Genomic DNA, 72089 nt, shown 5'->3' with positions numbered 1-72089 from the left:
TCACTTTTATTAAAGCCATTAAAAGAACACAAGAGTTATAAAAATGAAGAGTCTTCATTTTTATTACTCAATTAATTCATAAGTTATAAGAAATGAAAAGTTTTGGAAGTTTACAAAACTTGCCCTCAAGTTTTGGAACATGTAAAGTCTTGATTAAAACTTTAGTTCCAACCCTTAGAATTTTAAAAGTTAAAATTCAACCCTTATACTTTATAATATTATAAGTTACTAATATATATATATGTATAACAACAAGTCGTCTTACCGCTAGTACGTCTCATTCACGAAGCCGGTCTATAAAGGGGGTATAAGGTTGTTGCCTATAAAATGGCAACTTAATGGGTGTCCACTCTCACCCACCGCTTCCTTGATCGGTGGAGGGTCGTTAGCCGAACGGGTAAGACAAGGACTTATAAATTCTCATTAAAAGTATGATGAATATTATAAAGTAACTAAATGCTTTTATTAAATTCCCAATCTTAGTTACTTTAGGAAAATGTGAATAAGGTGCTAATCCATGAAATTACACTTTACACTTTGTTTAAGTCGTTGGTGGAGCGTGTGTGGTTAACCGGCACACTGACTTGGACTTAAAAAGGTAGGTAAAGGGTGACTTAAGGTTTACCATAGCATCGGTGGAGCGTGTGTGGTTTACCGGCACATCGATTGAGTGATAAACCTTGAGGGTACCAAGTGATTTGCATGGTTACTTCACACCTCGTTTTGTGATCCTCGGTATCCCAGTCACAAAACTTGGAGGGCACACTCGAGATTGAAACATGCCTTTGAAAAGTTCATTGAATCTCAAAAGAATCTAGGAATTTCTAAGAACCAATTAAAAACCTAATATTTATATTTTGTTTTTCATGGTGGAAATTGGTGAATCGTCATTCACCTACCTTTCAAATATGTTATAGCTTGGATTACGACATACCTCTTCTAAGTTATAATATATTGTGATTGGATCCTAGCCTTAATATTACATTTGGGTGTTTTATTAAGGACTCTCTTAATATCTAAACTAATCTTGTTCTCTTCTTTCAGATGTCTTCAAACAATGCTGCTTCTGGCTCTAATCCTAATGGCTCCTTTACCCTTATGAACTTGTGTGGGAAAGTCACTTTTGATGGATCCAACTTCAATGAATGGATCAGAAACATCAGGATGATTACCCGCTACGAGGACAAAGAATATGTCCTTGACAAGGAGCTTAAGGATATTGATGAGACCACTGCAACTCCACATGAGATCGCTGACTTCCGGGCACATGAAAGGGATGCTACAAAAGTGGCATGCATCATGTTGGCCACCATGACAGCGGAACTCCAAAAGTCCTATGAGGACTTCTACCCTTTTGAAATGCACCAAGATCTGATGGAAATATACCATCAAAGTGCACGACAAGATAGGTATGAAATCATATGCTCTATCATAACAACCATGATGAAGGACGGGGAATCCGTCACGAGCCACATGCAGAAAATGCAAAGGTATGTGGATCGGTTGCTGAAGCTTAATGTGAACTTCCCTGAGGAGCTTGCAATAGATATCATTTTGCACTCCTTACCATCGTGCTATGATCAATTCCGCATGACATATCACATGAATAAGGAAGAGGTCACACTCAGCAAACTTCAGGGACTCCTCAAGACCGCAGAAACAGGTCTTAAGGGTAAGTCGGTTGTTAACACTCCTACTCCAAACTCCGCCCCGGTTTTGGCAATTGGGAAAGGTAGAGGGAAGAAGAGGAAGAGCTCTTCGAAGGGTACCAAGGCTAGGACCCTTGATGGCTCTTCTTCAAGTGGAACCAAGAAAGGTTTTGTCACTCCTTCTTCTAACCCTAAAGAGGCTGAATGCTTCTATTGCCATGAAAAGTCACATTGGAAGCGGAACTGCCCAAAGTACCAGCAAGATGTGAAGGATGGGAAAGTTAAACCCAACCATGCAGGTATTTACACTATCTTATCTAATAACTCACCCCATTATAACTCTTGGGTCCTTGATACCGGTTGTGGTATTCATATCTGTTCTGATTTGCAGTGACTAAGAAGAAGTGAGAATGTGGAGCATGGAAGAATAAACTTAATCATGGGGAATAGGAAAGCTTTACCTGTCACCAAGATTGGAGTTTATACTTTATCGCTAAGTAGTGGGTTTAGTTTAGCTTTGAATAAATGTTGTTATTCGCCAGAAATGGCAAGAAATATTATTTCCTTTCATGCATTGTATAAACAAGGTTTCACCTTTTCATTTGATAATGAAGTTGGTTCGATTAATGCTTTCTTTAATAATGTTCTTTATTTTAAAGCATTACCTTGTGATGGTGTGTATGAAACTGTATCTGTGGTTGATAACTTAGGAAATAATGTATTGTGTATTGATTCTGTTAATGATAATAACTTGGATAAAGCATCATTATGGCATTGTCGTCTTGGACATATAAGCAAGAAACGCATAGGCCAACTCCAAAAGGATGGAGTATTGGAGTCATTTGACCTAAAGTCAGATGATAGTTGCGAATCATGCTTTCTTGGTAAAATGACAAAGTCACCCTTCACAGGTTCTTGTGAGATGGGTGAAGGTTTGTTGGATCTTATACACACGGATGTGTGTGGGCCCTTCAAACATGCCACAAGGGATGCTAATCATTATTATTTGACTTTTACTGATGATTACAGTAGATATGGATATGTCTACTTAATCAAGCATAAGTCAGAGACTTTTGAGAGGTTTAAAGAGTTTAAACAGGAAGTCGAGAATCAATTGGGCAGGAACATTAAGATGCTTCGATCCGATCGAGGTGGTGAGTATCTTAGTTCAGAGTTCCTCAACTATCTTAGGGAATGTGGGATTGTCTCACAATTGACACCTCCCAGGATACCGCAGTTGAATGGTGTAGCTGAGAGGCGTAATCGAACCTTGTTGGATATGGTTCGTTCCATGATGAGGCGAGCTTCGCTACCAATCTCATTTTAGGGATATGCCTTAGAGACTGCCACCCATATCCTTAATCTAGTTCCCACAAAGAAAGTTGCCAAAACTCCTCATGAGATGTGGACTGGTAAAGTACCCAAACTAGACCACATTAAGATTTGGGGTTGCTAGGCTTTCGTGAGACGCGAGACTCATGATAAGCTCGAACCTCGAAGTGAGAGGTGTATTTTCATCGGCTACCCACAGAAATCATTTGGTTACCTCTTCTACAGACCTAGTGAGAATGTGGTCTTTGTAGCTAGGAGGGCTTTCTTTCGAGAGAGAGAGTTCATAAGCCAAGGAGACAGTAGGAGGCAAGTTGACCTTGAAGAAATTCAAGAGTCAAGTGGTGAAGGAACTTCAAACCCAAGCACTCAACTTGAGGAGGAAACTTCTGTTGAGCCAATTGACAAGTCTGTACCTCTGAGGCGTTCCACAAGGGTTAGGAATGCACCTGAGCATTACTATGGATTCCATATTACTGCAGAAGGTGATACACTTATCAGTGATGAGACACTGATAGGTCTGGATGAACCTAACAGTTACGTGGAAGCCATGGCAGGCCCTGAGTCAGCCAAGTGGAAAGCGGCAATGGACAGCGAGATACAGTCCATGTATGACAATCAAGTTTGGAACTTGGTTGAGAATGTACCAGGTCGTAAGACTGTAGGGTGCAAATGGATCTTCAAGAAGAAGACCGACATGGATGGTAATGTACACACTTATAAGGCACGACTGGTTGCAAAGGGTTTCTCACAAACTCCGGGAGTTGATTATGATGAGACCTTTTCTCCAGTGGCCAAGATTAAGTCTATTAGGGTTCTGTTAGCCATAGCTGCATTTCATCACTATGAAATATGGCAAATGGATGTCAAAACCGTTTTCTTTAATGGAAAGTTGGCTGAGGATGTTTACATGAGTCAGCCAGAGGGTTTTGTCAACACAAAGTACCCTAATAGAGTGTGTAAGCTTGAGAAATCCATTTATGGGTTAAAACAAGCACCTCGTAGATGGAATCTTTGCTTTGATGAGAAAGTCAAGGAATTTGGCTTTTCTAGGAGTGAAGATGAATCTTGTGTAGATGTCAAGGCTAGTGGGAGTATAGTTAGCTTTTTGGTATTGTATGTGGATGACATACTACTCATAGGAAATGACATCCCAACTCTGCAGGAAGTTAAGTCCTGGCTTGGGAAGTGTTTCTCTATGAAGGACCTAGGAGAAGCTGCCTATATTCTAGGGATAAGGATCTTGAGAGACCGTAGTAAAAGACTAATTGGACTTAGTCAGAGTACTTACTTGGATAAGGTGTTGAAGAGATTCGGCATGTAGGACTCCAAGAAAGGAGAGTTACCCATCCATAGTAACGCCAGATTGAGTAAGACACAAAGCCCTAGTACTGAGGCTGAGATAGCATAAATGAGTCGAATACCTTATGCTTCGGCTGTAGGATCGATCATGTATGCTATGACGTGTACTCGACCTGATGTAGCCTTTGCTTTGAGCATGGTTAGCAGGTATCAGGGGAACCCTGGCAAGGCACACTGGACTGCGGTAAAGAATATCCTCAAGTACCTACGGAGGACTAAGGACTGGGTCCTTACCCTCGGTGGGAGTGAAGACTTGAGAGTTGTAGGGTATAATGATGCTAGCTTTCAAACTGATAGGGATAATTTCCGCTCTCAGTCAGGCTGGGTCTTTACCTTAAATGGAGGAGCAATTTCTTGGAAGAGTTCCAAGCAAGAGACAATGGTTGATTCAACTTGCGAATCAGAGTATATAGCAGCTAGCGAGGCAGCAAAGGAGGCGATATGGATGAAGAACTTCATTGGAGACCTTGAAGTTGTACCAGCTATTAAAGAGCCAATGGAAATTTTCTGTGATAGTGAAAGTGAAGTTGCCTTAGCCAAGGAACCAAGGGATCAAGGGAGATCCAGACACATCGACAGAAAATACCATTTCATCAGACACCGAATAGAAGAAGGACCCCTCGTGGCAAAGAGGGTATCATCGGATGAGAATCCAGCAGATCCCCTCACAAAGGGACTGACTCGTGTTAAGCATCTCCAGCATGCTCGGAGCATAGGGCTGAAGGATGATATTAGATTTAGTAGTTAGATAACCTTGAAATTTGTAAAGTGTAATTGACATTAGATGATGAATAAAAGGTGTTTTATTTATGAGTAAAGTGTTGCTATCTCTTGTCGATCGTTTACTATATTTCTTTTGCATGTTTTGACTTCCAGAATAATTATGTTTGGTATATCATATTATTCGAACCTCCACAGTCGGTCATATGTCGGAAGTAGGTATGAATCAAGACTGTCATGATTGGTTGCAGAGGTCTAAGTTGTTGGACATGGCTACAACACTCATGAGTGCTCATAAGTTCTGAGCATTGGACTCAACCCACGCTCACTGGAATCACTTCATGGAATTTATCTCGAGTGATCGTGAGACGGTAATATCATATAAGTCTTCAAACCTAGAGATATGATTTGTTACTTATGAGTTGGTTATGCATTGATTGTACGTTAACACATTGGTAACTCGATGTTATAAAACGTGCTTTTGTGTATAATTCAATGAGTGGTAGAACAAACATATGAGTCGAAGTTTATCTGTTCCTTCTTGGATTAGAAGCTGATATATGGGCCCCTCGATGATTTTGTTTTGACCTATGTACCGGGCCCGGTCAGAACTAAGTTGATGTGTTCAATTAAGTTCTTTGTCAAACAAATCGGAAATCGGGAAACAAACTGCTGGACAATAAGTAAGACATTGTTCCATGTATTTGTCCGGCTGATATCTAGAACAGAGGATTATATGATCACTTATCTTAAATGGCGTATCATCATCTTCTCAGTTCCGAGAGACCTTGAAAGAGCTACGATTGCCGATCGGTTCCTGAAGTATTGCAGTTATAGTTATTAGACTTATCCAAGTGGGAGACTGTTGGATAAGGTGTCTAAGTCCATAACTATTTCTGGTATGTACTTGACCCGACCCGGCATGGTCCATTTGGGTTGCATGGCACCATGCAATTAGATAAACTAAAATGAGAGAAATAACATTTATGGTTTATTAATATATTATAAGTTCTAATATATTAATAATATTATTTAATTAGTTTGATCAAAAATTAATTTAGAATTAATTAAGTGATCAAAAGATAACTAATTAAATATATGGGTAGATTATGTAAATCTTCCATATCTTATATAGTGGGCTAAGAGGCTCCATGGATTATCAAGTTGGGTTCCACCCATAGGATGCTCCATGGATGCTCCATGGGAGTTACAAACCCATGGGTCATGGAAATGAAGAGTCATGACACATTAGGGTTTACATGGTGTAACCCTAGATGTGTCAACACTATATAAGAAACCCATTCTCCACCAAAATCGGCTACACTAAGAAACAAGAGGGCTAGAGCCGATTTTGCAAGTGTAAGATTCTCTCAAAGTTTACTCCTTTGCATTTGGTGTTGTGTGAAGCATTTGAGGCATCACACTTAGGGTGCTAGGCTCACAAGGTTTCAAGGATCATAATCAACAACAAGGTAAGTTATTCTATCTTTCATTCAAGTTAAAAATGGTCCCCATGTATGCTAGATAGGAATATAACCTTGGAATTCAACTTTGCATGATTATTAGACAAACATAGATCCAAGGTTATTAGGGTTGCATGTACACTTAGGAAGTGTTAGAATGCTCAAAACCCATCAGTTTGACTCAGGTGCGAGTCGGTCTTTTGTGTCATCATCTTTTTGTCGTGGTTTTAGTATTGCATGGGAGTCCTTGAGCAGGCCCTTGAGAGTCTTTATACCTGATGAGCGTCCAGTCTCCGCTACTGATATTTACCGGGGTTGTGTATTAGAGATTTTTGGTGTTGGTTATCTGATAGATCTTATCCCTATTGCGATGAGAGATGCCTGTGTGATCGTGGTTATGGATTGGTTGAGCCGGTTTGGGGCTCTGGTTGACTGTGAGCGTCAGATGGTGACGGTTCAAGACCGTAGTGGGGGGGGGGGGGGTGTTGACCATCTACAGTGAGGGTACTAGGTCGGGATCACCCTTCTGTTCTGCCACCAGGGTGAGACGGAGTTTGCCTCATGGGTGTATGGGTTATCTGACATATGTAGTGGATACTAGGAATGAGGAGAACAGATCTATCTCCATTTCTGATGTTCCTGTTGTACGGGATTTTCCTGATATTTTTCAAGAGGAGTTACCGGGTGTGCCTTCTGCGATGCAAGTGGGGTTTTGGATCATATGATCCTGGGTGCGGCACCGATTGCCAAGGCACCGTACCGTCTTGCATCTCCTGAGATGTAGGGGTAAGCTGATGGTGAAGAACCGTTATCCATTGTCGAAGATTGATGATCTCTTTGATCAGTTGCAGGGGGCGTCTTGGTTTTTCAATATCGGTTTGAGGTTCAGCTACCATCATATGAGGGTGCGAGAGGAGGATATTCAGAAGACGGCCTTCCGAACTCTCTATGGGCATTACGAGGTCGTAGTGACGCCTTTTGGGCTCACCAATGCACCGACGAGGTGCATGGATCTCATGAACCGGGTGTGCAGTCCCATGTTGGATCGATCGGTGATCATCTTCATCGATGACATTCTAGTTTATTCGAAGACTAGAGAGTAGCACGAGGAGCATTTGCGGGAGATTCTTGGAGTTTTGAGGATGGAGAAGCTCTATTCCAAGTTCTCCAAGTGCAACTTTTGGTTGCGCGAGGTTTAATTTCTGGGACACCTCATCAACCAGAATGGTATCTTGGTGGATCCAGCCAAGATAGAGGCGGTGATGTAGTAGGAAGTGTCGAGATCTCCATCTGAGATTCGAAGCTTCCTCGGTTTGGCGGGATATTACTGGAGATTCATTCAAGACTTGTCCAATATTGTTGTTCCTCTCACTAAGTTAACGAGGAAGGATGTTGTGTTCAGTTGGGGACTTGAGCAGCAGGCATCATTCGAGACTCTTCGCCAGAGACTGTGTGAGGTATCAGTACTTGCCCTCCCCGAGGGAGTTGAGGATTTCTTAGTCTATTGCGATGCGACTATCGCAGGGTTGGGTGATGTGCTGATGTAGAGGGGGCATGTGATTGCATACGCTTCAAGGCACCTGAAAGCCTCATGAAGCAAGGTATCCCACTCATGATTTAGAGTTGGGGTGGTGGTGGTGGTTTTCGCTCTTAATATTTGGGGCCTCTATCTTTATGGTGTTCGGTGTACCATCTTGTAACGTCCCAAAAGTATGACCCACAATTTTCATAAATAAAACAGTAATCCAAAATCATCATCAATACAATCTAAGTGAAACTAAATGTATCAACATCATATCAATCAGAGTAAATCACAAAAGCCTAACTATGTGGTGTGTGCGATCCAGTCATCCCGAGCTCTTCCCCTTGGAACCAGAACTACCTGAAACATAAACTGAAGACCGTTAGCACAAAGCTTAGTGAGTTCCCCAAACTACCCCATACCATACATAATAAATCACATATTGGGCCCCCGTCCTACATCGGTCCCCGCCAGGCATCGAGCCCCGCTCGGTATACATATCTGTTATTCTTAGGTTGCGCCTGACATCGGGCCCCGCCCACTATATATCACATAATCATGCTAACACATAAAATGATCATAAAACACTAGCATACGTTTCAATCATCGAGCCTCGCCCGACATCGAGTCACGCCCGGTATACATAACATCACATAACACATGCAAGGTTCATGCAGACTCCTAGCATCCTAACATAAACAATAAGGGTCGGCATTGGTTCCTTAGACCCACTAAACCCAGTGAGGAAACTCACATCGGCTGCTGAATCTCATTGAAAATCCCTTGCTGCTGGTCCGACGAATCCCCAAACTATCAATACAAAATAACACCCAATTAACAATTTTGGTTCCAATCCAAATCCAACAATCCATATTTGGTATAAAAAGACCATTTTACTCCTCACCTAGTTTGGTCCAAGACTACATCCCAAACTCACAATATAAAAGGCCCAAAAATTAATTAATCATCTAAGGCCTATTTATGGCCAAAATTTCCAAATTGGGCCCACACCACTACATGGGTCTTACCCTAAAGCCCAATAATTTTTCCTAGTCCAAAAAACTTGTTCATAGATGGACCAATAAGAACTCAAATACCCAAGCCCAAAAGAAAGCCCACACTTGAAGCCCAAAACGCACAAACCCATCTGACTAAGTATGCGGGGCGTATACAGTTGTACGCTAAGCGTACACGCTATATGTATTGTTCGCCGTGCGTACAGACTTGTACGCCCAACGTACTCATCCATTAAGCCAAAATACTCCTTAAGCACTTAATGCTTAAGTCCAGAAGTCCAAACCACATATCTGAATCCTAATAAGTGTCTAGAACCATAAAGTCACTGACTTAATGAGTTTGCATGCCCCAAAAGAACCCAACTTCAAGATATAGCACTTTACTTTCACTAAATACACATAATCTCATGCATGGGTGATTCTAAACCCTAAAGGTGCCAACTTTATGGACCTTGAATCTTAGAAACACCAAGAGTGTCAACTTATAGCTCCTGGAGTGGTATCAAATCACCAGATCTCATTCATGGGACCAAAAAAGCTCCAAAACTCTTATAAACTAGATCTAAACTTCTAATGAGAAAGGTCATATCTTCTTACCTCAAACAAGCTTGAAATGAAGTAGAGAATCAGGATCCACAAGCTCTTCCTTGATAAACAATCTTGCACCAAGCTTCTATTTCTTCATTGTGGACCAAAACACACCAAATGGACACAATGAGATGAAAACACAAAGGACAGGTTTATGGCTTCGAATATGAGGCTATGAGGTCAGAAGAGGTTAAGAAATGAGGGTTTCATGAGCCATAAATGTGTTTATATAGTGTCCAATCCTGAAATTAGGGTTTTTGTTTAAATCACACGTACGCCCCGCGTACATGGATGTATGCCCCTCGTACATGTCCGAAATCCCGTCATGGCCTTGCATGAGTACACTAAGCGTACCATGTGCTACGCCCTGCATACTGTACTGGGACCTAAATGAAACTTATAAATACACAAGGGGCAATAGTGAAACATACCAGGATTCAAGTATTACAATTATCCCCCATTTCAATCAGACTTCGTCCTCAAAGTCCGTTGCCCCGAACAACTCCGGACAATGCTCTCTCATCTCGTCATCGGGCTCCCAATTCCACTCTGATCCTTTGTGGTGCTGCCATTTCACCGTCACTAGCTCGACAAGCATGTTCTACTAAGGTTTTCGTCTTCCAATCTAGAATCGCCACCACTCTCTCAATATAATTCAGGCGGTCATCTACATGAATATCCTCCAATGGCACCACTGCGGAATCATCCACTAAGCACTTCCGCAGCTGAGAGACATGGAATGTGCAATGAATCTAACTGAGCTCATCTAGAAGATCCAAGTGATAAGAAACCCGGCCCACCCGATGCAAAACCTTGAAAGGACCAATATACCTAGATCCCAGCTTGCCCCACTTCCTGAACCGGATGACACCTTTCCAAGGTGACACCTTCAGAAGAACCATATCTCCCACCTGGAACTCTATGTCTGACTGGCGCCTGTCGGCATAACTCTTTTTCCGACTCTGAGTTTTCTGGAGCCTAATCTGAACCTACTGAATCAGCTCAGTGGTCTTAAGTACCACCTCGGTACTCCCCATAACCTGCTGACCGACCTCACCCCAACAAACCAGGGACCTGCATTTCCTCCCGTAGAGAATCTCAAAAGGAGGTCAATCAATGTTGGCGTGATAACTATTGTTATACGAAAATTCTGCTAACATAATATATGTATCCCAACTTCCACCAAAGTCCAACACACACGCTCGCAGCATATCCTCAATAGTCTGAATAGTCTGCTCACTTTGACCATCGGTCTGCGGATGGAATGATGTACTGAAAAGGAGACGAGTACCCAACTCGTCATGAAACCTCTTCCAAAACTTGGAAGTAAATCAGACATTCCTGTCAGAAACCACTGATACCGGCACCCCATGACATGCCACCACCTCCCTGATATAAAGCTCGGCCAACATCTCTGCTGAAATACTATCTTGAACCAGAATAAAATGTGTGCTCTTGGTCAAACGATCCATGATGACCCCTATCGAATCCACTCTGCGCACAGTACTGGGAAGCTTCATTATAAAATCCATGGTGATGTCTTCCCATTTCCATACGGGAATCTCCAACAGCTGCATCTTGTTGTGAGGTCGCTGATGCTCGGCGTTGACTTTCTTGCAAGTCAAGCACCGGTCCACGTACCAGGCCACATCCCGCTTCATGAAGGGCCACCAATAATAAGGACGGAGATCCCTATACATCCTCTTCGCCCCGGGATGAATGGAGAACCTCGACTTATGAGCCTACTCCATCAGAATCTGGCGTACACCACCTCAATATGGAACCCAAACTCGTCGATGAAAAGTCAACAATCCACGACTATCGTAATCGAAGGAAGTCACCTGTCCTAGAATGCTCTCTCTCTTCCAGTGCTCTTCCTTCATAGCCTCGGCTTGTGCCACACGAATCCACCCCAACAGTGGATTAATTACAGTTATCCTCAAATATATGTCTCTGATCGGAGCCGTGACCGCCTTGTGGCTGAGAGCATCTGCCACCACAATTGTCTTCCCCGGGTGATAAAAGGATCTCGCAATCATAATTCTTCACCACATGCATGTAACACCCATAAAATTAAAGCCAATTTAAAACATTTTAACTCGTTCAAAAACCATTAAGTTATTACAACTTGTTTTCAAAATAGTTTAAACATCAGAGTATCCCCAGAACCAAATCACAAAATCATGAAGTATGAGGAGCGGTACGATCACGTCTTTTCCTTGCCACGATCACCTGATGTACCTGAAAACAATAAACTGAAACTGTAAGCTCGAAAGCTTAGTGAGTTCCCCCAAAATACCCGCACACACATAACCATACAAATACAGCAATGAACAGCATACTGTGGGTCCAATCAACCATCAGGTTGGAATACCCCAGGCCCTCAACCGTCGGGTTGGAATGCCAACATACTACGAGTCCAATCATCCTCGGGATGGAATACTCTTGGCCCACAACCATCGATTTGGAATGGAAACACACCTATACATACAATAACTACTATGGGTCCAATCATCCTTCGAGATGGAATACCCCAGGCCCTCAACCATCAGGTTGGAATGCCCACCTACTATGAGTCCAATCATCCTACCGGGATGGAATACTCCTGGCCCTCAACCATCAGGTTGGAATGCCCACCTACTATGAGTCCAATCATCCTACCGGGATGGAATACTCCTGGCCCTTAACCATCAAGTTAGAATGCCCACCTACTATGAGTCCAATCATCCTACCGGGATGGAATACTCCTGGCCCACAACCGTCGGGTTGGAGTGCCCACATACTAGCAAACATGTGCACCTATCAAATAACCATATAACAGTCTACAAGACAACATACTAGGGCCCTATCATCGTACCGGGATGGAATACCCTCTACTACTGCTCAACACGTGCACATATAACAGGTAGTCTCCTACTAGCATACAGACAGTCAGACCAACTACAGGTCACTAAGCATAGCCACATCCTATCTACCAGGATACTGATCTAACAGAGCATACCATCATATAGCCATCCTATCTACCAGGATACCAACTAACATATCACAGCAGTAACTATCTCAAATAACAAATCAAAGGGCCGGCCTTGGTGCCTTAGACCCTTGGGCATAGTGAGGATAACTCACCTAGCAACTATCGAACCGAACCACGAAAGCACAATCCCGAAGCACTGCCCCAAACTCCAACACCTATAGTCATCAATGATCCATTGACATGAATATCCAAATTACCATCATACCCTTGAAGGTCAAACTGGTCAAAGTCAAAGTCCTCGCCAAAGTCAACCTTCCTGATTGACCCTACTCGCCGAGTCAACCCACTGACTTGCCGAGTTCCTAAACTCAGAAAACTCCCATATCACGACTCGACTCGCCGAGTCACCCCATGACTCGTCGAGTCACCCCATAACTCGTCGAGTCCAACAATATCTGAGTCCTATCATGTCTAACTCACTGAGTCACCACTCAACTCACTGATCTGAGTCTTAACCAGAAGAGGTTGGGGTTTTGCGTTCTGACTCGCCGAGTCCAAGAACAGACTCGCCGAGTCCATGGTAATCTTCAACAGACTCGCCGAGTTGTTCCTCCAACTCGTCGAGTTCATGCCTATCTTCATATGACTCGCCGAGTCCACCCAAGTGACTCGTCGAGTCTCTTCAGTCCTTTATTCAAACAGAGGCTTTTCGAGCCATGCAGGGGCTCCAAACTGTATATCCACTCTTCTAGTGCATGACTCTCACGTAAAGTTGCAAACATTACGTGGAAACAAGAAGCTATAGGCCCAAATCAATCTAGGGCTAAGGTTTAAGACAACGATGCTTCACCAACAAACCAAGGGCAGATACTTTGTGAGTCTCTGGACCAAGACAAGTCCAGATCTGAAGTAGCAACCTCAGATCTAGACCCTTAACCCGAATTAGATCCTTAACATGCCAAAATGGCCCCAAATCTCATTCTTGAATAGATATAAATGCAATAGAGTCAAGGTAACATCTTGTTACCTCTAGAATGTATCCAAGCTGAAGTAGATTCTGGATCTACACCAATCCCTTGATGCTAGCCTCTTGATCTTCAAGCTCCATTCTCAATATTCCTCCTCCAAAGCTCAAATCTCTTTAACAATGGAAGCTCACAAGATTTTAGGGTTTACTGACTCTCAAGGGCAATAAGGAGGCTGAAGGGAGGACATATGGTCCTTTAAATAGGGTGCAAACCCTAAAATTAGGGTTTCCTCTTCCCAGCACCGACTCGTCGAGTCCCGCCACCGACTCGGCGAGTTGGTCACTTAACACGTGGCCAAAACCCGCTCCAACTCGACGAGTTAAGATACCTACTCGTCGAGTCTACTCCTTTATTTACACATAGCACCCCAAACTTATATTCCTGCATTTGGGATGTTACAATCCAACCATCGACGCTGCCTCATATTCAGATTCGGCTGGTCCATTAAATACCTCAAGCTCTTATGATCCATGTAAATAGTACAATGAACCCCATAGAGGTAATGTCGTCAAATCTTGAGGGCGAAAACCATGGCCCCCAACTCCAAATCATGTGTCGGATAATTTCCCTCATGAGGCTTCAGCTGCCTCGAAGTGTAAGCGATCACACGACCTATCTGTATCAGCACTGCCCCCAAACACGTGATCGAAGCATCACAAAAAAACCATGAAATCATCAACACCCTCTGGCAGGGTCAGAATCGGCGGCTCACACTACCGCTGTCTTAGAGTCTCAAAAGTTGCCTGTTGCTCAGGCCCCAGTGAAATGTAACCGTCTTCTTGGTCAGTCGCGTCAAAGGAACAACCATCTTGGAGAAATCCTGGATGAATCTCCGATAATAACCAGCCAAACAAAGAGAACTCCAAATATCAGATGGAGACCTCGGAACCTCCCACTACATCACGGCCTCGAGCTTGGCCAGATCAACTAGAATACCCTTCTCGTTGACAAGGTTCCCCAGAAACTGCACCTCACGCAACCAGAACTCACGCTTGGAGTGTTGGGTTTTATGTACTCTAACATTCCTATGGTGCACATACAACCCTAATGCTTTGGATCTAAGTTTTCTCTATTATACATGCAATAAACATTTTTCCAAAGCATGAAACCTAAACTAGCATGCAAGGTGATATTTGAATCATAAAAAACTAGTTAGAATATTACCTTGTGTAGTAGCTTGAATATCTTGGCCTCAAGAAAGCTTAGCACCAATAGTGTGATGCCTCAAATGGAATCAAAAAACACCAAGAACAATTTAGGAGGAATATAGAGAGATTATGGAGACTCTAAAATTCGATTCTACTTTTTGGAGTGCAAGGTGTAACCGATTTCAAGCTTATATATATATATATATATATATATATATATATATATATATATATATATATATATATATATATATATATATATATATATATATGTGTGTGTGTGTGTGTGTGTGTATGTGTGTGTGTGTGTGTAGAATATCAAGGGCCATGTGTAACCCTAATCCATACACATTAGCCCATGACCAATCCATTTGATTTGGATAACTACTTGATGGATTAACCCATAAGCCCATCACAAATCAAATCATGGATCTTTAGCCCAACTCACATATATCATTCTAATTAGTCTCTTTTGATCACTAAATTAATTCATAAATTAATTCGTGATAAATACAAATTAAATAATATGATTCCTCAATTAATATATTATACTTATAATATATTAATAAATCATAATTAACCTCTTACCCAAATATCCTTCCTACCACATTGCTTTGATGAATGCAACCCAAATGGACCATGCTACTATCGGGTCAAGTACATACCAATTATAGTTATGGGCTTAGACACCTTTTCCAACATGGAGAACTTTGCAAAAAGTCTATCCATCCTAATTGTCTCCAACACTTCCCTCAAGTGCACATCATGTTGCTCCTGAGTCTTGGAATAAACCAAGATATCATCAATAAATACTATCACGGACCAATCTAGCATCGGTCTGAACATGCTGTTCATGAGATCCATGAATGCAGCTGGGGCATTGGTGAGCTCATAAGACATCACTACAAATTCGTAATGACCATAACGAGTCCGTAAAGCTATCTTCTGCATATCCTCATCCCTGACTCGCATCTGATGATAACCCGATCGATAATTAATTTTGGAGAACCAAGATGCGCCCTAAAGCAGGTCAAAAAGATCATCAATCCTCGGAAGTGGATAACGATTCTTCACTGTTACCTTATTCAACTCCCGGTAGTCAACGCACATACGATAAGACTCGTCCTTCTTCTTCACAAACAGAATCGGTGCTCCCCAAGGCGAACTGCTCGGTCGAATAAACCCATTGTCTAACAGTTCCTACAGGTGTGTAGACAAATCCTGCTTCTTGGGAGGAGCCAACCGATACGGTGCTTTGGCTATCAGAGTCGCACCTTGAACTAGATCAATCCTGAACTCCACCTACCTCTCCGGAGGCACCCCAGGAAAATCCTCCAGGAACACATCTGAGTAATCCCACACAATTGGCACATCATCCACGGTTGCCTTACCCTTATCTTGGGTATTCATGACGTAGGTGACATAACCGGAGCAACCTTGCTGAAGATAGCGTCTGGCCCTCGCTGCAGAACACAAAATCGGCCCAAGCTGCGGTCTCTCCCCATGAATCACCAACTCTCCCCCACTTGGGGTCTGAACCCGAACTAACTGTTGCTCACAATTGATCATTGCCCCATTAGGGCTTAACCAATCCATGCCCACGACGACCTTGTTCCCACGCAACGGAATGGGAACCAAATCCACCAAATACTGCTCACTAAACAACTGAAGAGTACAACCCCGATGAACTCTCACAACCCGAACAAACCTATCATCAACAATCTCAACATCAAGAGGACAATCCATCTCCCCCGGAGCTCCACCAAATCTCTTGCTAAGCGTAAGCGATACAAAGGATTGGGTAGCCCCTGAATCAAACAATATGAATGCAGAATTACCGTTAACGAGGAACGATCCTAAAATGATACATAAAACATAAGAAATCAATTCAATATAAATAAAGATATAAGGAGAAGATACATACCCATTACCACATCGTGAGCTGCACGCGCCTCCTCGACCGTCAATTGGAAAACCCTGCTCTTCGCCACAGGCGTGTTTACCCAGTCCTGGCGGCCGTCAGTAATCCGAAGAGTTGCAGGAGCGGGTGCTGACACCAGTCCTGCTGCAGCCAAACTTGGAAAATGGGCCTTCTTGTGGCCCCTCTGATTGCAATGAAAGTAAATCAGATCAGGTCCATGGGTGGTCGTAGCAGTACAATCTCTGCTATAATGACCCGTCTGGCCACACTTGAAGCAGCCAGAACCACCAAAATGCAGGAAGCTAGTCCGACCCTGTCCCCCTCGGGGCAATGGCTGGTGAGGAAGGCATTAGCAACGTCCACTAACCACCTCTTGCTCACTATCGGGTCCTTCTCCCTGTGATCTCCCGGAGCTCCACATGCCCATAACTCCCTGAATTTTAAAGAACGTGCTCCCGCTAGCGCCGTCATCTCAGATCGAAACGAGCTCAACCGCTCATCCAGAACCTCTAGAAAATTGTCCTTGACCGTGTCGAAGATCACAGGATTTTGATCAAGAATGCCACGAGTAATCTCTGATGAGATGAACTCCCTAGTTTGCTCATCAAGCTGCCCGACTCTAGATCGCGAGCCTAAACCCTCACCGGCACCAGAATTGCCAACAGGTCTGCCCCTCAATGTCACCATACTGAAAATAGACCATATAAACCATCATAATTCGCATCGAAATATGTATATCAGGGAATCAAAAACTCTACAAGCTCCCTGGTTTTATCACATCTCTCCTTGAATCGAGTATGGATCCTCTTTTTCCTGTAGTACGGGCCCATACTACCTTCCACATCTATCCGTACTTTCCTCAAGAATTGCCTTGACTCAACCAAGTTACTTTGTATCCATACAACTTCCCCCTTACAGATAAGGCTCCCAGCACTAGATCTCATCCTAGGTTTTCCTAAGGTAAACTACATACCACTCTCCGCCATCAGCTGCAGAAGGAACTCCCGCTAACTCCCACTAACTAACTCACAAATACAGGTACATACCACTAATACCATATAATTCTTTAAATGAAAGGTCTCACGCTACAACGGTTGGACTCAAACAAGAGTTGCGCAATAGGGTTAAAACCTAACCTTCTAAAATTATTTAGTTCCCATAATATGCAACTTAGCATATTCGCTTGCAAGTTAGCTGAAGTTGGTAAGAACTCCTAAAAGCATAAAGCAAGCAACATTCGAGCATCAAGTAACCAGAACCAAGCATCACCTAATCAGGTCATCCTATCACTGACTAATCAGTATTAGCATGAAATTCTACAACCTCATACAACAGGCATACAAAGGCATCTCTCCTATCATGCAAAAATTGGACAGATCCTTAGCCCTAACTAGCATGCATTTCACAAATTCACAGATCAAAACATATCAGATAACATGTATGGGTATTTTGGGAAACTTACTTGAGCTCGGCTGATTGCATGCACCACACCCTTTCTTATTTCAGAAAAACTCTTTTCTTAAAAATATATGTTTTTTGAAAAAAACTTTACCAAATCCTCAATTTGAGTTCAGACACACCCGAGAATGTGCCCGAATCCCTCAAACCAAGGCTCTGATACCAACTTGTAACGTCCCAAATATATGACCCAAAATTTTCATTTTTAATTTAAATAAAACACTATTCCAGAAACATCATCAATACAATCCAAGTGAAACTAAGTGTATCAACATCATATCTCTCTGAGTAAATCACAAAATCGGAACTATGCGGTTTGTGCGATGCAGTCATCCCGAGCTCTTCCCCTTGGAACCAAAAGTACCTAAAACATAAACTGAAAATTGTAAGCACATAGCTTATTGAGTTCCCCAAAGTACCCCAAATCATACATAATAAATCACATACTTCCCCCTACATCAGGCCCCGCCCAGCATCGAGCCCCGCTCGGTATACAGATATGTTATTCTTAGGCCCTGCCTGACATCGGGCCCCACACACTATACACATACAATATATATCACATAATCATGCTAACACATACAATGATCATAAAACAATAACATACGTTTCAGTCAGCGGGCCTCGCTAGACATCGAGCCCCGCCCGATATACACAGCAACACATAACACATGCAAGGGTCACACAAACTCCTAGCATCCTAACAGAAACAGTAAGGGTCGGTATTGGTTTCTAAGACCCGCTAAACCCAGTGAGGAAACTCATCTCGACAGCTGAATCTCACTGAAAATCCCTTACTGCTAGTCCGACGAATCCCTGAGCTATCAAAACAAAATAACACCCAGTTAACATGTTGGGTTCCAATCCAAATCCAATAATCCATACTTGGGGTAAAAATACTATTTTACCCCTCACCTAGTTTGGTCCAAGACAAAGGTCCAAACTCACAATCTAAAAGGCCCAAAAATCAATTAATCATCCAAGGCCCATTTATGGCCAAAATTTCAAAATTGGGCCTGAACCCCTACATGCGCCTTACCCTAAAGCCCAACAATTTTTCCTAATCCAAGACACTTGCACTCGGATGGACCAATAATAACTCAAACACCCAAGCCCAAAAGAAAGCCCAAACTCGAAGCCCAAAATACACAAACCCATGTGACTGAGTACGAGGGGTGTACTCAAATTGTACGTTAAGTGTATATGCTATACGGCTTGTAATACGTGCGTACAGACTTGTACGCCCAGTGTACTCTCCCATTAAGCCAAAATCCTCCTTAACCACTTAATTCTTAAGTCAGGAAGTCCAAACCACATATCTGAATCCTAATAAGTGTCTAGAACCATAAAGTCACTGACTTGGTGACTTTGCATACCCCAAAAGAACCCAACTTCAAGATATATAACTTTACTTTCACTAAATGGACATACTCTCATGCATGGGTGAGTCTAAAACCTAAAGGTGCCAACTTTATGGACCTTAAACCTTAGAAACACCAAGACTGGCAACTCTTAGCTCCTGGAGTGCTATCAAACCACTAGATCTCATTCATAGGACCAAAAAGGGTCCAAAACTCGTATAAACTAGATCTAAACTTCTAATGAGAAAGGTTATTGCTTTTTACCTCAAACAAGCTAGAAATAAAGTAGATAATCAGGATCCACAAGCTCTTCCTTGATCAACAATCTTGCACCAAGCTTCTATTTCTTGATTATGGACCAAAACACACCAAAATGGACACAATGAGCTCAAAACACATAGGAGAGGTTTAGGTTTTCGAATATGAGGCTATGAGGTCAGGGGAGGCTAAGAAATGAGGGTTTCATGAGCCATAAATGTGTTTATATAGTGTCCAACCCTGAAATTAGGGTTTTCATTAAATCACACGTACGCCCCGCGTACATGGATGTACTCCCCGCGTACGTGTCTGAAATCCCGTCATGGCCTCGCATGATATGCTAAGCGTACCAAGTGGTACGCCCCGCGTACTCGCTTCACAGGTTGTATGCCAAGCGTACCATGTGGTACGCCCCACGTACTACACTGGGACCAAAATGCAACTTATAAATACACAAGGGGCAATAGTGAAACATACCAGGATTCAAGTGTTACACATATGCACGGACCATAAGAGCATGAGATATCTTATGGATCCTCTTGACCTGAACATAAGGCAGGTTAGGAGGTTGGATGTAGTGAAAGATAACGATTGTGAGATTCTATATCATCCAGGCAAGGCCAATGTGGTGGCCGACGACTTGAGTCGGAGGGCGGTTAGTGCCCCGATTCGTGATGTGTGTATGAGGATGACTGTGATGACCCCAGTTTTGGATATTATCAAAGAAGCATGGTCGGAGGCCATAAAGGAACAGAATCGGAAAAGTGAGCGGTTGATTGTTCAGATTTCAGCATTTGATATCGACAGTAGGGGTCCTTTGACTCTTCACGGGCAGATTTGGGTACCTTATATGGGTGGAGCTCGACGTATATTGATGGAGGAGGCCCACAATTCGAGATTTTCCATTCATCCAGGGGCTACCAATATTTATCTCGACCTGAAGCATAGTTATTGGTGGCCATGTATGAAGAGAGATGTCGCCTGGTTTGTAGAGCGATGTTTGACATGCTGAAAGGTCAAGGCCGACCACCAGCGCCCTTATGGAAAGTTGCAGCCCTTAGAGGTTCTACTATGGAAGTGGGAGCAGATCACCATGGATTTTTTTACAAAATTGCCGAAGACTGCGAGGGGGTTTTGATTGTATATGGGTGATAGTGGATCGTTTAGGAAAGAGTGCTCACTTCTTAGCCATTAGTGAGGGCTCTTCTGTAGAGGAGTTGGTTGAGATTTATGTCCGAGAGGTGGTGGCTCGGAATAGGGTGCCAACTACTATGTCGATCGAGGATGTTTGTTTCACTTCTAGGTTTTGGAAGAGGTTTCACGAGGAGTTGGGCACCCGTTTACATTTCAGTACTGCATATCATCTGTAGACGGACTGGCAGAGCGAGCGGACAATTGATGCTCGAGGATATGTTGTGTGCTTGTATCATTGACATTGGTGGGAGTTGGGACTCCTATCTCCCGTTGGTTGAGTTTACTTATCACAATAGCCATCATTCAACTATTGGCATGCCTCCCTTTCAGCTTCTGTATGGGAGGAGGTGTCAGACTCCTATTTGTTGGGGTGAGGTCGGACAGAGAGGGATGAGGAGCATGGAGATAGTTCTCAATACGACTAAGCTTATCCATCTAGTTAGACAGAGATTGCTGACGACCCGGAGCCGCCAGACGAGTTATGCAAATCGGCGACACTCTGAGCTAGAGTTCCAGATGAGGGATTTAGTGCTTCGGAAGGTATCACCCTGGAAGGGTGTTATTCGCTTCAGGAATAGGGGCAAGCTGGGCCTCGGGTTTATTGGCCCATTTAGAATATTGGTTCATGTGGGCAAAGTGGCTTACTGGTTGGAGCTGTCGTAGGAGTTGAGGCATATTCATGATACCTTCCATGTTTCCCAGTTGAGGAAGTGTATAGCTGAAGAGACAGCGGTGGTCCATTTGGAGGATATTCAGGACGATGATCGCCTTAATTACATTGAGAAGATTGTGGCAATTCTGGATCGGAGAGTGAAGACCTTGAGAAACAAGGTAGTGAACTTGGTCAAAGTTCAGTGGCAACACCAGAAAGGCTCAAAGTGGACGTGGGAGCCCGAGTCTGAGAGCTTGAGCACTATCCTGATCTGTTTTTTGAGGATGACTTCGAGGGCGAAATCTGATTCTAGTGGGGGAGAATCCAATTATCAAGCATTTTCACTTTTAGCCGTTGACCTAAGCAAAGTTTGCACATTTGGTCCCTTTTGGTTTAAGTTCCCCATTTCAGCCCGTACATTGGACGTACATGAGGGTATGTACTGTCACACCCCGATCCTTGTCGGAATCGATCGAGGCGTGATATATTGTTCAAAGTCTCATGACAACTATGTTATAATATGATTAGATTCAATTAAGTACTAAGTATGCAAACAAGATCCACAACATACAAATACAAATCCAAATATGAACAACATTTATTACATCAAATTTAAATAGTCTTGTGGATTTCTAAGGCACATCCTATTTTTCATCAACTTCATTCTTCAAATCTGCATCATGGGTAAAAACAGGTCAACTACGAGAGTTGGTGAGTAATCTAATTTTAGTAGAGAAAATTGTGAAGTTGAAACCTTTATAATTGGAAATTTGTTTTCTTTTGAAGTCGGCAAACAATTGTATTTGAGATAACGGTTTATAAATCAAAAATTGATTAACAAATGATAACAACAACAATAAGTCCTCACCCTATATATACATATGTATATATATATATATATATATATATATATATATATATATATATATATATATATATATATATATATATATAGGATGGAGCATCTAATCATCATACACACTCAACCACGTGCGATCAATCACCTTAGCGTCCCAAGGCGGGGTGGTCAACCCAATAGCGCTATTATTGTCCATAACGTACCTCAAGAATACGGGCATAGTCATGGAGATTAGACTAAAAATGATAATGCACTACAAGTACATGTAGCGTAAACAAACAATAGTTATACAATTAATGATTCACGTATAAATGTCCCAACAATGTCTCAATTGTGATAAAACAATAAAATGAAGTTGGAACATATTAGAACCACATGATACACCCCAAAAGTATTGAAAATTATAAAATATGGGGTAGATTACTCACATTAGTCCCAAAACGAAATGCGTGTGTCGTACGATAGACGATTCGGGTCAAAATGGCGTAGAACCTAATATAATTAATAGTTTTGGTTTAGGAACTACTAAACGAGAATGGAGTATTAATACAAATAATTAGACACATATTCTTATATTAGATGAATTAACAATAATTCATTTTGATTATAATATTAAGGTATTTATTTGTTAAATGAATTTTAAATTGAATTACTTACTTTGCATAATTAATTTATATTTTCAATTTAGGCCAGATTTTAATAATTTCTTATTAAAATAATAACTTGCCCAATTATAATTATTTACAGATTTTAACAATTATTTATATGAAATAATCATTAAAATGCATTTTTACATGCTTAAATACTTAGGAAAATAGTTTTAAATAGTAAACAGTATTGAAAAATTATGAAATTATTAGGAAATCATTATTTCATACAATACGAATTACTGTAAAATTTGTATATTTTTCTGAACTGTTTTAGTATTTATTTAATATTTTAATGATTAAACAACACAAAATTCGGGAAAAATAGTAAATGATTCTCACAAAATCTGTAAAATTAACCATAGTTTTATAACATGATGTAGAGCTCAGTGTATAAGTTTCAGATATTTGTGACTATGGGAAGTATTTTTTTATATATTTCATTATTAATTAATAAATAAAATCATAAATAATAGTAAAAAGTAATATAAATGCATGAAACTTCATATATCATGTTTAATCAGTATACAGGTCATCCCAGAAGTTTCTCATAATTTATTGAATGCAAAAAGTATTTTATGTGAATTATTGCCCTACTTTATTGCAATAATTATAGTAATTCAATAAAAATAAATTATTTTCTGAAAATTTCCAGAACTTCTTATTTTATTGATGGGATTCTGAGAAAAATCAGGTTTATACATAAAATGAGTTTTAGATATTTTGGTGCATTTAATTTGTTTCTTGTATGAATATGAAACTTTTAACAACATACATTGATGAATGCTTCAAGAGGGATGAAGATTTGAGTATAATAGATTGTTCTTGGATGGAATATGAGTATTTCTTGGATGAATTTCGAGATTGAGAGTGAGAGAAAGAATAGAGAAGGTTTAAGTGGTGAAGAGAATAATGTGTTGGGAGAAAAAGGAAAGGAAAGTGGATGGGAGGTGTGAGTGGGAGACCATGGGAATAATCTTTTTGCTTTTGGTGGTCTTCATAATTCCCCACTAACACAAGCATCTTTTACATAATTAATATAAGAGTTTTATAAAATTTAATGTAAAGTTTATAAAAATAGAGTTTTATAAAATTTAATGTAAAGTTTATAAAAATGGAGTTTTATAAAAGATGAGTTATTATTCGATTATAACAATCTACTTTGATTTGAAGTTTAATTATAGCATTCAAGTTTGATTCTTTTAAATTTAATTAGAGCATTATACTTTGATTTGATTTTAATATGGTATCATAATTTAATTTGATTATAGTTATAACGTTGTACTATACTATGTTGCTATTAACGTCAATTTATATCGTAGTGTATGAGTTTCGATCCTATTAGCGTCAAGTAATCTTGAGTAGGGTTTGAATGAGATTGCGAGAGGTTTCGTTTGTGATCTTTTTGAGTGTCCGGCTTCGCAACGCAAGGTCCATAGACCCCGTTAAGCCATGATTTAGTGTCCTACACAATCCCGATGATTGTGCAATAGTGTTTTATCGCTTTGGTTCATTGTTTAGCACTGTTAAGGCTAAGGAAAATCAAACACATGAACTTTCCAAATGATGTTTTCTCATTAAAATAGTGAATTATACAGTGATTACATAACGTAAACCCTATCATACAAGGGTTAATGGAGTTAACCGGTTTGACTAGTTGACTTTGTTTGACTTTGACTTGACCGAAATTTGATGGTTGTCACATCATCCCCCCGTTAGAGGGAATTTCGTCCCGAAATTTGCATTTTGATTGGGACTTCAAGAGTTTGGAAAAAGATGTGGAAAACTTTTCGTAGTACAAGAAATTGATTATGGTGAGGAACAACCCTCCTGATGTCACATGATGACCTTGGAAATTTCTTATTGTAACTTGAACTGAGTCAATTTAAAAGGAGTTTATTGTTTTGGGATGATAGAGTATTCTATGTGTGCTTTTATACTCCCTGTTTTATCCTTGGTATTACCACTATGAATATTTTATAACGTAGTTAGCGAGTTCCATCATTACGAATGTTTCAACAAATTTTGACGAAATTTGCATTATAAGTCCTACAAGTTCTTTTATAGTCGATTGACGTAAACTAGTCGTATATCATTAAGATTGCAAGGGCATTTTGGATGGGTGACCCCGCCTTAAGCCCACAACCAAACAAGGAACAGGGAATGAGGCGGAATCACACATTCTAAGTCCATAGAATCTTAATGATATATGACCATAATGTTTACACTATCCCTCATAGATTCCAGGGGCGTAGTATTATTGGGCTAGAAGTAGGAATTGTAGTTCAAAATAAAATAGTTATAGGCCTGCTATCTTCAAACTTGGGCTTTGGCCCCTCCCGATTCCTAATCAGAATTGTCCAATACTCCCAATTCTCCAAGCGACCAAGCGATATCAAGAAATCAAAATCGATTCATCCCCATTTTCCCAATTCGCTGCCTATCTCGCCTGCTGTTCGTTTGTCGCTGTCTCGCCAAGTCAGTCGCCTGGTCTCACTCTCGCCAATCGCCATCGCCAAGTGCCCAAGTCCCCATTCTCACTTCACAGAAATCAGGTATGTAATCCCGAGACCCAAATCCTGTTCAGATGTTCTTTCTTTTCTGATTGTAAGATTGTTGATTGTTGGTGTTGGCGTATTGCACTGCTGCTGCTGTTTTCTATCAATTTGTTGCCTATTTATGCGTTACTACTGTCTTACTGAGTTTCCTTTTAATTTGGCTGTCATTTGCGATTTGGCGATTTGCCAATTTGATTTATAAGTTATGAACTTATAGATTTGGTTATTGATTTGGTTATGCTTAACAGCTTGTCAGCTTCAAACAAAACTGAAAGTGACAACAAAGATTGATTTGGTTATTGTTAAATGAGTTATTGGTTATTGTTCTAATTTTGAATTTGATTTTGTTTTGATTGGATCAATTGTTCCTTCATTTTGATTTTTCTAGATATAATCATGGGAAAGATGAAAACATTGAAAGAGAAATTGTTGTCTGCTTACTAATATATCATTCATAATCTGTTTTTAAAGACATTAAAGGCTGTCGGGTTGAGTTGTAATTCTTTTTCTAGGTGTTTTTGGTGTTTATTTGTAGAAAACAATCTGTTTTTTTTTTAATTTTAATTTCAGTTTATAATATTTTCGCCCCCTCCCCCCCCCCCCCCAAGTTAATTGTTCAAGCTCCGCCACTGATAGATTTACTAGTAAAAACCCTGAGTTTTTTTTTACATAGATGATAAGACTTATTTGGGTTTTGCCGTGTTCTCAAGATTCATGGTTTATATACTTGAATCGATGCTAGTTTTAGTAATAAAAAGAAATTTTGAATTTAAACGTCGAGGTTAGAAGCTTGTACTGATATTTAAGGGGTTAAAAAATAAAATTTTATTAGTTACCTATAGCGACACACAAGTCATAATTTGCATGTGTGAAGACTTTGAGTACTTTCGAATTGGTTCGTGTGTGAAGACTTGGAGTACTTTCTAACTGGTTCATGTGTGAAGACTTGGAGTACTTTCTAATGAAAAGTGTGCTACTGGGGAAATTTGAAACTGGTACGTAGCTTCAAAGTCAAGAATATGCGGTAGGCATGTGATGTATTAAATGCATGAGGCACATAAGTCATAATTTGCGGCAACATATACGTATATGTGTGTGAATTGAAGAAGAAGGTTACAGTTCAAAGACCATATATATTCATTTCCTCTTTATTTGTTATTAATTACTTCTCCCACTTCACTTATATAAATCATCACATTTTTACCGCAACTTTTAACTTCTCCCTAACAAATGGATCCACCTGCAGATCATCAAAACCCCATAGATGACCTCGATTGGTTTCAGTACTTTGATCATCAAGATCTTTTCAGGTATATATAAACGTCACTCATTACCCCATCTTTCGCACAGAAAAGTGATTTTGTCTATATTGATCAAAACATGGTTTGGATTTGTAGTGATCAAAAAGAGTCTTTCATCGTGTTGGATTTGATTATCTTGAGTTTTTTTTTTTTTTTTTGGATTTTTGTAGTGGTGACATGCTCGACCATCATGATTACGAGTTGTCGGAAAAATTGCATGAAGTGCTCGATCAGAACGTTTCCACAGTACTTAACAAAGATCAAAACATCATTTCTAGAAATGAGTTTCACGATTTGGATCCCCTTAAAGACATAAGCTTATAGGATTGTTGGGAGGATGGTAATTTACCATTGGTTAGTTTCAGTGAAGACTGTAAATCCGGTGGTGAGGCTACAGGTAGTTCTAGTGCTGCCACCACTGATCACGGTGGCCGGAAGGTGGCAAATAGATTGAGACCATTGGAGTTTGAAGAGATAGCGAAGTACTTTGAGATGCCGATAATCATGGCAACAAAGGAACTAGGGATAGGGTTAACATTGTTGAAGAAAAGATGCAGAGAGCTAAACATAAACAGATGGCCTCATAGAAAACTTAAGAGCCTTCAATCCCTCATTCAAAATACCAAGGTAAACTACGATAATAACCTTCTATACATTACTCATGCATGTATGCATGCACTTGGTAACCAAAGTAGTTTTGGTATTTTCTAAAATTTTAATTATTAGTTTCTTTATAACATAAACATAGGCCCTAGGCATATGTCACATCGAATCAATTGTTTTACTACGATTTCTGATTTATATTTACATAAACTTAACTCATTGTAAATTTTGTGAACTCACACGAAAAATATATTGCATCTACCTAAAAAAACTAGGAGTTGGGATTAAAGGAGGAGGTAGAGACGTTAGCAGGGCACAAGAAGATGATGGAGAAATTGCCAGGTATGGAATTGACAGAAAGAACAAAGAAGCTTAGGCAAGCTTGCTTCAAAGCTATTTATAAGAAGAGAGGACTTAACAATCCTTAGTCCTTACCTTTTCTTTTAGCCATTTTGTTATAATTAGTGGATTTTAATCTACATTGTATGTGTTTTTCTCTTGATAGATTGATACCCTTTTTAGTTTCATTGTGTTTGTCTATTGATTTTTTATGCAGAAAATTTTGTATAATTTGGGTATTATAGTTTGTATTATGTATTTAGCTATATTCTAGATTGCCGACACGACTACGCTGACGACTCTATACCAGAGGTCTATATAAATAGACTTATGAATTTAGTAGGAATAACTTGATTATAATCTTGTGATTTGTTCCATGTCTGATCCACTCCTAAGATTCACTCGACATGCCCCCAGTTATGTGTAATTAAAATTTTATTAGACTATTGATCCTAATGAGTCTACCCTAAGTCCACAACCAAACAAGGAACATGCCAACTATGAGAAACACGCATATGGACTTGTGAGTTATTTGTAAATTGATTAGGGAAATAAAGTTTTTTTTAGACATTGTTGGGTAAAATAATTGTAAAACACTTGTTGGGCCATGGTTAGGAGTGTTGGGCACCTTTTGGGCTTTCCATGGTTACTAAATGTGAAACATGTAGCACTTGCGTGGGCCCCCACAAAACTAAGTTTTCACATTTCTTTCCCACTTCTAGGCTCATTAGGGAACTTAATAGTCCAATGAGTTGGCCATTTTGGAGTGTATCCTTTCGGATACGTTTGATAAGGTCGGGTATTTTGATGGCTCAAAAGTAATGTGAATGACGCGCTTTGGCCTATAGGTTTGGGAACTCTCGCCTTTGGTCCCCAGATAAGCAAACCGGTCCCTCGGTTGATTGGGATGTATACGAATGCTTACCTAGTCAGGACTTTCGGGCTACCGGCACCTCCCCCTTCCAGTTACTACGCGTCCATTACTATGATCCTACCCAACTAGAGTGGATGACTTTGAATTTCCTATGAGCTCTAAGGAATACATATATGTATATACATTTTGTTAAACAACTTGAGTATGTGTGTGATTTTCAGAGAAAGTGGAGAATATTCACAAGTGTATGCACACATATAAGTGTCAGGAGTAATACGTATGCACATAAGGGAGCAATTAACACACAAAGGTATTCCTAGGATTTTCTAAGTGCGAATTGCATGCAGTTGTGTGTGCATTTTATAAACTAGCATACGAGAGGACCCTAGAGGCTATAGACTAGGTCAAGGCAATTAACCTAATTCCCTATAGTCAAGGGCTCTGATACCAATCTGTCACACCCCGATCCTTGTCGGAATCGATCGAGGTGTGATATATTGTTCAAAGTCTCATGACAACTATGTTATAATATGATTAGATTCAATTAAGTACTAAGTATGCAAACAAGATCCACAACATACAAATACAAATCCAAATATGAACAACATTTATTACATCAAATTTAAATAGTCTTGTGGATTTCTAAGGCACATCCTATTTTTCATCAACTTCATTCTTCAAATCTGCATCATGGGTAAAAACAGGTCAACTACGAGAGTTGGTGAGTAATCTAATTTTAGTAGAGAAAATTGTGAAGTTGAAACCTTTATAATTGGAAATTTGTTTTCTTTTGAAGTCGGCAAACAATTGTATTTGAGATAACGGTTTATAAATCAAAAATTGATTAACAAATGATAACAACAACAATAAGTCCTCACCCCATATATACATATGTATATATATATATATAAATATATATAGGATGGAGCATCTAATCATCATACACACTCAACCATGTGCGATCAATCACCTTAGCGTCCCAAGGCGGGGTGGTCAACCCAATAGCGCTATTATTGTCCATAACGTACCTCAAGAATACGGGCATAGTCATGGAGATTAGACTAAAAATGATAATGCACTACAAGTACATGTAGCGTAAACAAACAATAGTTATACAATTAATGATTCACGTATAAATGTCCCAACAATGTCTCAATTGTGATAAAACAATAAAATGAAGTTGGAACATATTAGAACCACATGATACACCCCAAAAGTATTGAAAATTATAAAATATGGGGTAGATTACTCACATTAGTCCCAAAACGAAATGCGTGTGTCGTACGATAGACGATTCGGGTCAAAATGGCGTAGAACCTAATATAATTAATAGTTTTGGTTTAGGAACTGCTAAACTAGAATGGAGTATTAATACAAATAATTAGACACATATTCTTATATTAGATGAATTAACAATAATTCATTTTGATTATAATATTAAGGTATTTATTTGTTAAATGAATTTTAAATTGAATTACTTACTTTGCATAATTAATTTATATTTTCAATTTAGGCCAGATTTTAATAATTTCTTATTAAAATAATAACTTGCCCAATTATAATTATTTACAGATTTTAACAATTATTTATATGAAATAATCATTAAAATGCATTTTTACATGCTTAAATACTTAGGAAAATAGTTTTAAATAGTAAACAGTATTGAAAAATTATGAAATTATTAGGAAATCATTATTTCATACAATACGAATTACTGTAAAATTTGTATATTTTTCTGAACTGTTTTAGTATTTATTTAATATTTTAATGATTAAATAACATAAAATTCGGGAAAAATAGTAAATGATTCTCAAAAAATCTGTACAATTAACCATAGTTTTATAACATGATGTAGAGCTCAGTGTATAAGTTTCAGATATTTGTGACTATGGGAAGTATTTTTTATATATTTCATTATTAATTAATCAATAAAATCATAAATAATAGTAAAAAGTAATATAAATGCATGAAACTTCATATATCATGTTTAATCAGTATACAGGTCATCCCAGAATTTTCTCAGAATTTATTGAATGCAAAAAGTATTTTATGTGAATTATTGCCCTACTTTATTGCAATAATTATAGTAATTCAATAAAAATAAATTATTTTCTGAAAATTTCCAGAACTTCTTATTTTATTGATGGGATTCTGAGAAAAATCAGGTTTATGCATAAAATGAGTTTTAGATATTTTGGTGGATTTAATTTGTTTCTTGTATGAATATGAAACTTTTAACAACATACCTTGATGAATGCTTCAAGAGGGATGAAGATTTGAGTATAATAGATTGTTCTTGGCTGGAATATGAGTATTTCTTGGATGAATTTCGAGATTGAGAGTGAGAGAAAGAATAGAGAAGGTTTAAGTGGTGAAGAGAATAATGTGTTGGGAGAAAAAGGAAAGGAAAGTGGATGGGAGGTGTGAGTGGGAGACCATGGGAATAATCTTTTTGCTTTTGGTGGTCTTCATAATTTCCCACTAACACAAGCATCTTTTACATAATTAATATAAGAGTTTTATAAAATTTAATGTAAAGTTTATAAAAATAGAGTTTTATAAAATTTAATGTAAAGTTTATAAAAATGGAGTTTTATAAAAGATGAGTTATTATTTGATTATAACAATCTACTTTGATTTGAAGTTTAATTATAGCATTCAAGTTTGATTCTTTTAAATTTAATTAGAGCATTATACTTTGATTTGATTTTAATATGGTATCATAATTTAATTTGATTATAGTTATAACGTTGTACTATACTATGTTGCTATTAACGTCAATTTATATCGTAGTGTATGAGTTTCGATCCTATTAGCGTCAAGTAATCTTGAGTAGGGTTTGAATGAGATTGCGAGAGGTTTCGTTTGTGATCTTTTTGAGTGTCCGGCTTCGCAACGCAAGGTCCATAGACCCCGTTAAGCCATGATTTAGTGTCCTACACAATCCCGATGATTGTGCAATAGTGTTTTATCGCTTTGGTTCATTGTTTAGCACTGTTAAGGCTAAGGAAAATCAAACACATGAACTTTCCAAATGATGTTTTCTCATTAAAATAGCGAATTATACAGTGATTACATAACGTAAACCCTATCATACAAGGGTTAATGGAGTTGACCGGTTTGACTAGTTGACTTTGTTTGACTTTGACTTGACCGAAATTTGATGGTTGTCACATGTACAGTGTACTCGTGAGAAGCCCAGGATCGTGGAAGCCATGCTACTACGTTGGGCGTACATGTGGTACCTTGAGCGTACTAGCCCTGTCTCGAAACCTTAAAATTTAGGGTTTCGCCCCTATTTAAAGACATTAACTCACCCTTGGACCTCCCATAATCAGCCTCTACTCATTCCAAACCCTAATATCGAGTGTATTCCTTGTGAGTGAAGATCTTGAAGCTTGGTGGAGATTTTGGTGGCCTTTTATTAAAGAAGAAGACTAGTGAAGAAGGTGGTGTTGCTTGCAAGCTTGTGGATCCAAAAACTACTCCACCTTGTGCATCTTTTGAAGGTATAAAGTTTATACCTTGTTTTGTTTCCTTTTAGATCTCCATAGATGAGTTTTTATGAGCTTTTTGTCCCAAAGCTTGGACCTTTGTGACTATGGAGTACTCCAGAGCATATTAGCTGTCCTTTCATGCATTTTAGGTCTTGTAGATTCATAAAAATGGTTGCTTGATGGTCCCTTTCTAGCCATGCAAGAGTTTGGTAGTGTTGAGTATGGATTAATTTAGAGTTTTAAGCTTTAAGCTCTTTTCATCCATGCAAAGGCTTAAAGTTTTGGACTTTATGAATTAAGACATTCTAAGAAGGTCATATCTGTGTTTGGATGCATGTCTTAACGATTAAGACCATTTTGGAGTGATATTTGGGGTCAGACGACGTACGCCCCGCGTACTAATGGATATGCCCAGCATAACCAGGTGCGACCCTGATCCCGCCTGATTTTCAAGTACGCCCCACGTAGGAAGAGAGTATGCCCAACATATGCATTGGGCAGTTGACTTTTGCTGACTTTTGACCCTTGGTCAAGATTTAAGGTTTTGGACCATGGGAGGGGAAAAATGGTATTTTTGCTCTTAAGGGGCTTGGTTGTGGGATTTGGACTCGCGATTTGAATTGTGTACCTTGATTATTAATTAGGGTTAATTATTGTGTTATTAGGCGGATTCTGGTTTTGACAGTTCAGGTGTGAGATTTATATGTTATCAGTATTAGGTGAGTCTCCTCACTTATTCTTACATGTGTGGTAGAATAGTTGTATTTGTATTAACCAGTTAGGTCTATCTGTTATTTTGTATTATGTTGTTTATGTGTGACTGTGACTGGGGATAGTCTTCAGGGTTGCTGATAACCCATAGGGCGTGTTGTTGCCCATTGTGACTGCTGATAGTCCCTGGGGTTGCTAATAACTCATAGTTTTTTTATTTATGATGTGATGTATGTGGTATCTTGGGGATCTCACTAAGCTTCGTGCTTACAATTATTGATATATGTGTTTCAGGTACTTCTGAGGATCGCGGGAAGGCGAAGGTCTGATTGTACACACTTGTTGGGAGATTTGTTACTGGGGCATTCTGTGATACTCTGAAATTTTGTGATGATGATTTGTACTTGACACTTATGTTTTTGATGACTTGGTTTATGAACAATATTTTGCTAATTTAAAAATGAAAATTTTGGTTTAAAATTTGAGGTGTTACATATGAACTTGGAAGAGAAGAAAGAAAATGAACAAAAACGACATCAAGTGGATACACAACTTCTTTCGATGCTCGTGTCGGGTATGATTTGAATGTTGACGACGAGCTCGAGTTAGAAAATTGTCCGACCGATGAGTAGGGACAAAGCGTAAAGGAAGGGGAATGGTCTTCTTCAAATGCATCAGTTTTCAGTAACGAAGCAAGGGAAATGAGGAAATGATTGAGACATTTGATCGATACAACTTGAAATTCGTTGAACGTTTGGGATTTGAAAATGAAAACTTTGCCAAAAAAGAAAAGTCGTGTGAGGAAAAAATAGAAGATCTTCAATTTTTGATGTAAAAATTTGGTCATTTTTTGGGACACGCCCTCGAGCTTGCTTTGAGGGTGAGAGAGATCACGAAAAAATATTTTCCCTAGATTGTTTTATGTTTGTTTTGTTTTTTTTTTATTATGTAATTTTTAATTATGTTTTATAGGTTATATTACATAATTATTATTTTTAACTAATAAAATATTTGTATTTTTATTAATTTTTGTGTTTATCGATCATTATTTAACTAATTATATTTATTTTTTAAATTATAGCTTTTAAAAATAAAATAAATCTATTGTGAAAAAATCTCTGACGTACTAAAATAAAAAAATAAAAAAAACTATTTTTAAAAAAAGTAATTGAAATGTGACCATATTTTTTAGGTTTCAGTGAAAGAGAGTGAGTAAAAAATAAGGCGACCTGGTATGATACAAAGAGTAATAGGTAAAAGATAAATAAACTTTTGGGTCTTAAAAACCAAATTTTATTGTAATGGATTTAAATTAATTTTCAAAATCTAGTTATTTTAACCTTACAAGGTTAATGCATGAGAAATAACAAAACTAGTTTATATAATATTTATCGGGCGGTCCAGCCCAGACTCCAGTAAAGAACTTCGAAAATGAAAACTTTAATGAAATTTCATGAAATATAAGGTTTTGACTCGTCCAAATTTGATGAAATTTGATGAAATAGTCAAATAGAATTCAAGGTTCATGAATCGTGATGAACATAAATTCAACGTGACAGAGTATAATAATCTACATAATAAAATGGATATGCTCACGGATGACCTCATTTGCACTTGAAAAGAAATAAGGACAATAGAAAGAAAAAGGGTCAACTAAATCCAACAAATAAATGATAAAATTAAAATAAAATTTTTTTTTTTAAAAATTAGACGTTATTGTTTTATTGAGACAAGTTATTCTCATCATAAAATTAAAAAAAAAAGAAAAAAAAAAAGAAAAACATTCATATTCAAAAAGCCTTTAAAAAAACATTATTTTTAAAGCAAAACCTTTTTTTTTTCGAGAATACAATTTAATTTCTGCACATAAAACAAAGTTTACTAAGAGGGCATGTTGGAAATGGCCACTTCCACATCAAAATAATTTTCATGTCTTTCATTTTCTTTTCTTCACTTTTTTTTTCGAATTTTTCTAATAATTATAAAAACAAATATAATTTTACAAAACATACTACTTAAATAAATCATATCATTTAAATAAAAACAAAACAAAAATTATATAATCCTTTTTTTTTCTAAATAACTACTCGTCATCATCATCATCGTATATATGATCCGTTAAGTCTTTTTGAAGTTGTCCGTGTTTTTGTACGTCTTGAATATCAACAACTCTATACAAATATTCCGATGAAACTGATTAAAATTCTATGTGTCGGAGCTCCGTTGGTATATATTGTGTAGTATATTCTGTCATTTATCTTCTACCATCATGTTATACATTATGATACATGCATACATAATACATTGTAAAGTTTCTAACTCAAATGGTTGTGTCGCATGTTCTACTATGAGTTACTTTGACTTCAAAACTCCAAAACCACGTTCCACACTTACGTGCAACTTTTTGTCTTCTCTTGAAGATTTTTTCACTTGGTTCCACTGGATGTCGAAATGCTTTCACGAATGTGGAATACGCGGGATATATTCCATCCAGAACGTAATAATCAAACTTATTTTCGTTTTCATTCAGTGTGGAAAGAACATCTGGTGCCTTTCCTGACAAAATTTGTTGAATATTGTTGACTGATAAGAATGTTGATGTCGGTGTTGTAACCTACAACCCCGAAATAAGCATGTGAAATCCATAAATCTTGGAAAGCAACAACCTCTAATATCAACGAATTCGTTCCAAGATTACCACTTGCAAACTGCCCTCTCCACACATGGGTAAAATTTCTCCAATTCCAATGTGTGCAACCAATGCTTCCAATCACATTGGGAAAACCATGTCTTTCTTCATGTAACACATATAATTGTTGCATATCATTCAACGAAGGCTTCCATAGATAAACGTAACTAAGCATTTCAACAACACCTTTTGACAATCTATACAAACTTTCTCTTGCAATTGATTCAGAATGTCTCATATAATCGTTAATGGAATCGGGTGACTCCATATAAGCCATCAATCGAATTTTCACAACACATTTCTATAACCTTGTGAATCACCTCCTACATCTAGCATCACATTTAGAAAAAATGATACCTAAATATACATTTAACATGTAAAAATATATATTTATTTTGTATAAAGATAAATTTAATATGTATAAAAATGATAGAAACGATACCTGCTTTTCAAGGTGTTGGCTATTCGCTTAAACATTTTCCTACTCAAACTAAACATTTGTTTGAAATCATTTGAGTTGTATAAACAATTATCCACAAATTAATCGTAATATAGATGTTCATGTCCTTCCACGTGATTTATGTTTAACAATGCTCTTCTTGTTAGTAGAGGGGCTACATCTTCTTCTAGTAGCTCGTTAGTGTAATACTCATGCATTATGATGACGAACATATCTTCATCATCGAATGACGAGTCAAACGAATCCACAAAAAAATTTGTTGGAATTTTTATCAAAATATAAGAAAGGTGAGATTTTTTTGTGAAAAAAAGAATGGGGCTGAGTTATATTTATAAGGAAAAAATAATTTTTTTTAAAATTCTAATATGACCCTTTGGAAGAGTCAAATGCACAACTACCTATTTAATTTACGCATTGAGATACGTTTTGGAGGTAATGGGGCTTAAAACGACATGAACCTGGAGTGGCGTTCCGTTAGCCTTAACGGATTAACACAACTTGAACGTGGAGAATCCTCCTCCTCGTGCATGACACATACCATACAGCCTTACTAAAGCTGAAACAGAGCCAAAAATTTCGATCTATAACTTTGTATATACCAAACCATCATGTTTTTTGGTTTTCGTTTTTTTTTGTTTATGTTTTTTCTTTTCATTGGTTTCTTTAAACAACGTTGCTAAACTTTTACAAAACGTGTAAGTTTTTTAAAAGATAATACAAAAATGATGTAAAAAAACATGTTTATTATTTTAATTTTGAAAAATGGTTAAAAACGACCAACAAACTATTCTAATTTTCCAATTTTAGTCACTAGACTTTTTTTTTATCTACTTTTAAATAACACACATGAAACGCATCCCTACAAGTTTAGGTAGTAACTCTAACCAATAAACTTGTTTATCAACTCTTTATAACATAATTAATGGTCAAGTGTATATTGGATTCTTCCTCCCTTTCCATAATGAAATACACTTTTCCAAAGAAATACTTTTAAAAATACTTGATCGCATTCTTTGAAAAACATTTTTGATTCTTTAGGTTTTAATAATCTTTTGACGATCTCGAGCCGAAAAAATTGTTTCTCTTATAATCTCCATTTTTTCTTCCATTTCATGAATTAAGTTTGGCCCAATAAAATACTTTTTCTTCCTCTTGCAACCAACAAGATGAAGATCTACATTTTCTTCCATACAATAATCTATATATGTGTAACGTCAAGTTTCAGGTATGTTCCTTTTAATGTAATTTCAATAAACTAAAAGTTGGATCTCTGGTGGCCACTGAATGGTGATGGATTCCCACGGTGTAGCCAAGGCAAGAGTTTTCATGGCCTTTAAGTTAGCGCGAGGGCGTGGCATATATCGCCACAGTGTGGCCGCTGTTTTATGGCAAACCCTAATCTGGCGTTTGAGCCCTATTTAAGGGAGTGTAATGGCTAGGGTTGCCACCCTCAACCTCATTCACTATCCCTCAGCCTCCAAGAGAAAACCCTAGCCTTCATTGCTAACCCTTGAGCTTGTGTGTGTTTTGGTGGCATTTTGAAGAAGAATAAGGCAACATTGAGCTTAGTTTCAGCAAGCAACTATCCTCATCTACCTTGACCATGTTTCTGGACTCTTGTAAGTCCTCAAAATCTAATCTTTATACGTTATATGTCTAGATCTAGGTATTTTGTCCCCATATCTTCATGATGAGAGAAAATGGAAGGTGGAATCTCATAAAGTTGGCAACTTTATGGATCCATGGGATCATTCTTGTGTCATATGTTCCAGATATGAGGATCTATGTAGTTTTTGGTTCCATGCTCAAGTTTAAGTTCTTATTTCAATGTTTTGACCTAAAATGGAAGGGACATGCATTGGACATGCATGTCTATAAAGCCACGACTTTTATGGCTTATTAGGAGTAAGAAATCATTCTGGAAACTTTGGGTGAGCAACTCTCGAGAATTGGTGCTTAATGAGTGTCTTTATGCATTTGGTCACCCTTAAGGAATTAGGGTTGGGATCTTGACTTGTTGAGGAGTCTTAATGGATAAAGTTGGAAACTTTATCCATCAAGACCATGGGAAGAACCAGATCTGGGCTTTGGAGCTCTTGAAGTTGTGGGAAATGGCTTAATGGATTCTGTTGTCCAGACCAGTCCCCACGACGTGACCTTAGGTTGCCACGGCATGTCGATTGGGTAGAAACCCGTCTGCTTTTTCGTTCAGCGGCCACGGCGTGGCCAAGGACGGCCACATTGTGGAGACCAACTGGATTTGACTTTTGACTTTTGACCATTGATCGCTGACTTTGACCTATTTTGACTTTATTTCATTTAGGGTATTTATGTAGTAGATTCAGGCATGGTCCATGTGTGTTGTACAGGTGACCTGTAGAATCGGTATTTGGAGTAACATTTAGTTTAGCTATCTTTCAGAAAATGAGGTAAGTTTTCCTCACTGTACTCGTGGGTCGAAGGCACCAATGTCGGCCCACTAGGTTGTGTTATGTACCCTGGTATATTCGATGTTGCTATGTTATAGCGAACTATTATATTGGTAGATCTGTATGATTATCTATACTTGTTGGCTGTTAAATGTTTTTGTATATGTCGAGATGTTATTGTTTGATTAGGTTGAGACGGTCATGCTTTGTGTGGAAGGCCAAGATACCCGGGGCGGTCCGGATAGACTGTAGGCCCTGTGAGGTAGTCAAGTCATTCCGAAGGCCCGGAGAGCTGCCCAGATAGGCTTTAGGCCCTACAAGGTGGTCAAGTTAGGTTGAAGGCTCATATATGCATGATGTTATTTGTTTGGTTGTGTGTCGTATTTTAGGAGAACTCACTTAGCTTTGGCTTACAGTTTGATTTTTGGTTTCTGGTACTTCATAGAACAGGGCAAGGCGAAGGCTTGATTATGTACATTATCCTGAATTTTATATGACTTATGATTTTGGGATACTCTAATTCATGTTTATGGTTTTGAGAATATATGTTTTTATGTAACTTATGGATCTTGAAATGGTTTGAAAAATGAAAAATTTTGTCATGATTTTGGGATGGTATAAGTTGGTATCATATCCCTGTTTTGAGAGAATTAGATGAACACTTGTGTGATTCCAGACTCAAACTAAGGATGTACAAAATATTTTTCAAAATTTGACCATAAAAGAATCGACAAGGAGGATGTGATTGTACAATCATTCGGAGCCAAGGAAAGTGATTCCCCAAGATACCCACATTTGTTTTATGTATTTATAGAAAGGCATGCTAGTATGTAGGGTATGGATCTTCAGGAATTGCATAATAGAATTGTCTGATGTATGATGCCTAGTAGCCTAGAGAATTTCTTGTTATGCTATATGGAACTGGCATTATTACTGTAGTTGCTTAGTGTATGCATCATAGTTGTATATAACTAAGATTTTATAGCCTAAGAATGTTTGATTTAGCCTTATTTCGTATTCCTTGTCTGGTTGTGGGCTTAGGGTAGAATTAAGTATCCGACTATCTATCAAACCGAGTGTTATGTATGATTAGCATACACGAGTGGCTTCAGGGTTAGTGGAAGTTTCATGAGTGGGTGTGGAGTGTAGTAGGTTAGCTTGAGGAATGAGGAATGGTTAGCCACTCTCGAGAGAGTGAGTATATGATGTATGTGTATCCTATTTTTTGGGATTTTTAGTTGGGTGGTATGTGATGATCCCTTGAGAAAAATGCGGGTAGGTGTGGAAGGTAGTATGAGACCATACTACTGGAAGAACAGGACCCGTATGCGTATCAAGGAAGTCCCGAACCCCGAGGGTTGAGTTGTTTTGAGATTATATAGTAGTTCAGATTATGAATCTTTTTCTAATATATCCTCAGCTTATGTTTAGTATGTCGATCACTAGAGGCTCAGGATCAGGAGCGGGCGGCCTGGCGAGGCCAAGATTGACGAATGATGACATTCGAGAGATGACCACCACTTAGGTGACCATGGGTGTTCGGAAGGCGATCCCGAAGGTGTGTGGGTCTATCAAGACCTCAATGAGTAAGTTGTTCAATGAGAAATATGTCGATGTGTTGAAGGCTGCTGTTGTGGCAGCTACCGCAACTGTTGCTAATGTGGGGGTTCAGGGGAGAGGGTCATTTTAGTATCAGGACTTCATCAACATGAATCCCCCGAAGTTCGATGGGGTCAAGGAACCAATTGTTTCTATAAGGTGGTTATCCGATGTGGAGGGCTGCTATTTACTTGCTCGTGTCCGGAGGACCAGAAGGTCAGTTGCGCCCTGAACCTTCTTCATTTCGGGGCGAAGGACTGGTGGAAGTTGGCAACCAATGCTTATTCTCCTGCGGAGAAAGCTGCAGTGACTTGGGAGTAGTTTTCAGTGATGTTCCGTACTGAGTATGTGCTGCTGGTGGAGAAAGGGAGTTTAGCGCAGGAGTATATGTCGCTGAAACAGACGACATAGTCAGTGACGGAGACGACCAAACTGTTTACCGAGAGAGCCCTGTTCTGCCCTGAGTATGCTGCTTCGGAGAAGGTTCAGATGTTCCGTTACTTGAGAATGCTCAAGATGGACATCAGGGAGTTCATATTGACCCAATGGTATAGTTCTATCTCTGAGCTATAGTCCTTTGCTCGGAGGAGAGAGATTGAGATTGAGACTCAGACTAGATAGGGAGGCGGACCCCGATTTTGACATAGCCAACAGCGAAGCGGTTCAAACCCGTTGATTCACAATACGAAGGACAATGGGGTCGCACTTGTGGCAAGTACAGGAAGGTGCATGAGGGAGCTTGTCGCTCGGGTACTGGGTGCCACAAATGTGGCAAGGAGGGGAATTTCATGAGGGATTGTCGTCATCAGGCTCCTTTATCAAGTACTCGGATTTGTTATCATTGTGATCAGGTGGTTCATGTGAAGGCCCAGTGTCCCTTGCTTGCTGCTAGGCGCAAGTAGGCAACAACCCCGACTACTTTTAGGATTACGTATTGAAAAAAGGGAAGAGCTGATGCCCTGAAGGCCAGGGGTCGTCCCTTTCAACTCACAACGGAGAAGACCAGGGCGACGCCAGACGTCATTACTAGTATGATCTCATTATTTATTATGTCAAGTTATTTTATTGTATGCTTATGATTATATTTCTGCTAGGTACATTCTTAGTGAATTCCTTGCTTGCTCTTGTGCTTTTTGAATTGGGTGTGAGACGGTCTTTTGTGTCTCAGTCCTTCAGTTGCAGTTTCAATATGATTATTGGAGAGTTGGAGTGTCTGTTGCAAGTCTCCATCGCCAACTAACATCATGTTGCAGCCTGGAGTGTTTTCCGAGACTGTACTTTGGAAATATCTGGGGTGTCTTACTCGATTGACTTGATTCCCATCCATATGGGGGATGTGTGCGTGATACTGGGGATGGACTGTTTGATCAGTTTTGGAGCTATGATCGACTGTGAGAGACAGCGGGTGATCGTTTGAACCCCAAGTGGGGGAGAAATGATTATTTATGGATAGGGTACCATGGTTGGTTCAGCCTTTTGTTCAACTTCCAGGGCTCGATAGTATCTTTAAAATGGGTGCTTGGGTTACCTCACGTATGTGGTTGACACTCGGGATGAGAGGAGGGTTTCGGGATTAGATATGCCAGTGGTTATGGAGTTTCCGGATGTATTCCTGGAGGAATTACCTGGTGTGCCTCCTGTGAGGCAGGTGAAGTTCATGATCAATCTGATCCCCGACACGGCACCGATTGCCAAGGCATCGTATCGTCGTTGCGCCACCTAAGATGCATGGGTTGTCCTCTCAGTTGCAAGAGCTGTTAGGAAAGTAGTTTATCAGACCGATCAGTTCACCCAGGGGACCACCAATTATGTTTGTGAAGAAAAAGGAGGGGACTCATCACACGTGCATCGATTATTAGGAGTTGAACAAATTGACAGTGAAGAACTGTTACCTAGTCCCCATTATTGATGACCTTTTCAATCAGTTGCAGGGAGTATCTTGGTTTTCCAAGATTGACTTGAGATCGGGCTATTACCAGATGAGGATCCAATAGGAGTACATGGAGAAGACAGTATTCCTTACTCGTTACGGTTATTACGAGTTCGTGTTGCTTCCATTTAGGCTCACCAACGCACCGGTAGCATTCATTGTTGGGTTTTGAGCATTCTAACACTCCTATGGTGTACATGCAACCCTATAAACCTTGGATCTATGTTTTCTCTATTATACACGCAAATATTAACTATTCCAAGGTTTCATCCTAACTAGCATATTATGAAGCACCTATACTACAAAGTTCTAGTTAGATGACATACCTTTTGATGTAGCTTGATGTCTTCAACCTTTAAGAGCTTAGCCCCAATAGTATGGAAGCCTCAAATGGAATCACAAATCACCAAAACACCTTGGAAGAACTTGAGAGAATATGTATGCACACTAAAATCGGCTCACTCTTATTTTCACACACTTGTGCCAATTTTGTGAGCCAAGGACCCCTTTATATATTATGGAGGATTAGGGTTACATACATGTAAACCCTAATACCCATGACCTTTCATTTACATAGGATCCATGGGTTAAAAGCTCCATGGACCATCCATGAAAGCTTAGCCCAACCTAAATGAACTTGGCCCATTCCATATATATAAGAGTCCATATTTAATTAGTTCTTTTTGATCACTTAATTAATTCTAAATTAATTCTTGATCAATACTAATTAAATAATATGATTCCATATTAATATATTAGAACTTATAATATATTAATATAAATCATAAATATACTATTCTCAAAAGACTATCCATATAAATTGTGCCGGTGAAGTGCAACCCAAATGGACCATGCCGGGTCGGGTCAAGTACATACCAAATATAGTTATGGACTTAGACATTAATCCAACAGTCTCCCACTTGGATAAGTCTAAAAATATTATTGAGTATGACTTCAAAACCTAACTGGCAATCGTAGCTCTTAAAGCCGCTGTCGAACTCCGACCTTGTCAATGACTTGTCCATTAGATAAGGGATCATATATTCCTCCATTCTAGATATCATATGTACTGATACATGGATTATAATCATTCTCTCTGTCCATTTGTTGTTTCCTGATTTTCGATTTATGATGACTGACTGATTGAACAAATCAAATCAGTCCTGGCTTGGCTAAGCACCCACATGTGTCATCGCTAAATCATCGAGGGGCCCACAGATATCGCTTTTATCCCGAAGGTAAAACGAATGGATAAACTTCGACTCATATGGCTTGTTCTACTACTTGTTGAATCATACACAAAGGCACGTTTTATAACATCGAGTTACCAAATGCGTTTTCGTGCAATCAATGTATAACCAACTCATAGTAACAACTCATATCTCTAGGTTTGAAGAATATAAGATATTATCGTCTCATGATCACTAGTGATAAAATCCATGAAGTGATTCAAATGAGCGCGGGTTGAATCCAATACTCAGAACTTATGAGCACTCATGAGTGTTGTAGCACCACTTTGTCCACCAACTTGGACCTCTACAAACCAACCCATGACAATCTTGATTTATATCTACTTCCAACATATGACCGACTGTGGATGGGTTGAATAACTTAATCATTCAGGAAGAGCGACTTAGTTATTCTGGAAGTCAAAACATGCAAAGTGAAACACAAGAATAAATGAATCAAATATGGTATCAAACCCTATGAATATAAATAAACACTTTTATTTATCACCATACTTATTACTCATTATTCATTGTTTCGGGTTTATCAACTTTATACTTGAATTAAAAACACTAGTTGTCCCATGCTCCAAGCATGTACACTATGTTTTTCTTAAACAATAGCTTTGCCATACACCAAGTATGCACTCTATGTTTGTCTATGATCCTTACTTTGTGAACTAGATCGATTGAACATAATTTCAATGATTCTCTTTTCACACTCCCAAATCGTTATAGAAAAATGTAAGAAATCCAAATTCCTATCATTTATCGAAATCTGTTTAGATTTTAAACTTATATGCACTGACCCTCTTGTAATGAATGTGTACAAAGTCACAAAACTTGTCAACAGTCATTACAGGGCATTCTAATGAAGATCAACTTCATGGAAATTAAGTCTCATATTCAAAGTACATAGCTTTGAACATGCTTCTTGCATTAAGTTTTTCTAATCTTACCCAGATAACTTCCACCTATGGAGACAACTCCATATTCCCATTTTGACTACCCCTTCTGAACAAGAGTTGCCTCTTTTCAGATTAGGTCAATATGGTCCTTCCAAAGTTAACACTATACTTCCAACTGTCCTTGAGCAACCAATCTTTGGTAAAGCCTTAGATTGTCCTCGACAATTGCTTAATCACTTTAGTCATATCCAATTCTAGATATTTTCCTCTTAATGCCCCCGGGCATTTGGAAAATTTAGAAAGGATGAATATTATAGCACATGCAATCGTTCATGTACCCAAAGCAAATGGGACACGATTCATGATGTCTCACATAAAGACATGATTCTAGATCAGTCTTTTGCTACAATATTTTTTATTTTCCATGTTCTCAAGATTTGACTATGAACAGGGATGCCGTAATAATAATCGAATTTTGAGAACGCAATATATAGAATTTCCTTAAGTTGAACCAATCCAACATGAAATTCATATATATATTCTTGACTAAAGATGATTAAAATCTCAATCTAAGCTTAAAATCTCACTCTAAGCCTTTTAGAATTGACATGAAGTATAATATCCTCTCCCTTAATTATAGCAAAACAACTTTTTCAACCCCTGCAACCTCACGAATTGAAACTTTTGTTTTCTATAATTAACATTGCTAACTTGCAATACTTATCATAATTATCATGCTCCCACTAACATGATGATTATTAGCATAACACTCATGCTCCCAGTAGCTTTGACATGTATCCAGAAAACAGCTGGACTTCTAAAAGTCAATACTTTATTGACTTTCTTACCAAAGTTCAGATTTCTGATACTAGATTGCTTTGATAAGACTTTATCAAAATCATAAACCTTATTTTAGACAGCTCACAGGTGTGTCTAAACAATTTCAGAAGTATGAAAATGGATGCTGTAATCATAGTCTCAATTGTTTAGATTTTTACCATTTCTCATAAGTCCATGTTAGTGTGCCGGATAACCATGCACGCTCCACTTAACGACTTTGAGAATGCAAAGATTACAATTGCTATCTTACTTAAAATCTACTAGGTGGAAGTGTTTCCTCACCATCATTTTCATGAATCGGAGAGAAACCTTATGACCCTTAGATTTTATGGTGTATGTGTTCTTATCCACGTGAATTTGTCAAAACCATAATCACAAGACTAGGTTAGTGACAAATCCTAACTCATATGGATTGAACTTGTGCAATCTTAACCTCTTGCCACCTGGCAGCACAAGGGCCTGCCATTGCTTCCAAGTAGTTATGCAAACAATTGAGAACATGTAGAACTCAAATGTTATAGCCAACTTAAATGGAATGGGCACAGAAATGTCAACACGATAGGTTATAAACCTCTAGTTGTGTGCTAGTGATGAAATACAGGTTTTATTCTTGATTAGTTCTTAAAACCATTTCAGGATCTTTTAGACTCCCACTGTCTTCTTGACCAATAAGACTTTCTTGCCAAATATTCAAGAAGTAGTGTGAATTCTTAATCAAGACAAACACTTCACACAATTGGCCTTAGTTGGTCTTTGTTTTATCCAAAACATCACAACTTACCAATTTCAAATGTACAAGAGTAGGAAACTTTTACTCTTAATTTGACAAGTGTTTTAAACCTTTCTTTAAGATTTGTCACTCAAGTTACAATCTTGGAGTATGACTCTAAGAATTGTTTTGGAACGAAGTATGACTCATCTTCCTGATCTAACCATTTCAACAATTCATGACTCCTCTTCTTAGTCATAAGAATGCACTAAGATGACCTTTAGAGGACTAATTGTGGTATGATTTCTAAATCATTAAGATGATCACAAACATGATACTAAAGTACTCTCCCATCTTTTCAGATTTGAGAAACTTTTATCTTTTTGCCTAATTTGATTCTTCCCATTCGTTCTGCCATACATTGAGACTTTTCCAATGTTTCAGAATTATACTTAAACTTGTAAGTATAACCATATTTACTAAACTTTAGTAAATCAAATAGTATTAACGAGCTTTGTGGTGGACATGACCAGTGCACAAGAATGTGTACTCGATCCCTTTAGTCCTTCACTTGACTCACACATCCATGTGAACAAGTAATTAGTCTTGATTTGCCAATGCTTGAAAGTTCTCATTCATCATACTATTCAACTTGCATGATTCTAAGTTTCGGTCCAATTGAAACTTGGGTGATGAGGAACTTTCCTGATTTGGTAAATTTAGACACTACCACAAATGAAAGAATCAAATCCATTTTCCAATATTGCTGTCAGTGGAATCATATAAGCAACAATTTTCCACAAATGCCATTGTAAGGATACTTCAAATAAATAAAATTAAACAATTTTCTTTTATTTTAAAACTTTGCGGAAAAACTTATCCTTACAATCCACATGGAAAATTGTTGTTATCTATTCCTTAGCAATATATCATAACTTCTTAAGCAACTGCTCAAAATTCTGATGCGATCAAAATCCACCTTCGCGATCAGAATCAGCATATACTTCCTTTAAGATTTCTCTCTATTCTTTGATTCTTAAAACATCAACATGTGACCCAGTCACATCATTTAATGAGGATCTCAGAATATAACTTAACAGAGTTAGATAATGGGCTCTACCTGATGTAGAGTCAAACTTATTGACTTTAACATCCTTAGGTAAATTTGGCAGCTTTGCAATCAACGCCCCTTCCTTTGGCAAAATAAACATATGGACCCTTTGGTAATGGGACTATCTCAGACTTAGCCTTTCTCTTTACCATTTGGTCAACCGGGTTGACTATGGCCAATCCCTTTCCATTGGGAAGAGAATGTTTTTTCTGGATTTCCAGTGTCACCATTGTCACTGTCCATAAAGTTTTTGGGAAGTTGATCTTCTAATCAAATTCGCTTTGCTATGTGACCTTGAACTTGTGGGTTAGGGAGAATAATTGGAGGAGGTGGAGGAAGAGAAGTATGACTTCCATGAGCCAAACTCGGGAAGTCATATTCATTAGGAAAGCTTGGTTTGAGAAGATCATTGTTGTCTAAACCAGACATCAACAATGGGAGAAATTCACGTAAAGTTGATTTAAGTCCTTAATATAACACTCAATATGATATATTAAGGCTAGGACCCAACAAACTATTTTATAACTTGCAAGATGGATGCCGTAATCCAAGCTATAAAATATTTGAAGGTAGGTGAATGACGATTCACCAATTTCCACCAAGATAAACGAAATGTATTATTAGGTTTTAATTGGTTTTGAAACTCCTAGATTCTTTTGAGATTCATTGAACTTTTCAATGGCATGTTTTAATCTCGAGTGTGCCCTTCAGGTTTTGTGACTAGGATGCCGAGGATCACAAAACAAGGTGTGAAGTAACCATGCAAATATACTTGGTACCCTTAATATTTACCCCTCAATCGATGTGCCGGTTAACCACACACGCTCCAACGATACTATGATAAACATTAAGATACCCTTTGCCTACCTTTTTAAGTCCAGGTTAGTGTGGCGGTTAACCACACACGCTCCACTAACAGCTTAAACAAAGTGTAAAGTGTAATTTCATGGATTAGCACCTTATTCACATTTTCCTAAGTAACTAAGATTGGGAATTTATAAGTGTTTAGTTACTTAGTATTTATTATTATACTTATAATGAAGGGAGAATTATAGTCCTTGTCCTACCTGTTCGGCTAACGACCCTCCACCGGTCAAGGAAGCGGTGAGTGAGAGTGGACACCCATTAAACTGCCATTTTATAGACAGTAACCTTATACCCCCCTTATAGACCGGCTTCGTGAATGAGGCCTACTAATGGTAAGACGACTTGCGCTTATACATATAATATATTAAACTTTTAATATTATAATAGTATAAGGGTGTATTTTAGACATTTAAAATACTTGGTGGTTTAATCTATTAATTAAACTAGACTTTTAATTTAATTAAACTCAAACCATATATTTATGGATTTAATAATACTCTTTTAATTAAACGCTTTAATTAACTATTAATAAAGTCCATAAGAGTTAATTTGAACTATTCAACAAAATATCATAATTCCAATTATTAAACTCAAAATTAAAACCATTTAATTAATTGTTTAAGTTATGAACCCAAGAGTTTTAGAATTCAATTCTTTTTTTCATAAAAAACTTTTCTCAAGTTCCAAAACTTGAGGGCAAGTTTTGTAATTCTTGAAAACCTTTGGATTCTATAGCTTATGGAATTAATGGTGTTTTATGATGAAACTTTCCATGTTCCATAACTTAAGAACAAGTTATGGAATTCTTTAAAACATTAACACCAGATTTTGTAACTCCATAAAAACTTTGAATCAAATTTTTTTTTTTTAAAAACTTTCATATCCATAACTTATGGAAGTTTCAAAAACCCTTAAGATCACAACTTTAAAAAAAACTTTTGAGCTCCAAAATTTTATGACAAAATTTGTAACTCCTTCAAACATTTAGATCAAACTTTTAAAACTAATAAAATAATCATATCATTTTATCTTTTACTAAATTTGACCTAATTCAACTCATATAACAAATGATTCAAATTTTACAAATAATTCGTTTTTCACAAAACAAGTAATTATCTTAAAATTTGACAAACGTCATGTTTATTTTTTCCTTTTTTTTCAACTTGAAAATAAAACATTTGCATCAATATAACAGAAAACAACCCATGGCTCTGACACCACTGTTGGGTTTTGAGCATTCTAACACTCCTATGGTGTACATGCAACCCTATAAACCTTGGATCTATGTTTTCTCTATTATACATGCAAATATTAACTATTCCAATGTTTCATCCTAACTAGCATATTATCAAGCACCTATACTACAAAGTTCTAGTTAGATGACATACCTTTTGATGTAGCTTGATGTCTTCAAGCTTTAAGAGCTTAGCCCCAATAGTGTGGAAGCCTCAAATGGAATCACAAATCACCAAAACACATTGGAAGAACTTGAGAGAATATGTATGCACACTAAAATCGGCCCACTCTTATTTTCACACACTTGTGCCAATTTTATGAGCCAAGGACCCCTTTATATATTATGGAGGATTAGGGTTACATCCATGTAAACCCTAATACCCATGACCTTTCATTTACATAGGATCCATGGGTTAAAAGCTCCATGGACCATCCATGAAATCTTAGCCCAACCTAAATGAACTTGGCTCATTCCATATATATATATATATATATATATATATATATATATATATATATATATATATATATATATATATATATATATATATATATATATATATATAAGAGTCGATATTTAATTAGTTCTTTTTGATCACTTAATTAATTCTAAATTAATTCTTGATCAATACTAATTAAATAATATGATTCCATATTAATATATTAGAACTTATAATATATTAATATAAATCATAAATATACTATTCTCAAAAGACTATCCATATAAATTGTGCCGGTGAAGTGCAACCCAAATGGACCATGCCCGGTCGGGTCAAGTACATACCAAATATAGTTATGGACTTAGACATTAATCCAACATTCATGTACCTGATGAACCGGGTATGTAGGTCGATGCTCGATCAGTCAGTCATTGTTTTCAGTAATGATATTCTATTCTACTCCAAGATCAGGGAGGATCATGAAGAGCATCTTAGAGAGTTTATGGGAGTATTGAGACTGAAGAGGCTTTATGCCAAGTTCTCGAAGTGTGAGTTCTGGTTATAAAAGGTCCAATTTCTAGGACACCTCGTCAATCAGAATGGGATTTTGGTCGATCCGGCCAAGATCGAGGCAGTGATGTTGTGGGAGGCTCTGAAGTCCCCATATGAGATTAGGATTTTTATGGGATTGGCTAGTTATTATCGGAGATTTATTCAGGATTTCTCCAATATTGTTGTACCCCTGACCTGTATGACGAAGAAGCGTGTGGATTTATGTTGGGGTTCTAAGCAGCATGATGCATTTGAGACCATAAGGAGGAAACTATGCAAGGCCCCTATATAGACCCTCCCTGAGGGTGTCGAGGACTTTATGGTATTTTGTGACATGTCGATCATAGGCTTTGGGTCGGTTGTTATGCAGAGAGGTAGAGTCATTGCTTATACATCCAAGAAGTTGAAGCCTCATAAGGTTAGCTATCCGACTCATCATTTGGAGTTGGGGGTAGTGGTTATTTCCCTCAATATTTGGCAGCATTACCTCAATTGGCTCCAATGTACAATCTACACCGATCACAAGAGTCTGAGGTGCCTCATGGATCAGTTGAATCTGAACATGCAATAACATAGATGGCTTCATGTGGTCAATGTTAGGAACCGGACCGGGTACACGCAGCGGAAACACACTATCACACACACACAAACTCACGAAAATAAAGCAAGAAGAACACAAGGATTTTACGTGGTTCGGATTCGGTGCAAATCCTACATCTACGGGCTGCAACTAGAGAATTTTATTAAAACTCACAAGATTACAATTGGCTTGACACTCTACACTTGATGTTCTCTCAAGTTTTTGCACACCAAATATGCAAAACATACATGCATATGTATAGGTGAATGTTTGCCATGTGAAAACAGAAAGAGTTGTAACCAATTTAAAGTCTACCAACTTCAAGTTTGAACATGTTGAATGCACCACTTATTTTCCAACTTTCAGTTTGAATTTGATTCTTTTATTTCACATGCATAGCCACATGTTTTCAACCTTTCATATTTTACCTAACAATCTCCCACTTGAAAGTTTGAACAACATGGTCCGTATCTGTCATCCAACTCCAGTAATCTTAAAACAACCAAGTCTTCCAAGCCTCCAGTTCCTAAGAACAAGCTAAACTTAGTCCTATTTCTCTAATTGCAGCCGCCCCTCATCTTCAAATACTAGAAGGGCCAGTTGAAGCTCCCACTAGCTCCAAATCAGTCGTGGCTAATCCCACCACCGACTCATCCTCTGTCTCAACCGGTTTGGACACTCCACCAGATCCAGAGATACACCGAGGACCACTAACACTCTCCAAACTTTGCAAACTTCCAACAAGAGAGAATTTTCCAGTCTTAGTCTTCAAAACCCAACGGCTCTTTGTAACTGTACCCGGAACACACCCCGTGCTCCCACTGTCACAGAATCCCCTGAATGGTTTAGAATTTCCGACTCGTTCAGCTAACATCCCCTTGGCTCCAGAATTCATGTTTGCAAAATGAACTCTCTTAGCAGTAGATTTAGCGAACCAAATTTTGTTTTGCTTAATCGGGATGGTCATACTTCCTTCAGCAGGTACCTCAACCATATACAATGACCCACGCTTCATACCTTGAGCAATCACCGAATTACCATTGACCACCATCCATTTACCACCACCAAACCTTACTTCCAGTCCTTGTTTATCCAGCTGACCAACAGAAATCAATTTTTTCTTCAGCTCCGGAATAACCCTGACATTCTTCAGGCTCCATGTAGTTCCCAATGAAGTAACTAGATCAATATCTCCCATGCCCGTTACTTGAAGCATCTCGTCATTTGCTAACCGTACCTTTCCAAAATCTCCTTTTTTTAGATTCACCATCGTTTCCCCGTTGTCCATGGCATGAAACGAAGCCCCTGAATCCATGACCCAAGAGTCCACAGAACTTTCCATATTGAGTATCAATGCATCATCCTCAGACACACTCTCAGCACCAGCAATGTTTAATTCTTTCTTTGGACATGGACTCTTAACATGTCCCACCTCTTGGCAGTTCCAGCATTTCACATTCTTCAAAGTTCTAGAAGAACTTTTTCCCCGACTCCCACTGCTCCTGCTATTCCCTCTACCTCTTCCGGCATTTAATAAATCAGAAGAAGAAGATCCACCTTGATTCTTGCGTCTGATATCTTCGCCAAGAACCAAATCTCTAACCCCTTCAAAAGTCATACCACTGGTCCCCACGGAACTCGTAACAGCAGTAACTGTTCCGAACCAGTTATCAGGTAGAGAAGCTAGTAGCAGTGATGCTTGAGTCTCGTTATCAAATTTAATTCCCACAGATGATAATCTGGATAGAATTGAATTTAGATTGTTAATGTGAACCGTAACTGAGCCTTCCTCATTCATCCTTGTAGTAAACAACTCCTTCATCAAGAACACCTTGTTAGCCGCCGATGGTTTCTCATACATATTTGACAGAGCCTCCATCATACCACGCACCGTGGTTTCATTCATGATGTTGAAAGCAACGCTCTTCGTCAATGACAATGTAATAACCGCCTTGGCTTTCTTGTCCTTTGAGTTCCACGCATCTTCAAAAGCTTTTTCCATTTTCTCCGGTTTGTCTCCGAGTACCATGTCCAAGTCTTTCTGACATAGCAATGCTTCTAATTGCATTTTCCACCAGCTAAAATCAGAACCGTTGAACTTTTCGATTACAACCTTGTCTTCAGCCATTACGACAAACAAGATACAAATCAGGTACACTCGTGCGTGATAAAAAAAATGATTGTACCCTCCAAACCTCGCTAATCTGGCTCTGATACCAGTTGTTAGGAACCGGACCGGGTACACGCAGTGGAAACACACTATCATACACACACAAACTCACAAAAATAAAGCAAGAAGAACACAAGGATTTTACGTGGTTCGGATTCGGTGCAAATCCTACATCCACGGGCTGCAACTAGAGAATTTTATTAAAACTCACAAGATTACAATTGGCTTGACACTCTACACTTGATGTTCTCTCAAGTTTTTGCACACCAAATATGCAAAACATACATGCATATATATATATATATATAGGTGAATGTTTGCCATGTGAAAACAGAAAGAGTTGTAACCAATTTAAAGTCTACCAACTTCAAGTTTGAACATGTTGAATGCACCACTTATTTTCCAACTTTCAGTTTGAATTTGATTCTTTTATTTCACATGCATAGCCACATGTTTTCAACCTTTCATATTTTACCTAACAGTCAAGGATTATGACTACGAGATTCTTTATCACCAAGGGAAGGCCAATGTGGTCGTCGATGCTTTAAGCCGAAATATGGTTAGTACTCCTGCTCAAGGGCACTGTTTGAGGATAACAATCTACTCGCCGCTACTGGATTTGATCAGGGACGCTTAGGCCGAGGGAATCAAGAAGGAAAACAGGAAGCAGGAGAGGATCAGGGGTGAGATTGACATGTTTTCTACCGATAGTCATAGAATTTTGACCTGGTGCGGTCGGGTTTGGGTGCCATTTTCTGGTGGGGTCCGGAAAATAGTTTTGGAGGAGGCTCATAAATCTAGATTCTTGATTCACCCTGGAGCCACCAAGATGTATCGGGATCTGAGACTTAGTTACTGGTGGCTATGCATGAAGAGAAAGATTGCATGGTATGTGGAGAGATGCTTAACCTATCGGATGGTCAAGGCTAAGCACCAAAGTCCGTATGGCAAGTTGTAACCCATGGAGGTTCACATGTGGAAATAAGAACAAATCACTATGGATTTCATCACCAAGCTACCAAGCACAGCCAAGGGGTATGATGAAATTTGGGTTATTATTGACCGGTTGACCAACATTGCCTACTTCTGTGAGAACAAGGATCTGATTGCGCAGGGACAAGGCTTGAAAACTCAAACCTTGAGTTAATGCTTAAGATCAATGTCTGTTTCTGATTAATAGTTCCAGTCAAGTCTGGCAAGGCCAGTCAAGACTTGAAGATGAAGATGAACAAAGTACTTCAAGTATTAAATATAAGACAATGAGTGTAATCAAAGTAAAGACAATAAATGAACATAAGGAATGCTTGAAGGAAAGATTTAAGAGAAAGGTGTAAGCGAAGTAAATGTGAAAAATATCTATCTTTGGTGGAACGTCCGTCTGCTATTCTTGTCATTAAACACTCCTTAAATAGGAGAAGGAGTATATTGTACAAACTTGAATACATATATAGGACTGGACAAAAGAGTTACATCTGACACTCTGATTATCCCTATGACAAAATAAACTGAGTCCTATGAACGGTTACATCAAACTAAAAGACAAGAATAATAAATGTAAAGACAGATAGACTGATTTGGACATATAAAACATCTCATAACATCAACACTTGAACATATTCTCTACTCCGGACACCATCTTCACTTCGGACCACATACTGATTCCGGACCATATACCACTTCGGAACAAGACTGACTTCAGAATAACAAAAGGTTAGAGATTGCTAGAGGTTCAATTTCAGGTTCCAACAACTTCCTTGCCATTCAGGAGAGTTCTTCGGCCGAGAATTTGGCCGACATGTATGTGCGCAAGATTATCGCTTACCACGGTGTACCAGTATCCATTGTATCTGATCGTGATGTGTGGTTTACCTCTCGGTTTGGGCAGAAGCTTCATGAGGAGTTGGGTACGAGACTACATTTCAACACTACTTATCACCCTGAGACTGATGGACAGAGTGAGCAGACCATTCAGACGCTTGAGGAGTTAGGATTCCTACCTTCCCCTAACCGAGTTTTCGTAAAACAACAGATACCATTCTAGCATTGGTGCACCACCTTTTGAGCTTCTCTATGCGAGGAAGTGTCGCACACTAGTTGGCTGGGGTGAGGTCAGCCACAGAGTTATGGGTAGGATTGAAGTAGTTCTTTAGACTACAGAGTTTATCCACCTGATTAGGAAGAGATTGTAGATAGCCCATGGCCGACTGAAGAGTTACGCTGAGCGCAGACAATCCGAGATAGAATTCCAGGTTAGGGATATGGTTTTACTGAAGGTATCACCCTGGAAGGGTTTTATAAGCTTTAGGAAGAGGGGCAAGTTGGGGCCCCGATTTATTGGACCATTCTGAGTTGTGGCTAGGGTAGGCAAGGTAGCCTATCAAATGGATCTGCCTGAGGAGCTTAGTCAGATTCACAACACCTTCCATGTTTCTTAGCTTCATAAGTGTGTGGTTGATGATTCTGTTATGGTCCCCATGGGCGACATTCTGGTCGATGAGCGCCTGAATTATGTGGAGAAGCCGGTAGCAATCTTAGAAAAGAAGACGAAGGCCTTGCGCAACAAGGTGGTACATGTGGTCAAGGTCTAATGGAAGCACCGAAAGCATTCCGAGTGGACTTGGGAACCAAAAGCAGAGATGTGGGAGCATTACCCAGAGTTATTTGCAATAGAGGACTTCAAGGATGAAGTCGGATTCAAGTAGGGGATATATGTAACGCCAAGTTACGGGTATGTTACTTTCTAAGTAATTTTAATAAATTGAAAGTTGGATCTCTGGTGGCCACAACATGGTGATAGTGTCCCATGGCGTGGCTAACACAAGAGTTTCTGTGGCCTTTAACTTAGCGCCACGGCGTGGCATATATTGCCACGGTGTGGCCGTTGTTTTATGAAAAAACCTAATCTGGGGTTTGACCCCTATTTAAGGGAATATATGGCAAGGGTTGCCCACCCTTAGCCTCATTCACTCTCCCTCAGACTCCAAGAGAAAACCCTAGCCTCCATTTCTAAACCTTGAGTTTGTATGTGTTTTGGTGGTGTTTTGAAGAAGAAAAAGAAGGTAACCTTGAGCTTAGTTTCAGCAAGAAACTCTCCTCGTCTACCTTGAGCATGTTTCTAGACTCTTGTAAGTCCTTAAAATCTAATCTTTGTGCTATATATGTCTAGATCTAGCTATTTTGTCCCCATATCTTCATGATGAGAGAAATTGGAAGGTGAATCACATAAATTTGGCAACTTTAAGGATCCATGGGATCATTCTAGTGTCATATGGTCCACATCTGAGGATCTATGTAGTTTTTGGTTCCAAGCTCAAGTTTATGTCTTTATTTCCATGTTTTGACCTAAAGCGGAAGAGAAATGCATTGGGCATGCTTGTCCATAAATCCATGACTTTTAGGGCTTATTAGGAGTAAGAAATCATTCTAGAAACTTTGGGTGAGAAACTCTGGAGAATTGGTGCTTAATGAGTGTCTTTATGCCTTTGGTTACAATATGGTGTCATCTTTTTTAAGGTGTGGTAGTTATTATTGTATCAAAATCCCAGTAAAGGTAAAGGGATTCTATCCCAACGGTATTAGGTGTTGTCATCCCTCCTTAAGGTTGTCAGTTTAAGTCCCTTCTAGGTCATAGGTGGAATTAGAACTAGTTTAGATTTGTTATTCCAAAATAATCCTATTAAGGGGCGGTGCTTCTCCTAAATTTCCCAAAATTTCTAAAACATACGCCCGAAGCATACCCTTCGTGGTTTGAATGGTCCTATCACTTTGACCATCTATTTGTGAATAATAAATTCTACTAAAACATAATTTACTTCCCAATTTTCTTTGTAGACCTCCCTAATAGTGAGATATAAAATGACTATCCTAATCAGATATATTTCTTAAGGATATTCCATTTCGTTTTAGCACTTCATTCATATACATTTTCGCAAACTTTTCCATACTTAATATTTCCCTAGTATGAAGGAATAAAGCACTTTTGGGTAGTTCGTCCACAATAACCCATATCCTGTCATAACCATTATTTGTCTTTGGCAACTTTGTTACAATGTCTATATTGATGTTGTCTCATTTCCACCCCTACACTTCAAGTGGTTCTAAATCACCATATGATCATTGGTGCTAGTTTTCCCAACAAGTCAAAATTTTCCCAATATAAGTGGTTATGTCTACTTTCATCGTTGGCAACCAATAAAAGGGATTAATATCCATGTACTTTTTATGCTTATGGATGGATATAATATATAGACTTGTGTACTTCATCCCACAATATCTTCCTCGAATCTATTTTTATTACAAACAACCATATATTGAGAGAGAACTGTAGCAATAAACTGGAACAAGAAAAAAAAATTATAAATTGTCTAAAGAGTTATGCAGTCAACAAACCCAATTTCTAGAGTATTTACTATTTCTATTACAATACCATAAAAAAACTCTTTTATCGAATCGACTATTTCATCCATCGTGGCCTTATTACCTGCAAAAACTTGATCGTTTTTGAACCGCCCGAGCTACCAAATCCTACTATAGACCACTACTTCAATAGCAAACTTCTTTTATATAGTATAATGAAGATCATAAATTGAATCAAACATAGCTCTAGCCAAATTGTAACTGGTAGCCCAAAAGTCTAGCCAATTGATAACCACATCCCATGTCTTAGCAGCCGCCTCGAACTTGAAGAACAAGTGATAATGCAGCTCGACTTCCAATGCAAAAATATGGCAAAGAATAGAAAAAATATTAGTTCCAAGTTTGTTTAATTTATTCCTATAATGAGTCAATCCAAAAGAACATGCTAGACTAAAATGTTCACCTTTCTTGATACAAAAGGGTTCCATCCAATTTAAATGTCAATCGAAGAAAGAATATGGTTATAAATCTATATTCTCTTGTCTGTTAGCCAAAATTATCCTTAACCACCTATGACCTACCACCATTTGTCTTCATTGTCCATTCAAGGATGAACTTTGAAGAGTCCTCAACATCTCATTTAATTGCATGATTTCTTCTCCACCTCTATACAGTCGATGCCACTGCCACCTCTACCCATCCTCGGTCCTCCTCTCGAACACCATACAATCAAGATTTGTATCTAGCTGAAAAAGAAATGGAAAAGAAATCAAAATAATCTCATCACTCATCCATTTATCACTCTAAAACTTGATCAACCTTCCATTTTCTTGTATTCTCTTCATAACCGAAGGTACCCTAATTCTACCTTAATTTTTTTAACCCATATCGATTTTTTTCAAATATGATCGACTTCCCTAACTTCTCCTTCTTTATCTTATTTTCAACCATTTCTTCATCTTGAAATCTCATAACCATTTCCATAATAGATTATTATAATACCCTGTTATTACTTTACAGTAGAATTAATATAAGCGTTTTTTTATAAAATTCAAAGTAGAAACATATTAATTTTTAGCCAAAGTAATCACCATTAAAGTTGTAGTAAACATCAATACAAAACTGTGAGTATAAATAACACCCATATCTGACTTTGTATGAGGAAGTTATGATTTTCGAAGTTTCACGTCGACACAGTACAACAGTATATGACATATAAATGAAAATGATATTCAGTTGATTGTTAGCCAAAAGAATCTAAACGAAAGTTGATGTACTCGTAAATATGAATTTTTCGATATAGAGAACATCAAGAACGGATCTTGTATGAAGTAGTTATGAATCTCGGAAGTTCTTTTACAGTGTAACTCTTATAGATTGTAAAAAAAATAGCATGCAAAATAGACGACAAAGTCTAAATGAAAGTTGTAGTACTCGTCAATACAAAACATGGGATATAAATAACATCAAAAACGGAGCTCGTATGTGAAAGACATTATTTTTCGAAGATTTAAGAATTTACCTGGGCGAGGCGACGAAGCACCAGCCACATCGCGACACGTGTCAGGCCAGAAATCCAACTTTGGTGCCCAAGCCAAGGCGCGGCGCACCCTTCGTCCAGATCCTCTACAAATAGATGTAAAATGCTTCTTCCTTTCTTACTCATTCCCTCTTAACTCTCTCTCTCTCTCTCTCTCTCTCTCTCAAATATCTCCCGAATCTTCGGGATCCGACTCTCTGAGTCTTGAGCATCTTAGTGAAGTGTTGTGGCATTGGAAAGCCCGAAGAAAAAGAAGTATTTGAATTAGAATTTATGCCTTTTACTTCCCATACTTTCCCTAGAAAACCTATAAGTTGAGTTATACTTGTTATACTTGTAGTGTAACTTATATATATGTTCGTAGTGTTATTATGAACCAATAAATAAGATTTATCAGTAATTCCAGTTATAATACCGATTGATCTACATATAGTAGTGATGTTCTAGGCTAGAACTAGTTAGGTGTTTAAAGTGGATTTTCCAAACAGTATACTCTATATACTGTAACCTTCATAATAAAGGTAAATTACATTTCTAACCCTTATGTATGAGAATTGTTTGCAAATTGGCCCATAGTTGCATTTCTGTAAATTTTGGGCGAAGCACGCGTACGCTGGGCGTACACGGCAGAATCCCAAACCCTAACTTTTAGGGTTTTGGACCCTATTTAAACATCCTTAACTCTCAAGACTTCTTTCTTTCATCAGCCTCCAAGCCCCATTTCGACCCATTTGCAAACCCTAAACCTTTTGAGAGCATCTTGAGCCATTTGTGTGTGTGTTGGTGATCTTGAAGAAGGAAGAAAGAAGAGGACACCATCTTAGAAGAGTGGAAAACTTTGGATCCAGAATCACATCATCATTTGACACCAGTTGAAGGTAAAAGGCTCTGAACTTGATGAAGTATTAGATCATGTTTAGCCATGGATTTGTGTTCTTTTGGTTCCATGAGCATGGTATTATGAGTATAGGTCACTCCAATTTGTATAAGCTATCTTTCAGACGTTTTGGTGTATTTAGAAGCATAAAAATGTGATCTTGGTCATTAGTTTCCTTACATGCATGAAATAGGATGTCTTAATGAGTTAAGAAGTTAGGGTTTTTGGATTTGAGCACTTAATAGACATGCAAGACCATAAAGTTGGAAAATTATGGTTAAGGACAACATTTGAGGACTAGATCCAGAATTTGGACGAAAGAGCTTAAAGGATTAAGCTCTTAATTGAAGGATGAATAAGTCGTCGCGTATGCTGGGCGTACCAAATGGGACCCTGTGCATACACAATTAACACCCTGTTTTTTGGTCAAGCTCGAGTACGCCCCGCGTACAGGCTGCGTATGCCCAACAAACTCAATTGGGTTGACTCGGTTGACTTTCTGACTTTAGCCAGCTTTTGACCATGTTTGACATAAGGGTATTTTGCGTGTTTTGATTATAAGTTAAGTTTGGTCATGTTCCAAAGAATAGGTGACTGATAGAGCTGATAGTCAGAGCGGTCACTTGTTCAATGATCTTTTCAAACTGAGGGGTGAGTTTTCCTTACTGTTCTTGTGGTTCAAAGGCACCAATGCCGACTCATTTGACTATGTATCCTAGTATAGAGGATGTTTCTATGCTATAGTGATCTATTAGATCTGTGTCATGGTATATAGGATGTTGCTATGCGGTAGTGATATGTAGATCTGCCTATTCGTTTGTTATTTGGTTATATGTTATATGTTATGTATATGTCGACATGTTGTAGTTTGGGTTGAGGATTTACTGCTACGTGCGAGAGCCAACAAACCGGCGGTAATCTAGCCCGAAGACTGTGGACCCGAGGGCATTCTAGTCCGATGAATGAGTCGACCCATTACATATTTGTATTCTAGTTCGATGACTTATTAGGTCAGGGGTAATCTAGCCCGATGGTTGTGGAGCCGAGGTTATTCCAATCCGATGATTAATTGGAACCAACATGCAATGTTTGTATATGTTATGTTGTGTGGTGGTACTTTAGGGGAACTCACTAAGCTTTGGCTTATAGTTTCAGTTTATTGTTTCAGGTACTTCAGATGACCGTGGCAAGGCGAAGGCATGATCATGCACATCCTTCAGATTTTATGTTATTTGGATTTTTGGATACTTTGATTATTGATTATCACTTTTGAAACAATGATTGTGAAAACAATTATTGTCTTGGGGTTGTTTTGGTAAAATGAAAAATTTTACTCTGATTTTGGGATGTTTCATATACAAAATGGATCTTACCTCCAATATGATCTTACCTGGTCATTCCTTATCAGATAGAACTTCAAGTAATCATTAATATTAGTGAATGATCTAAATTATACCAGATTGACATAAATATTAATAAGTTATAGTATTATAGGTGATTACATGTTAGACGTATTACCCGCTAGTTGAATCGTCAGTTGGATAGTTAATATTCGTATGAGAAATTGTACAAGTGAGTTATCTAATTATACTTTATGTTACAATATGTATCCTTTGTATGTTAGGATGTAGATATGTTATAGTATTCTGTTAAGTAAGTACACTAGCTTAACTAGATTGCATGTAGCGTTGAGTTATATGTTATCCGGTAAATCTATATGTTGATATATTATGTGGCAAGTTGAGGACACACCATTTTTGTACTGAAGTCCAAGGGAGCGGACCGGATTTATGCTAAAGGCCAAGGGAGCAGACCATCCTTAGGCTAAAGGCCATTATTTACATGTGTAGACTAGAATAGTATTATGTATGATTGGTTTTTAGTTTATATGGTTTGGTTATATGTATATAGGAGGATTTGACAGCGGAACGACGACATGTCGTGATTCTAGAGACTCGTGTTTACGACGGAACGATGATAGGTCGTGAGTCTAGATACACACATTATTGGTAGGATGGAAAAAGGTCGTGAACCACTATGTGTATGCATAGTATATGTATTATGATATATGCTATCTTGGAAAACTCACTATCTCTTGGCGTACCGTTGTTTATTAATTGTTTTCCAGATACTCCTCAAAATGTAGGAAGGGCAAAGCTTGACTGTACACATGCATCGATACCATGTTTTAGTTTTTTGTGTTCTGTATGTACTTTGATTGTAATAATTGCCTTTTGATTGTCAAACCATGGTTTCCGTTATGAATAAATGAAAGTTTGAAAGAAATTTTGTGTAACATCCTAAAAACACGCTAAAATTTTTCATTTTTAATTTAAAGGATATCATTTTTTCAAGCAAAGCCGTCTAAAAATCAACTATCAAAATACAAATATTTCCCAAGATCAATGTATCATAATCTCTAAAACATAACACTGAAGGATGTGTACGATCATGCCTTCGTCTTGTCTTGATCTTCAGAAGTACCTGGAACATAAACTTAAACCATAAGCCAAAGCTTAGTGAGTTCCAACAATGTACCAAACAAAACCATACAAATAACAACATGCATGCATGAGCCTACAGCCTGACTAGACTACCACGTCGAGCTTATAGCCAATCTGGACCGCTCTCCGAGCCTTCATCATGATTGGACCACCGCGTCGGGCCTACAACGTATATGGATCGCTCTTCGGGCCTTCGACCTGACTGGACTGCCTTGCAGGTCTTCAGTCTATCCGGATCACCTTAGGTATCTTGGCCAACACAAAGCAGGACCACCTCAACCCAACCGACAATAACACATCAACATATATCATAACAATCAATAGCCAGCAAATACATGTATTCCTATAGATCTACCAATCTAACACATATCCAGTAATACATGTAGTGATACAGTTCTACCAGTCTAACGCATATCAATAATCATCAGGTAATCATACAGATCTACCTCATACTCATCATACATCTATCAATATACCAGGATATCAGATCCAGTGGGTCGGCCTTAGTGCTTTCGAGCCACAAGTGTAGTGAGGAAAACTCACCTCACAGTCTGAAAAGATCACTGAATAGGACACTGCTCCGAATATCCGCTCTAGTGGTCACCTATTCATCAAATTTGACCAATCTGAAATACAACTCAAAATACCTAAAATACCATTAGGTCAAACTTGGTCATACCCTGGTCAAATCAAAACCAATTGATGCGTATATAATTATGCACCAGTTAAACCTACTAATGTAACTAATTATTACTTCCTAAGGCAATGTACCTTGTTGAAAATCGAATAGCACAATAGTCAGGTATCGAACACAAGGAACATAATGTTTAGCTAATTTTATCTACTATTTACCTAAACTACTATTTAATTAAGAAAAAGGGGGTTTTCTTTAGTTTTGCAAGACTAGAAACTTAATATACCAAACTAACTATTATCAACTAATGAAACAAAAACACAAAAGATGATTTTAACCAAGGTGATTGAGAGACTTTCGTTTAGCTTTGATATACTTGTTATTATGGTTGATTTATGGAAGTGTAATGGATTAATGCTTCGTTGGTTACCGATTCCTAAGATGACCAAGTTAATGTTTACTAACTTAATCCTTTAGTAGATAAGTTCATTCATACGATGATCAGGCACATAAACTAACAAATTCACTAGTGTTCGGTTCGAGTTAAATTAGGCTTATAACTGACTGATTAATTTGGTTTATTAAATCAATTTAATATATGATTGGTCATCATATATTAGCTCCCACAATTATTTACCCACTTTTCTATTTAACCCTAGGTTTTGGTCAAAACTCTAGTCCTATAATTTTGCAATTCACAAAGATCATAAGATTCAAGTTCAATCAAGAATGATGGCCATGCAAACTTAATTAAACTGAGCAATAAATAAAAAAGTAGTTCTCATAAGCATAAAAGGTTCTTTAATAAGCTAAAGTAACAAATAACCAACTAAACATCATCCAAACCATAAATCAAACCATAAAAAGTCAAGGAATCTAATAAAAAAAAAGTCATAGGTTTGTAGCCCATAATTTCAGCAAGTAAACACAAAAAAACGAATTTCAACTTAGTAGTCATGATTAAACTCAAGTAGAAAAACACAATAGGAAGTTGTATTGCCTCAAATCTCTAAAATCTAAGCTATGATCGACCTTCTGCAACTCCAAGCTTCAAAAGGAGTTCTTGTCCTTCAAAAGACGATAATAGCTCCAGCAAAAAGTTGAATTTTCGGAGGATTATGACTTCTATATATAGTTTTCCCGAATCCTGATCACCACAACATGGTAAGTCCATCACGTCGTGGCCTTCGTGTTTATCCCGTATTCAACAAGTCTTCTAGATCTATCGGGGAAATCCAAAACGCCACATCGTGGGAATGTCACCACGATATGCTAAGTATATTTTTCTTCATTTTAGCCTTGATCCAAATTCCTAGCTTCTAGCTTCCTTTTCGCTCTGAGCATGTCTTTTACCCCTACAACACAATATACAATAGATTAAGTACCTTTTGTTCTATAATGGGCATAAAAATGGCTAGAAATATTAAGATATGATGTGAAATATATGTATAGATATGCACATATCAAAATACCTCACACTTAATCTTTTCTTGTCCCCAAGCAAACTGATTTTTATCTTACCAATATTGCATAAAACAATCCATTTAAAACCCAACCACTATCCCAAGACGATAATGCATGTATTTGTGTCTATGATTCCTAAAAACTTCTCATTCCTAAATACTGGCAATCCTTATGAACCTTCACCCCTTAGCTTATACGACATTCATTTTTGCAACCCTCCGAATCCATCCCCATAAATCTTTCTGAACCTCAATGTATTTTTGGTTAAACTACCAAGCATATATAAATTCTAGAAATAATTACAACTTTGATACCACAATGGAGCTCTTTGGAATTCATCTCTTCTTTGATATTTGCTTTCTACTTTCTTTGAATTTACCAGATTCTTGTTTGATTTTTTGTATCTTCAACTTTTGATAATTCAGAATTTTTGATTTTTTTGATTTCATACTTTGACAGCTCCAAATTTTTTCAAATTTTGGTAGTTTCTCCCTTTTTTTTTCTATCTCACTTTTTTTTTCACTCAAAACCTACATGCTGAAGCAAGGAGATTAACTTCAACCTTTATTGGTTCGATGTATTAGTCTAAGTGCAATAACTACATAAGCTCTCCTGGATGGATTTCAGGTACACGTTGCAAAACTTGTTACATCGTATAAACTACCAGATTATATTTCATACTTTGATAGGGTTGTGATTCGTTCTTTTTTATTGATTTTTTTTAATTTTTATTCTGAAATCCAAGGTGTATCTGTTTTATGAAAAAAAGCTTAGATCACGGATTAAAATATGATGGCCAATCTTAACACATGCTACCTGTTGGGTCAAAAATATGGTTTATACTTTACTTTTCTAGGAATGGTATTTTTCAGTCTAGGATCATAAACGGCCTGGTGTTTACAGCTGTTTAGGTTAACAGTTTGGGTGTTTACGGTTGTAAGGTGTTCACGGGCGTTAACATGTTCACGGCCGTGAACCCATTTGCGGTCACTATATATAGTTGTAAGGGTGAGGAGTGTACATGGCTAGAGAGGAGCTTAAGTGTGTGTAATTCAAGGTGTGATAGAGAGAGAAACTAGAGAGAAGAATAGTGTGTGTGAATCTCTTGTAAGGATCTTCATTCATATCATCAATACATTAGATTCATCTTATTCTTCTTCTCCTTCTTCTTATTTTGATATTGCATCATCCAATTGATTGGGATTCCGCACCATCAATTGGATCTGATTGATACGTCAAGCAAAATTGGGACTTTACAGTTGGTATCAGAGCAAATTCGGTGTCAAGCTTGTCAAGGAGTGTTTACGGCTAGACGTTTTTCACTATTTTCGTGGTTGATTCGAGTTTATTTACTGGATTTGTGCATTTGATCGAGATTTCAAGGCTAAAGGAATCAAAATCTACTTGAAAACTGATGTTTTTAGTGTTCACGGCTTCAACCTGTTGAAGTGTGTACGACCGTGATTTAGTATACGGCTGTGAACCATTCAAAGTTATTGACCGTGAACTGAATATTTGACCGTGATCCATCCTTTGACCGTGAAACCTTCATCCTTTGACCGCGAAACATTCATTGACCGAGAATCATCTTCAAGTGTACGGCCGTGATCTGCCTAACCGTGACTACTGTGTACGGCTGTGAAGTGAGTACGGCCGTGATCTCTATACGGCCGTGAACCCCCTTATTGGTCATTTGAACATTTTCCGTTTTAGTACTTTTCCTTGTTAGTTTGTTTGTTTAATCAATTAAAAAAACAAAACAAAAAATGGATTCACAAAGCTCAACAGTTCATCAAGAATTGGACTCGATCATGGGAACCACTACTCGAATTCCTCGCTTACTGTCCGCTGAAGGTTTCCCAGAATGGAAATATCGAATGGAAAAGTACATCAAGATGAAGGACTTCAAAATCTGGCGTAGCATCTTGAAAGGACCAATTCGAATTACCACTACACTAGAGAATGGAACAGTCATTGATAAGGCATTTGAGAACTACACTGATCAAGACTTTGAGAAGATTGAAGAGCAAGAGAAAGCACTGGCTACACTCACAATGGCTTTATCCGCAGAGATTGCATAGGGTTTCAGAGAATACACTTCAACAAAAGCTTTGTGGGAAGCATTGATTGAAGTATACGAAGGAAATGAAGACATGAAGCAGAGTCGTCAGGATATGCTGAGACAAAAGTTCAATATGTTCAACTACATTCTTGGAGAAACCCTGGAAGCTCAACTTCAACGATTCATCACATTGACCACTGAAATGAGTTCGGCTGGGATCTCAGTGCCAAGATCTGAAATCAACAAGAAGCTGTTGAATTGTCTCCCAAAGGCATGGGATATGAATGTTGTTGTCACAAGAAAACAAAAGATCTTAACCGACTTAGTCTGGCTGAAACCATGGCCATCATCAAAGCATGTGATCTTGATGACAAACAGAGGGAGATCAATCATGTGAACTCGTACTCAACTGCAAATCTCGGGATTTCTACAAACAATGCTTTTTCATCCTTTACCACTCTTCAAAGTCAAGCTTTTGCTATTCCACAACCACAAAGTCAAATGTTTGCTGCTCCACAACCATCACCTTATATTGCTCCATCATCAATGCCATATTCACAAGCTGCATCCTTTTCTAAAGCTCCTGCTCCAGTATCTGCTCCAAAAGAGGTTGAAGAGAATATGGCTCTTGCATCTGGATTGGTAAACTGCTACAACGCTTTTTTTGTTGGAGAGTTGCCCCCTCAACTCTCTTTTGCTGACCTGGATCAAATACACCCAGAAGATGTCGAGGAGATGGACATCACATGGCAAATTGACATGGCTGTGTTCAAGGCCAAACAATTTGCAAAGAAAATAGGCAAGAACCACTGGGGAATGAACGCGGAAAAGAAGGTCGGTTTCAAAAAGGGCAAACTAAGATGCTTCAACTGCCATGAACATGGTCACTTTGCCAGAGAATGCCCAAAGCCAGACAGGAGGGAAAACAGTGAAAGAACCATGGTGCCTGTAGGAAGCAGCCGGGAAGCTACCACCAACAATCAGACATCGAATCTTGTAGTGGTGGCTCAGTCGTTTGACTGGGAAGATCAGATGCAGGCCCTGAACATCTCAGGACCTAAAAATGCTCACCTTGCCCAGATCAACTATGTCTCAGAGGAGCAAGCTGAGGTGGACCCGGAGGAAGAAATGATGGAATTACAATTTGCTTTCATGGTACAGACTACCCCAGAGCCAGAGAAAAAGGAGGTCAGTCAAAATTCTTGCTCTCAAACTTGTGTTGATACTATCAAATTCTTGCGTGACAAATTGAATTAATTCAAAGAGAGAGAGAGGAGCTTAAGTGTGTGCAAATCAAGGTGTCCTAGAGAGAGAAACTAAAGAGAAGAATAGTGTGTGTGTGAATCTCTTGTAAGGATGTTCATTCATATCATCAATACATTAAATTCATGTTATTCTTCTTCTCCTTCTCTATTTTTGATCTTGCATCATCTAATTGATTGGGATTCCGCACCATCAATTGGATCTAATTGATACGTCAAACAAATTTGCACTACAAGAAAAAAGGGTATTAGCGGCGACAAAAATCACCGCTATTGCTTACCAAAGTCGCCACTAATACCTTTACCGGCGACACGTCGCCGCTATTGAGTCGCCGCTACTGACTCGTCGCTATTGCTCAAAAAGTCGCCGCTAATGCTCATTGTCGCCGCTAATGATATTGTCGCAGGTAATGGTATGTGTCGCCACTAATTATCTATGTGGCCGCTAATAGCATCGCCGCTATTTCCTTTTTTTATTTATTTTTTTTAAAATCCAGCCATTTTCGGGTGTCCAAAAACTAATACATAATAACGTTAAATCCAGAAAAACAGATACGTTTGTAACACCCGTAGATCCGGGTTAGTCAATTTAGAGACGATAAGCATCAAAAATGACTTTTTGATGGAAGATTATTTAGAAGGATTAATCTTAACTAAGTTGTAGTATATGTTACAAGGTTTCCGAAAATATAAAAAATGCTGAAATCCGAGCTATAACGAAGAAGTTATGACTTGTCGAAGTTTCGCGACAGAACCGGCACGACACAGCGCGATGTAAATCGTGAATTTACGATAGAGCGATATTTGGATTTAGCGATATAAACGAAAGTCGTAGAATACGTTAAACCGAGAGCGTGCATGAAAAGAACGCCTAAATCTGACTTCGTATGAGGAAGTTATGATTTTTCGAAGTTTCAGCTTAGCAATATGCAGCCCGAAGTTCGATTTTGAGATCGAGTGATTTCTAGCCGAAACAATCTAAACGAGAATCGAAGATCTTGTCGATAGTAGTCCAACGGTAAAAAGACAGACGAAAACGGACTTCAAATGAAGGAGTTATGAATTTATAACGGAGTTTTCCTGTCCCGGCCTACTAAAAATAATATAATAATAATATAACAAAAATAAAGTCAAAATTAGCCAACGGAGTCTAAACGAGAGTTGTAGAGCATAGTCTCACCTACGCGTGGATATAAAGAACGTCGAAAACGGAGTTCGTATGCGAAAGTTATGAATTTCTGAAGTTCGGGGCGCAAAACCCCAAAACTGTCAGAGTTCACGACGTGAATACAGTGTTCACGACGTGAACTCAGTATTTATGAATTCTGGAGCCTGACAGATGCAAGTGGCGATGACGCACCTGATGACTATTGAATTCACGACGTGAGAACTTAAAATTCACGACGTGAGAGCTGAAAAATGACTCTATAAATAGAAATCGAGGGTCAGCCGATTTTGGTTGCTCTATCTCTTCTCTCCCACTCCCGATACCCTCTCTAAGCCCTATTTTAACCCCCCCCCCCCCCCCCCCCGAAGCCCCGGTATCATCCCGAGACACGAAGCAAGTCCCGAAGCCCGAAGATCCCGAGAAGAAAAGAGTTTTAAGCCGAAGCTCTGCCCGCGAGAAGCCCGGTGTGTGAAGATATCCCTGTTACATCAAAAGAATAGTACTTGAAGAGCCGTAGTGCTGTCCAAGCATCGTCTAATCAAGTGAGTGTGTAGTTACTTTCTTCTACCGCATAGATATGTAGTATTTGCTTTAAAATATGTGCTATGTGTTTATACGTTGTTTGTTTACTTGAGATGGTTGTTGGAATGAATGTTTTATACAGGTTTTTAAATGATTTAAACCATATATGTAATTTATATCTACCAATATGTTGGGTAGAACATGGGTATATGAAATAGTTGGTGTGTAAGGAAAGATGAGTTTGAGGATGAGACGAAAGATGTTATAGATCGTGAGATGAGGGTGCCAGGTGAAAAATGAGTGAAACGTTTACCCAAACGATGGCCCCCGTCATTCAGCAGAGTATGGATGACAACCACAGACTATTCTAGACAGTCCAGTGGAACACTAGCAAGCTCGCAACTTGTAGGTGTTGTGGACTTGATGTTCACCGGTGTACTCTAAAAACCCTGGCAGCTATAGATTTAATGCCTTATTAAAATACAATGGTAGCTATGGATTTAGTACTGTGTAGATGAACCTTGGTAGCTATGGATTTAGTACTGTGTAGATGAACCTTGGTAGCTATGGATTTAGTATTGTGTAGATGAACCTTGGTAGCTATGGATTTAGTACTGTGTAGATGAACCTCGGGCAGCAATGGACTTTGTGCCAATTCCTCAGGTCAATCCTTAAGAACGAATGAATGAAGGATAGTGGATTCTTAGGGTAAAACCTTAAGAAATAAAGAAGATAATGGGGATGGGTAATTGGATTGATTGTTTGATGATTAAATATAATAATTATATTATTGTGGGTTGAAAACCCTATACGCTCACAAGGCTCCCAAGCCTGACCCACTCAGTTTATTTGTATCACATGTATCGATACGAAGCTGCTTTGCACTGAGAGATTAAAGGAGATGTAAATCACTAGTGTAAATGAATGTATGTTATGTTTATGCTTTTGGTCTGTATTGAACATGATATCCCGAGATTTTGTTATATAATGAAAATACATTTCTTTAAAGAAATGCTTTGATAAATTCTTATCATATTTTGTTTTGGGAACAAATTCCGCAACACTTTTCTTTAAATGGATACTCTGATTTATAAAACAAAGCATAAACAAATCGGTCTTTTCTGGCCGTGATTTTGGGGATGTCACAACGTTAAATGCAGAAAAACAATTACATAACATCTATGTTTTATAATACTATACATACACCAAAATAAATAACAAAATTCTTATAAATTTATGTCATACTACAATCTCTAATAAAAGATCAAACTAATACGATGTGTCATCATCCCCGCCACCCTCGTTCCCTCCTATAAGTTCCGCAATAGACTTCGGATCATTAGACATTGATGGAAGATTCTCCAACTACATAGTAAATAACAACATATAAACTTGTAAGTTAAAATATTAACATAAACCAAACCAAAAATTACCAAATGATAAGAAAACTACCAATTACCAATTTATCTATAAATCAACAAACTATAAAATTAACAAACCAACTAACTAACATTAACCTTCCAAGTTAGACTCCGGATCCTATTTGGTTTTTGTTTGTTTTTTCCATTATGACATTGTAGTTTACACATTGCATACAAATATACTCCAAATTGCATACAAATACACACGTACATACATTGTACACATATATACATACTTTTATACACATAAAACAACTATCAACACAATCCAAATTGCACACAAATACACACATACATACATTATACACATATATACTTACTTTTTATACACATACATATATGAAATACACACATATTTCATACACATATATGAAATACACACACATATAGCATATTTCACACACATATATGAAATACACACATATATATATACAAAATACACACACAAATGCAAACACATACAACAAATTACAAAAAATGCACCTGTGGTCCCCAAAATTTTGCCATCTTTTAACAGGTGGTGGTAGTCTTCGGTGCAACAATGGTGGTGGTGGTGTAACTTAAGACAAAAAAAACCAACAAAAAAAACAATTAGGTGTGGAATTCTAGTCAAAAATGAAAGAGAAAGAGAAATGAGGGAAGAGGGAAGAAGGTACATACCGTAGCCGGTGACAGCAACACCCGATAGTAGCCTCGATCACAGTGGAGGAAAAATCTATGATGAAAATATTTTATGCAACTAATCACAAATACAAGTAGAAATCGATAGTAAAATAGAAGGAAAAGAAGAAATGAGGAACAAAAACACAAACCACAGAGGAAATCGACAGCAATAGTGTCGAAATTAATGTCACAGTGGAATCATTGGAGATGTGGAAGTGGGGAGTTTTCCAGTGGTCTATAGGCGTCGCTGGTATGTCTTCTAGCCTCCGGGAAACTCGATTGAGCGAAAATGCTCGGAGAGAATGGATAAAAACGCAGACAAATGAAAGCTGTGAAAGCAGAAAGGGGGTGTTATTTGCGTCGACCTTTAGCAGCGACATGAATAGCGGCGACAATTAGCCTTTAGCGGCGACAACTAACGAGGGAACTTATGCCGCGTATTTTTTTTGACCTTTAGCAGCGACAATTTTCGACCTTTAGCGGCGACAAATTGTCGCCGGTATTGGTTTTGCGCGAAAACGAGGCCCCAGCCGTTGGATTAGATACTCGATCGTACGGTTGAGGTTTACCAGAAGGGGATAACGTGGATTCGGGCAACAAGGCATTAGCGGCGACACAATTAGCGGCGACAGTGGCTTTTAGCGGCGACAAAGTGTTGTGTCGCCGCTAAAAGCCTTAGTGGTCGCTAATTGTGTCGCCGCTAATGCCTTAGTTTCTTGTAGTGTTGGGACTTACATTGCCATTCTTCATAGCCTAAATAGTTAAATAAAAAACGAAACATTATACAATAATCCATCGATAACTTGAATGTAAAACTATTATTCCTAAAGGGCATACA

The 72089-nt window shown here is 38.3% G+C and overlaps 1 protein-coding gene and 1 long non-coding RNA gene across 3 annotated transcripts in view; both read right to left on the bottom strand.

Moving 5' to 3' along the window:
• Positions 1–35554: 35554 nt before the first annotated feature.
• Positions 35555–35998, bottom strand: LOC145121634 (uncharacterized). The gene has a single exon (XM_079057351.1). The coding sequence runs from the start codon at positions 35996–35998 to the stop codon at positions 35555–35557; it is 444 nt and encodes a 147-aa protein (XP_078913477.1).
• Positions 35999–70351: 34353 nt separating this feature from the next.
• Positions 70352–72089, bottom strand: part of LOC145118843 (uncharacterized) — a 2012-nt gene continuing 274 nt past the window's right edge. The window contains exons 2-6 of one of the 2 annotated variants that reach the window (XR_013713520.1): positions 71987–72004; positions 71401–71580; positions 71249–71303; positions 71072–71147; positions 70352–70532 (exon numbers count right to left, since the gene is read on the bottom strand). This is a non-coding gene — a long non-coding RNA (uncharacterized LOC145118843). Of the gene's footprint in view, positions 70533–71071; positions 71148–71248; positions 71304–71400; positions 71908–71986; positions 72005–72089 lie in introns of those variants that run through there. The other variant, XR_013713519.1, reaches the window with a different exon arrangement.

This window comes from Lactuca virosa, chromosome 6 (assembly GCF_052849685.1).
Source record: "Lactuca virosa cultivar CGN04683 chromosome 6, Lactuca_virosa_CGN04683_v6, whole genome shotgun sequence".
Taxonomy (NCBI): Eukaryota; Viridiplantae; Streptophyta; class Magnoliopsida; order Asterales; family Asteraceae; genus Lactuca; species Lactuca virosa.
This window is presented reverse-complemented; position numbering and strand designations above follow the sequence as displayed.

Excerpts from the sequence above, each read along its gene's own strand:
- LOC145121634 (XM_079057351.1), bottom strand. The coding sequence starts at position 35,998 with ATGGCTTATATGGAGTCACCCGATTCCATTAACGATTATATGAGACAT.